The sequence below is a fragment of the Rissa tridactyla genome, chromosome 1 (genome assembly GCF_028500815.1).
Source record: "Rissa tridactyla isolate bRisTri1 chromosome 1, bRisTri1.patW.cur.20221130, whole genome shotgun sequence".
Lineage (NCBI taxonomy): Eukaryota > Metazoa > Chordata > Aves > Charadriiformes > Laridae > Rissa > Rissa tridactyla.
In genome coordinates, this window is record NC_071466.1 from 169,806,202 (window position 1) to 169,865,152 (window position 58,951).

The 58,951-nt window shown below is 41.5% G+C and overlaps 2 protein-coding genes across 3 annotated transcripts; one reads left to right on the forward strand and one right to left on the reverse strand.

Moving 5' to 3' along the window:
* The first annotated feature begins 1,156 nt into the window (after positions 1 to 1,156).
* UBE2N (ubiquitin conjugating enzyme E2 N) lies at positions 1,157 to 18,609 on the forward strand. Its single transcript, XM_054190219.1, has 4 exons — positions 1,157 to 1,398; positions 16,744 to 16,990; positions 17,178 to 17,318; positions 17,922 to 18,609. Exons 1-4 carry the CDS (start codon positions 1,369 to 1,371, stop codon positions 17,960 to 17,962), a joined length of 459 nt encoding a protein of 152 aa, XP_054046194.1. The 5' UTR covers positions 1,157 to 1,368; the 3' UTR covers positions 17,963 to 18,609.
* Positions 18,610 to 24,457: 5,848 nt separating this feature from the next.
* On the reverse strand, positions 24,458 to 54,611 carry NUDT4 (nudix hydrolase 4). Of its 2 annotated transcripts, none has more exons than XM_054190195.1 (5): positions 54,120 to 54,611; positions 40,259 to 40,369; positions 32,240 to 32,284; positions 29,745 to 29,832; positions 24,458 to 28,190 (listed from the first exon to the last, which is right to left on the reverse strand). In XM_054190195.1, exons 1-5 carry the CDS (start codon positions 54,216 to 54,218, stop codon positions 27,988 to 27,990), a joined length of 546 nt encoding a protein of 181 aa, XP_054046170.1. In that variant the 5' UTR covers positions 54,219 to 54,611; the 3' UTR covers positions 24,458 to 27,987. The 2 variants fall into 2 exon arrangements, with proteins under 2 accessions (XP_054046170.1, XP_054046179.1); XM_054190204.1 differs by having other exon boundaries at positions 29,745 to 29,829; positions 54,120 to 54,609.
* Between the last annotated feature and the right edge of the window lie 4,340 nt (positions 54,612 to 58,951).

A 58,951-nucleotide genomic window follows, 5' to 3' on the forward strand; every position in this document is an offset into this window, starting at 1 on the left:
ATAGTGTAGAACAACTCTGACAACTCTGTACTTGTTAGTTGCCTTCTATAGTGCCAATGGCTTAGTGAGGAGGATAGAGAAGGAAAAATAGGTAAGTTTTTGGGAAGTGTTGTGGGGAAGGTGAAGGAAGGCAGCATACCACTCTTCTGACACATACTTTGTGTTATTGTAACCATCGTGTAATAATACAATAATGATACGGTGCAGATTTTCAGACGTAGAACATGTTTGTAGGATCTGTGATAGAAGCGTTTCAGCAATTACACAGTCCAGGTTTGCCACTGTTGGAGAACTTTCCATTCTACCAAAGTGTAAAGAAATGATGTAGATCATCTAGGTGTTCTGTTTTTAAACCAGAGGAAAACACTTGGCAGGGAATCATATCCACAAGGTCCTATTCCTGGCTGCACCACTAGCCTGCTTGGTAACCTGTTGCAAATTGCTTCATCTTTCTGTGCTTTTATTTCCCATCTCTACAGCAACAATGACGACTCACAGTCCTAGATCTTACTATTACTCTGTAGCTGTAGTAAGGTCATAGGATGCTCATGTGGTAATTACACTCTTAACTTCTACAACATTCTTCTGCTAAAAAAGAAGGAAGTTCACTAACGAGATGTTACTAAGATGAAGATGCTCTAAGATGTCTTTGTGACAAGTTCAGTGACACTCACACTGAATAAAATCAGGAAACGATACACCATTACAGTGCACAGGACACGCTGATGTAACCTTAATTCTGTCAGATGACCCCACACGCTTATTGCGAACGGGTTTCTCCCGCCGTGGCAGATGGCCGGTATGCACCGGGGAGGGGGTCAGTCACGGGGACCATAAGCCGCTCTGGCAGCGGGGCTCTGCCGGCTCGTACCGGGGTGCCCGAGGAGGCCGCTGCCCCCCGGGCGTTACCTGCTTCTCCTGCAGGTCCTGGAGAAGCGAAGGCCCCTCCTGGGCCCAACATATTTGAGCATGGGGCAGCCCGTCAGCCTGTGAGGAGAGGCAGCGGGCCTGTCCCGCCATCCACGGCCGGGGCGGCGCGGCCTGAGGCGGAGGGCGGTGCGGGCGGCGGCACGCCCCGGCCCTCCCACCGCCTCACGGCCCCTTACGCCGGCTCCTCCCCAACAGCGCTGTGCCGCATCCTACGGGTAGTGAAATCTCAGGGATCCCCTTTCAGCCCAGGGGTCCGCCGGGTCCCCGGGGCTGCCGGCAAGCTGCCGAACCGGCGGCGGAAGGAAAGGCCGCGGCCTACATTGCCCGGCGTGCCGCGCCGAGGGGCGGTGCCACCGGAAGCGCGGCGCGGGCTACTTCCGGCTGTGCGCGAGCCGCGAGCGGAGGCGAGCCCGCGAGCCTGCACCCCGACGAGACAAGATGGCCGGGCTGCCCCGCAGGATCATCAAGGTACCCCCCGCCTTACCCTCACCGTCCGCCGCCGCGCCGTGCTCCGCGGGGGGTTCAGGGGGTGGCCGGGCCGGGTCCCGCCTGCCCGGCGGGTAGGGCTGGGCTGGGCCGGGCCGGGCGCCGCTTCCGGTGCCCGGGAGCAGGGCCGCTCCCAGGCCTCCGCCTTCCCCCGCCGGGCGGGGGGCGACCCACCGAAGCGCCCGGCCGCCGCGGGAGCGAGCGGGGATGAGGGACTGCGCTAGGCATGGCCCGCCCCTGCCGTTTCCCGCCGCCGCTTGCGGGAGCTCCTGGGCCCAGCGGCGGCGTGCGCGGTCGGTCGGGAGCGGCCGGGCCCTTCTGGCGGGCTGGGGGCGGCGGGCGAGAGCGGGCCCGCGCCCATCTCGGTAACCACCTAGGTGACGGTGGCGGCGCCTCACGGCCCTCAGTGCTGCCGTCCGTCGGGTGCCTGCGCGCTCTTTGCCAGGCCTGGAGCTTGAGAGGCAGCGGGCGCGCCCCCCATCCCCTTCCGCCGGCGATGCGGATCCTCGCCGGGGCGGCCCGCAGGCGGGCAGCGCTGGGCCCCGGCTCCCCGGAGTAGCTCTCGCCGTGTTTGGGCCGGGGGAGCGCAGCCGAGGCGCGGTGCTCGGGTTCCTTCACCTGTGCGAGGAGGCACAGAACACAGCGAGTAGTTACACTGGGGCTTGAGCTGTAGATCGGGGGCATCCGTGCCGGTACAGGCTAGGCCAGCCTGGTTGCTGCTATGTGCGCTCCCAGCTGTCGACCCGTATGATATTTGTGTGTTTCTGCTGGCTGTTCAGTGTTTTGCTTCAGCTTCCATTTACCAAGCTCTGTAAGGGCTCTCAACTTTGAGGTACTTTCAACTGACCCTCTGAGTGCCATTTCAGCTTAAGGCTTGAATGGTTTAGAGTCACTCAGCAGAGATACAGGTAGCTGTGTTGCGGTACCCGTCTCTTTGATAGCTTGGTCCTGTAGCAGTCCAGCACAAACATCCACACTAGCCATCTCCCACTTGATTTGCAGTGATGTGAATTGAAGCCCTCAAATTGGCGATTGCTCCCTTTGCAGAAGTTACGAAGTGATTCCAGTAAGGTTTGTTAGCCCTCATGGGAAATAAGAGCACCCTTGTTAGCTGTTGAAGTGGATGAATGTCACAAATAATTTATAACACTCTGAAGCTCTCTTGGTTGAGCATGCGGTGTTGGCAACCATTGTAAAACACCTGAGTGTAGAATATGTTAAACAGTGGATGAAAAAATAAAACTGGATTTTCTCTAAAAAGTCAAGTTATCTTAATAGGTGATAAAGGAGATGAGGTAAAAATGAGGCAGGAGTAGCATTTATCTTGTGTGAAACAGACTAAACCGCGATTGTTGCTCAGAATTTTAAGCAGTAAAAATAACGAAGGCAAATCTTACAGAATGTGTTTGATACTGATCCAGCTGCTTTAGTGGACAGCATGCAAAGCTGCATATATTTCAGGTGTGAGAGGGAACACTGATTTGTAATACAGTGGAACTGGTATTCATCACAGAGATGTGGTGGGAGCTTAGTCTTGAGGCCGATGTCCATGCTAAATATTTTTAATAGCTCTTGACAATTCCCCTGAAAACAGCCAAGAAGCACGGTTACTTGTAAGCTGATACATAAATTTCCTTCTTGGCGCTTTTGGCTTTTTTCATGCTTTTCTAGATAAAACCTGGAGCGCTTCAGAGGACTCACTTCAAAGATGTGTGATGGCATAGGAATGTTTCTTCTCCTCCTGGAGAGGGGAGGTGGAAGGCAGCAGAAGAGAGACCTAGAAACTCCAGATTTCTTCTGGAGGATCCTCTTTAGAGTTTTCAGGATTATTATCTATTATAGCCATGTATGTGTTATAAGTTGTCTGCAGCCAATCTAGAGCATTTAAATCCTGAATTGGTTGTGTTAGATGACCAATTCTTTAGCTCCCATGCTGTGCATGTGTTAGGTTGCCAGATGTCTGTACGGTCCAGGACTTGAATCTTGACTACAGCTTCAAAAACGTGCAAAGTCATATTTTGCAATATTGCAGCTGCAGAGGTGCAGACCTAGAGATATGTCTGCTTGAGTCTTTAGGAGTCTTGAGTGAGACTTATTTTGACCTTTTCTAACCTGCCAATCTTGATGTTAAATTTCCTGTTGCTAGTTCGCTTAGATGGAGGGGAGTAAGCGGACTCTGCTGCTAGTGAGAGTTTGGAAGATCAAGAATGGAAATGTAAGAGAAAGAGAGATATTAGGAAAGAGCTGTAGAAAGGTGAAATAACTCCAGTAACAAGGTGATCTGACTTTCTTTATGCATGGTAGTAAATTTGATGATAAATAAATGGCTTAGGTTGCTGTTAGGAAAAGACCTTCTCCCTTTGATCCACGTGTACCCTTTGTGTTGCCATTGGAGGGAGGCTGTTGGTGGCTGATTTGGGATAGGAGTACATATTTGGACTGTAATGAAGTACAGAATCTAGCTAACTGCTCGAAATGCAGTTGGCGTTCCTCGTCTTGACCAACTGCTGGCAGATGGCCTGGCTCTCAGGTTGACTAGCAGCCCTGTACTCCTCAGCCTGCTTCTTTGCTATGTGCAGGCTGTCATCTAGCCCAGTAGGAGAGCAGTAGCTTTCCTTCTCTCAGCAGAGAGCTCCATCTATATTTCCAATACTTCCCCCAAATTCAATTAAAAGGTGACAGTATAGATGTTGCAAAGCAGTTGGTACAGAAGATACAGAATGTCTCCTGGTTTGCTGTCCTCAAATTACTTAGAAACACAAACTTTAAACAACTGGGGGAAGAATGACATGTTATCTCAAGAGTTTACTTGCTTGAGAGTTATTACTTAAGTGTTAGCACATCACAAATGATGAGTAGAAAATGATATCTTTTTGAATCTTTAAAGATATAATCTGAATTGGAAAACCTTCTGTCTTGTGAATAGAGAAGTATTTTTATTTTCTTCAATAGTCCAAAACCAGGGGTCCTCTGAGAATCACCTTGACAAAAAAAATCTGTTAATGTAAGAAAAAATAAAAATGTGGCACAGCACATTTACATAGATGTGTGTCTTTGAGGCTGTACAGTTGTTTTTCCTATTGCACAGTATTCAAGAGTGAGCCTTTGCAATATATATGAGAAATAAAGCCCAGCAATTTTTACTTTCAAGCACTTATTACACTGGTTCTCTCCAATGTTGCAAAGTCACGTAGTTCCAGTCGAGTAAGGAGTTGAATTGCATCTGATTTTTTTTTTTTTTTGGCTGACATTCAAACCACCTCATTGCCGTGTGAAGTGCAGTCGGTATATCTGAATGGGATGGGCAATGCTGCCTCCTGTCATCTTTTCAGATGTTTTTTCTGCTGTTTTCACTGCTGCAGTGATCTCGTCATTCATAATTTGATGTCCAGGTCTATGCGTTAACTGTGTAGCCAGTTGTTAGTAGTGCTTCTGTTACAATCACTGCAGCTGCTCCTATCATGAAGTAAACCATCTGAAGCAGCATCTGACACTCCTCCAATTTTTTTTTATTAACGTATTTATCAGGGTTAAATTGCTGAGGCTTTGATTTCCTCCCCTGCATGATACCGTGTTATTGTCTGAGATATTCCTTTCTTGCTGTTTACTGTGAGAAGCTATTTCTGCATCGCTGCCAGTGAGCTCCTGTTTGTAGTATTTTTTCAGAATCTGGGTAACGTTTTATCTTCTGAGTTATAAAATGCTGCCTCAAATTGTAAAAATTCTGGGAGGTTTTATGGAGATTCTCATGGTGTGTGTGGTGATAGGCACCTACAGTGTTCTGTATTAGAGGTCACTATAGTCAGCTTTATATGTTTGTTTTTTTAAATATCAATCAGGTATTTAGTCTGTAACTTATGAAACTTTCTAGAAGTTCTTATTGTATTGCTGACAGCCAACTTGAAGTTTCTCACTTTGTCTTGGAAGCTATGGGCTTCTGGGGTATGGACATCTGTCTCCACGTGAAAATTTAAGTCGCCATTACTTTTTGATTTCTCTGTTGCCAGACATTTCTTAATAAATAAAATTTTATTTAATAAATTAAAAAAAAAAAGACCGGAGGTAAACTTAATACCTTTGCGTGGTATTTTGCGTTTGTTTAGGTGATGGTTAGGCATAGAAAATATTACTTCTGGGCAGTGCTGTTCCTTGGTGTTTGTCAGAGAAGCTGTATATTTGGTCTTTGTAATGTCTTTTTGCCCGTTGTATGCTGTTTGAATCTTGTGGATAACTTAATTGACAGAAGGGTGAAAACTTACGGAATATTCAGAGGTTTTTTTGTACTGTTCTTCTTAAGACCATTTTCCCCGCAGCTCCCCAACAAATGTAGGAAGACAATACATGTCCTACTTTGAGACCTTCTTTGAGTCTTCTTGCCGGGCGACTAGTACAACATAGGCTGGCTGTGGTAGTGGGAGGGGTGTACAAGCATGTACTGGAAGCCTGAAGTTTGGCAGAACAGATCTTTTGTGGAGGTCCTTAGGCCCAGAAGGGCACTCAGACCCAGAGGATAAGAAAACTTTCAAGTTAGACCAAGGTACCAACTTTAAAAGGAAAACATGTAGTCGTAATAAAAGGTCTTAAAGACGACACTAGTAACTTTTCCATAGCCTTTTCCTTAAAGCTTTCAGTAGACACCAGAGAATAAAAACTGAGGAAAAAAACCAGCAAATAATCCAACTAGAGGCAAAAATCTTGTTTGGACCACCTTCTTGTATAACATCTGAGAAACTTTAGGTACAAGTCTATAGTACCTCAAGCTTTTTAAGTACTGATGCTAATGGGTTTTTATCGCTTTGCATGGAGTTGTTTTATACTGGACTTGTCTCTTATGTTTGGCTTTCAGTGTATCATCAAAATTTGTTTTGTGCAATAGTACAAACACATTTTCATAGTTACACGTGACTGATGGGTTAATAGTGAGAAGCAAGTGGCACATTTTGCCATAGATGTCATTTGGACAACAGCTCTGTATGAATTATTGTTTGCTTTAATCACACTTTGATAGTTGACTCCACACTGTATATTAATGCAATGGTCTAATGCAAATGTGCTCCATCAGTATAATCGCAGGAATGGTTTACACTATTAGCTTAGTGAATTTAGTCATGCCTCACTTTACTATAGCTGGAGATGGACCATGAAAAGCTTGATCTGTGCTGGTACATAGATAATCCTCTAGGAATTTGCATAGGATCTCAGCTTCATAGTTCCAAAATCCTGTAATCTACTGTGGAAGACTCAAGAACAAGGTCGTACTCAGGGGAGAGCGATGCTGACCTTAAAAATGCCCCTCTTCATGTCACTGTTGTTTGGCAACAACGTTGTCTTCCATGAGTGGAAGATGGGTGTTTTTTCTTTTTGGTTTTTTTTCCTTTTTTTTTTTTTTTTCTGGGAAGGTGTAGTTACCTGATGTATATTTGTCTTCATCTCACTGTGAGTGACTTTGCAGTGGTTAAAATTGTTTGTGTAATGATGGGAACTGGAGAACCAGAAGTGTGTGAGGGAAGATTGTGAGTGATCCAGAGTTCATGGTGCTTCCTTAGCAGAGTTGTAGTTTCAAATTGATGGACAATTCTCCATAGACTGAGCACTAGTTAAATCTACTGTACCACTGTTCAAGTCTTTCTTTTTCACAGCAGATGCATTTGACATTTTGACATTAGAATGTTTTTTTGTTTTTTTTTATTTGAGGGTGGGGTAGATACAGTCGGGGCTGGTGATGGGGTCTAGGAACCTGCAGGGTGGTGGAAGTGTTAGTGTACAGAGACGTTATCCTAGTAATGAGTCCAGGAAGTGGAGTCATGTGGGACACTGACGCTCGGGGATTATATGGCAAGGAAGAGAAGAATTCGTGTGGAGGCCAGCTACTGGAAGCCACAAGTGCAGCCTTCTATTTATGATGTTTGACCTTAGGTTTACAGTTTAGTGGGCTTTATTGCTAGTTCTTTTTTTCCTAAGACACAGACATTATTTTCAGAAGACTTTCTCCAATGTAGTTGTTTTACAGTGGTATAATTTTAATCTAAACATTCTGAAATCTCTCTGACAATATGACATCTGCTTAGGTAACCAATTTATTTTCAGTAATGCTGGTTATAGCCAGTTCTTTAGATAATTGTAGCTAACAAATTGATAGACCCTGTAAGAATTTGTGCCAAAATGTAATGTACTGTTATAAAAAAAAATCTTTTAATTAAGTCTTTGTGGTTTTCTGAGGTAGCTTTATCCTTATATGTAGAATATAGTTTTGACTGATATGTTTCACTTTCTCCTACTGCCTCCCCCTCAAAAATCAAAGCAAAAACATGCATGAGGTTTATCTTCTTGTGTGCAACTTATCAGTTCTTGGTGAAGGAGATCAGTATGATCTTCCCCCTTATCCCACTCTGACAAAATAGGAAAGAATTGCCATTTGGCAAGTAATTATAATTTGTCCATATGCCAATATGCTGCTTTAAGTTTCACCCTATGCAGCTAAAACCTTTAGTTTCCATTTCATACTCCAAATTAATCCAAACTATTAGATGTAGTTGGAAGATAACGGCACTGGCAGCTGGCGAGGGTTTCCTGCAATCAGAATAAAAATATTAAACAAATTTTTTGTTTGTCTGAATTGAAATGCTAAAATTGGTGGTGTACTGCTGTGGTTTTTGCAGAGAGCCAGCACAAGGTGGAAAAGTTACCACCTAGTTAAGTTAGATTAACCAGAAGTTCTCAAGGTGATTACCCTGTGGTTCATGTTGAGCAGCCTTGCTGCATAAACAGATTTAGCCTGGGCTGTGCTGGCACAGAAGTTTTTGTGCTGCTGCAGTAAACTTGAACTGAGGGACAGATTTGGCTCGGAACTCCGCAGTAAAGGTTATTTCTTAAGCCAAATCAGTTCTGTGATCTCATTTGTTGTTTGACTTTGTAAACGCTTGGGCTGATGAAAAGGGTGCATGGAATGGTGACTGTACGCTTTAGTGCTGCTGCTGAGAAGTTAGGGCTTCCTGCTCAGGCAAACCCAGGCATTTTGTGAGGAAAGGAAAAGGTGGAGTTAGTTACAGATGTGAGTGAAGTTGATCAGGAAGAACTGAGCATCAGGCTGAAATGGTGGGGAGAAAAGCAACTTGACTTGATTATAAACTCAACAGATGAAGCCAGTGAAGAATGAGATAAAGCACTTGCACTAATTTTTAGTCATTGATGGTGGAATCTAGGTGTAACTTCTTATTTTTTTTATATCTCTCTGCTTTTAGCTATTGGTAGTGACTTTTTATCTGCTTTAGGTATCTTCCTGGAGGACTTGGCAGCAAATGTCTGATCTCCCCCAGGAAGCAAATATTGAAGACACTGATGAGCAATCAGTTAAACTGAAAGACATCTCTCTTTCCTCATCACATACTCTCCCACATAAATTGGTATGTGTGGTACCCTCCAAGTGATAAGTGTTATCATTTCAACTATAGCAGAAAATGGAGCTAGTGGCTTTCATTTTAAGTCTGTCATCTCTTTTTGAAAAACTAATTTGCAATATCATCTGCAGAGTCTGAAACTGTCTACCACATCCTCTCTAAAAGTGCTTCTGGATACAACAGTTCAAACACATTTTGGTTTAAAAGTTAGTTTGTGATTTATGCTGTAGGAGGTTGGCCTTGACCAGCTGCCCACCCAGCCACTCTCACTGTCCCCACCTCAACCAGGCAGGGGGAGAAAATAAGATGGAAAAGCTCATGAATCGAGACAAAGACAGGGAGATCACTTATTGAATGCCATCACAGGCAAAACAGACTCGACGTGGGGAAAATTAATTAATTTATTTCCAAGTAAAATATAGTTGGATGGTGAGAAACAAAGACGAAATCAGAGCCTTTTGCCTCCCTTTACCTCCCCTGTCCCTGGTGGATGCAGGGGGATGGGGAGTGGGGTCTTCCTTCTGCTGGTCTTTCCTCATGCCTTTCGCCTGCTCCAGTGTGGTTGTCTCCATAGGCAGCAGTGCGGATGTTTGGTCCTCTGTGGGCTACAGAGAATCTCTGCTCCAGTGCCTGGAGCACCTCCTCACCCTCCTTCTCTGACCTTGATGTTCACACTAGTTTTCCTCACACTTCCCCCCCCCCCCCACTGTTTTCTCTGTGTGACGTTTTCTGTCCTTTCTTAAATACATTTTCCCAGATGTGCCACCAGCTTGGCTGACAGCCTCGGCCATGCCCTGCAGCAGGTCTGTTGAAGCTGGCTGTGTCTGGCACGGGGCTGCCCCTGGCCTCTTCCCACAGAGGTCACCCCTGGAGCCCCCCTGCTGCCAACACCTTGATGCCTACAACCTGTACATATGCCTAGATGGTTATGCAGTTAAATTAGGCAATACCAAATACAAGTTTTGTGTCCTGAAGAAGTGAAGCAAGCTGATGTGTATTTTTTTTTTTTTTTCAATCATGAGTACCTCTTTCATTTTACCAGCAATTTTAGTTTTTTAGGCCATCTTGGGACTATTCATGCAGTGTTGCATCTTACTGTTCCTTCTATAAACGGCCAAGGCTACCGAAGAAGTTTGTGTTGTAGCCAGCTGTTTGGAGACTCTTGCTTGTAGCACCTATGGAAGAAGTATATCGAGATGCCCAGATTTCATTCATCTGTACTGGTAGAAGATGTTTTACCTACAGCCAATGCCAACTGTTCATCAGTTTCTGTTGGAAGTTACTGTCCTCTGCTAGATGGCAGCAGAGTTTGTATGCTGTCAGTCAACATTTTTTGGGTTAAAGATCTAGTTAATAGAGCCCAGCTCACTCTTCCTGAGTTGAATTGGGAATGTTGGCAGGCTTTAGTTTCTCAGTAGATTTGCAGGATGGTGATTTCTGGCAAGGGGGCAGCAATAAGCACTGGGAGTTGAGCTGTAATTCCTATTGCAGATTAAGTTTTATTAAGACAAAGATACTAATTCATCATTGGTCTTCACTGATCTGTTCAGAATAAAGCCACCTAGGGTTAGTTGAACCTACAGGTAAAGGTGGATGGTACCTAAATTTTTTACTGTCTGAACTAGATTAGAGAGGGCTTGTACCTTGCCTTGGCCTGACAAAGTAGTAGGGGTGTAACTTCCATCTTAGTAGGTGATGCTGAAGGTAAATTACTTGAATATTGCATAGAGAATTGAGCTAGTAAATGTGCTGCTGAAAATACAAGGAAAGAATCATTCTCCTGAGACTTTGCATAAGGATGTGGTATTGTGCCATTTTAAATATTTAACAGCTCTGAGACCTGTGATATTTTCTCTCTGTGTAAGAGGCCTGATGAGTATTTTCTGTTTTGAAGTTTCAGAGTAATTTTATCACAGCTATGTTGACCTCTGAAAGTCTTAATGATGTTCTCTCCCTTTTTAAGGTACTAGCATAAAGCTGCTAGTCGTAAGGATGCTTTTCTGTAGTCTCAACACTATAGAAGGTTGCTAGATAACTGTTTATAACAAGTAAAAAGATATACAGAGTCTTGGTGTTTAAGACTTTTATAGATGGGTGAAGACTTTAATTTAGCAGTTTACCATCTGTTACTGAAATTAGCCCTGTTGGTAGTTAAGCCTCTTCCTTTGGAATGAGGAGGTAGCCTCTGCATTTCCTTTTAAGGTTGGTTACAGAATAGCAATGTTACGCTAGTATCGTGCTGTGATTAACACTGCAGCCTCAACTCTTTAAACCAGCCCTTTCAGCAAAAGGAGCAGTCTGTTCTCCCATCCTTCTGGCAGCATATGTTTGCACCCACCGTTTGGTTGGCACAGCTGTTTGTGTGGACATGTGGTGAACTGCATCAGGAACCTCTCTCTTGCATGATTTTTTTTTTATTTATTTTTTTTCTTCCGTATCAGCTACATGCTATGTTTTACCATGAGGTCAAGAGAGAGCTATACAGGAAAAAGTGAAGGTGCATAATAAGCTGAAGTGGAAAGGCGGCACAGCTCTTTTTCTTCCTTTCCCCTGTGGCTGCTCATTTATCAGCTTAAAATGTTCAGGCTTTAATCTTTTGATAGCAAATGAGACTTCTGAAGTAGCTTTTTGTTTTTCAAAAATGTAGTGCACAGAAATCTTTTTTTGGTTGTTTTGACTGAGGCCTTGGCAACTTGAGGCTTTTATAAACACTTCTGTAAGACTGGAAGTGATAAAAATAGTGGTATTTTTCTAATGGATTCTTTCTTTGTATGCTTGTTCATATCTCCATGTGCGCTAACAATTGATTTTCATGCGTGTCTGTATGGAAGCATCTTCTGGGTTGTTCAGTTTGCTTCTTTAAAGAAGGGCTCTGTCCTGGTCTAGGTGCGTGAACCAGGAGAATCGTGGTGATTATGTCTGCTTTTCAGTAACTTTTTCCTTCCACTGAAGGCAGGATAACTAAGCAAAAGCTCAAAGAACGAAACTCATCCCCGCCCCCCCCCCTGCAAATCAATCTCTCATTTTCGCGTGGCTTCTCTCAGTCTTGGCAACCTGAAAAACCCTCACCCCCACCTCTTGCTCTGCTGGTCTCTTCTAAAGGTCACAGCTTTCTCTCTTCCTGAGGCTTCTTGTCCTCACAGGTTACTGTAAAAACAGGTTGAGGGTTTCTCCCCCTTGGGTACAATTAGTCTTCAATTTAATGTCTTCATAGAAGAATAGCTGTGGAGAATGTCAGCTACACCATCTGTCCCATCCGTATCATCTGTCACTCCACTTCAGGCCACCTGTGTTAGTAAGAAAAGCTTTGCTTTTGCTTGTCAAAACACCTTCAACGCTTCTGTGTTTTTTAACCACTTAATTAAAAATAAGAAAGATAAAATTGTGGGTGGCATAACCAGTTGTGAATGACAGTGTTGTGGCTTGTGGCCTTTTTTTTTTTTTAAGTACTGACTGGCAGGTGTCTTCATTTTGTGTTTATTAATTTTCTTCAGTCAATGGAAATTATGACATTAGCTTGGAATTGGTAAAAGCAGGAGTGAGAAGACATCTCAATCCAAAAACATTGCAGAGTATGACAAATAAAAATAACTGCCTATAGCAGCATGGAATACTTCATTAAGTGCTTTAGAGCTCAAAATATGTCCTGAAATCTCTTCTGTGGAACTTGCGCATGCTAGAGGAGACTTAATAAGAAACACTATGAAGTGCTGTTCTGGAACACTTACTTGACGGAAATTTGTATGAAGACAAAATTAACTGCTGTATTGTAAAGACATTTATTGTGAGCAGCAGAACTGCAAAACCTAGTTTTCTATGAATTTGTCCTTTTTCCTCTTTAGCATGTTAACATTTGGGTGTCCAGCTCTTTATATTGTTATTGGCAGGATTTTTTCTTATGCTAGGCAAGCATAGTACATACTTGGTTCGAATGAACTGGCCAAACAACATGTAGTCAGAGTTCTTCATGTCTTTTTCTTTGATAGCACTGAGCTTGGCTTTTGTCTTAGCCACTGAAAGCTTACAAAATGTACAGAGATGCTGAAATTGGACAAAGGGTTCAAAGGCAGTTTTGGGGAGAAATAGGGAAGTAACATATTGCACAAAACTCACTTCCTCAGCTAAGAAAGTGTTAGAAAGATTTTGCCTAAAAAGATACTGGAAAGCATTGCATATACTTGATCTTCCTGATCAGTTAAAAAAGTGGGAAGATAAAAGTTTAATTAGAAGTGATTTATTTATTCATTTAACATGTTTGAGAGGCTGTTTTTCATTGGGTAACCATCCTCTGGGGAAGGTAATATAAAATTACAAAATAATATCAGCATGTAGTTAAACATTTCCTTGTTCGTAGATTGAGTCCACATCTTGTGACTCTCTTGTGGGTGACTGACAGGTTTGGTTTGGGTGTTTTTTTTTGTTTTTTGAGCTAATGTATACTTAAGAAGAAAATAATCTCTAAGCAGTTCAGTTTCCTGACCTGGTGCATAGTGTTGCCCTGTATACTGACAACTGTTTATCTCAAATCTGTCTTTTTACTCCAAGTCTTGTGGCAAATCAAATTGATTTTATTATCAGCATGTCTTTAACTGGCCATCTTACTGTAAAATGTGGAAGACCAGTCCCTGATACCACCTTAGAACTGGACCTACTTGCGTGTTTAAGCATTTTATACGCTTAGATGTTAAAATGTAACTTTGATTAATTTCTCCCTTTCTGTTCCTTTTCCATGGTTTCCCCCCCAAATATAGTGAAGATATTATAAATTTCTTCATAATTGAAGATCAAAAGCCTTATTTACTGTCAGAACTTAGCAGGTGGTGTTGATGTATTAAAGTAGAAACACTTCATGCTCTCTTAATAAATGGCATCTTCCTTGTGTTTTTCACAGTCTAACAAGCTTGACTGTGTGACTCTTAAAAAGATGCCTTTTCTCAATCGAAGATGCTTCTTGGCTTTTGCATAAAAACGGTAGTGATGTACGTTCACAGGAGTCAGGACCTATCGTTTTGTGTGTCAGACAAGTTTAGCCTGGTGCTTGCTCTCTCAGCATGATGGCTGCAGCGGAGCCTGGCAGGTATGAGAGATGAATGTCAACCCATTCCCTCACAGATTTCTTGCAAGTATTTCTTCTCGTCTCTGTTTGAAAACAGCTTCAATTATGCTGACAGTAGTGGAGCTCCGTGCGCAGCGCAGGAAGCCAGGCGTGCTTGCTTAAAGCATTTTTCATCTAATATTAATGTTCCACAGGGGAGGGGGCCTGAATGGTTTCTGAGTAGCCTCAGCACTAGCGTAGCTGTACGCAGCATAAACGCTTTTCTTTGCGCTCCCCTTTTCTGTGGTGGTTTATAGCAAGATAATCGCATAAGAGGCAAAAAGGGCTATCTGAATGTGATGACATACTAGCAGCGGTATAAACCCTTCAGTATAATGTGATACCTCGATTAAAAGAATCGTTCTACATGATGACATACTAGCAGTGGTATAGCCCCTTCAGTATAATGTGGTACCTCCATTAAAAGAATTGTTTTTCTCATATGTGGGCTCTCTTATTGTTTGTTGACAAATGGGTTTTAGTGGCAGAATGTGCAGCTCTCAGCCAGGCATTGCTCCCTCAGTGAGGCTGGCAGGTAGAAGTGCTGATGCTGCTGCCAGAGAACTGCTGATTCTGGGTTATTTTAAACCAGGATTGGCTGCCCAGTATGGTCACTGTCAGCGTACTGGCATAACTAGGGAAGCAGTCTGGGGACCAGAGTGACTGATGGGGGGCTAGGGACTGCCGAGATCAGCCCAGATATTAAAATGTGTTACCCTTAATATTTAAAATAATAACAAAAAAAAAGTCTTAAATTTGGGCATGCCCACAAGAGCCAAACCCACGATTTGCCTTCTTGTGTGTGTCTGGCAAAGTCCAGGTGGTAGCAGCTGTGAAGAAGTTTAAAAATTGGGTCTTTCCGTTTTCTTTGTTTTTAAATTTCAAGTTGGCTTGCTGTATTAGTTTGTGTTTGGCATAAGATGCTGTTCCCTCTGCCAAACCTGTCAAACTGTAATAAGTATATGATCCTTTACAGGTGGAAATCCAAATTGTCCCATTTACCTGTGGCAGCACTCATACTGAAAACTTGCTGAAAGAAATGGAGAACGTTTTATGCATTTACAGGAATAATCTGTAGTTTCTTACTCACTGACTTTTATACCACTCAACTAAAGCTTTAAGCATTTGTTTTTAACTGCTGTTCTACAGAATCACTGTACACGTAAATAGCCAGCAGAATATGAATTCTGAGTATGTGTATCATTTAAAATAAAATACACTTGCAGAAGTGAATGTAGATAGCTCTAAAAAGCTTGGAGGGCCTTCCAGTAAGTTGTATACCTGTCATTGGCAGCTAATACCTATGCAGATAAGTATGCAATATGTAGTCACAACATGGAATTAGACCAGATAAACTTATTTTTATGTTTGTGTATGTACACGGTAATAACTTCAGTATTATGATTTGTAGGACCTTGACAATTTTGAGATGAATAACTGGATTTTGGCATTAATTACTGTGACTTCACCTCTTTATATTCTATATTTTATTGTTTTTTGCTGAAGTGAGGTGTTATTTACCTGCATCAAGGTGGCCATTATCACTTAAATGCTGCATGAATTTATTTCTACAAAATGCCAGTATCGTAGCAGTGCAGTTAGATTTGAAGAATGTATTTAGCCAAGTAGAGGCAATCTGTCTATTTTGTACTTGTATTAGTGCTGTTGTAGACACGCAGAATAAATATGCTATAAAACTAGAAAAATAAATTAGTATTACATCTGCAAGTTACCATTTTTCTTCAGTAGAAATGGGATGATTTTTCTTTGTGAAAGCCAACACAGGTGGTGAAAAAATTAACTGTACCTAGTAAAAACAAGCCAGAGGAAAAGCAGGAAATGGGGCTAAAATTACCTGAGGAAATGAGGCTTCGGCAGGACTTCTTGTCCCTGCCTCATGTCCGGTTGCCCATATTGGCCTTGGGTTTCTTTTTTGTAAGAACGAGCAGAATGGTGCCTGTGCCAAGCAGAGGAGAGGGAAAGGTGCTGAGGACTTGGTTGGTCTGTCCACTCTGCGTTGGCGGGATGGATGGTCAGGACGTGGGCAGCTATTAGCTATAGCCACAGTGTGGTGCCTGGGGCTGTGGGCAGAAGAATTGAGCAACAAAGAACACAAATCTCTGTAGGAAACTAGGCTTCCCTAATTTTGCCACTTACTGAACAACTTGCCTGTTTCCTGCTGTTTGTTAGGTGACTTTAAATGTGGTTATATGGAGGCTGTAAGTGATCACACAAAGCTATTTATGCATATATATGTGTAAGTATATAAAACATCCTTAAAAACACCTTCAGTGTTGCAGCAGAGTACTTTAGATCTTCAAAGTTGGATCTGATTCCAGTACAAATGTTCATCTTAATAAACCCCTCTACTCCCGTTAGAGTAAACCTTGAACAACTCTCTAAGTGATTAACCCCTTTGGCTTTTCACTTATGGGATTTTCTATTTAAGGTAGAATGGGAAGTGCTTTTGGTCTTTTCATTGTGGTGTTCTTTAAAGTGCTTTTAAGCATATTCGGAAAAAAAACCCAACCAACCAGCTTGGCAGTAGTTTAATCAAAAGTTAAGAAATGTGACGACAGCTTAATTGTTATCTATTACCTTGCGCCATAGAAGGCACACACTATTACAGCAGTGGAGGGATCCGAAAGGAGATGCGTACCGGTTTACCACATCCTCATCTTCTTTCTGCAGATGTTCTTTGACTTTAAGGTATTTGTGTAACATTATTTCTGTGGATGTAGGCAATAGCAAATACCTTTTGTTTTTAAAATACAGGTCGTGTTTATTTTAAATGGGTTGTATTTGTTACATTGCTGCTTCTTCTTCTTCTTCTAGGAAACCCAGCGCTTGCTGGCAGAGCCAGTCCCTGGGATAAAAGCGGAGCCAGATGAAAGCAACGCACGTTATTTTCACGTGGTCATTGCAGGTCCACAGGATTCCCCCTTTGAGGGTGGGACATTTAAACTTGAACTATTCCTTCCAGAAGAATATCCAATGGCAGCTCCTAAAGTACGTTTCATGACCAAAATTTATCATCCTAATGTAGACAAGCTGGGAAGAATATGTTTAGATATTTTGAAAGGTAAGTGCTACCTTATTTTCTTTCTCTTGATCTTAATAAGCACAGAAACTTGTGAATTGACCCTCAAAAGAGATTTTATTTGTTTAAAAAATACCTTGCTTATTCTTTAATCTGTGAGAGGAAAATTTACTATTTCTGTAGCCTATAGTAAATGTGGTGTTTCTTACTGCTATAAATGTCTCTTCAGATAAATGGTCCCCAGCTTTGCAGATTCGTACAGTTCTGCTATCAATCCAGGCTTTGTTAAGCGCTCCCAATCCAGATGATCCACTAGCAAATGATGTAGCTGAGCAATGGAAGACCAATGAAGCCCAAGCCATAGAAACAGGTGATGTATCTTACACTTCTTTTCTTCCTAGCTTTAGGAAGCAGCTGATTACTAATTGGTTGGGGGATATAAATCCTGACCTCTTGTTTTATGTCTGCAACTTGCAAAATTAATTATTGCATGCAGTCGTAGTCTGATTACCCTGAATGTGCCTGCTGTGGTCTGTTTTCATGTCTGTGAGGCCTGCTGGAAGAAAAGCACTCTCGATCCGTTTTATCTTGAGTTTTCACGTTCCTAAGTTGCAAGCACGTTTAATTTGGACTCCTGGTAAAATAAAAATACACACCACTGCTTTTTCTGTAAAGCTGAGGGAACAGATTACCTAGTTTCAGAAAGTACATCCCTTCCATACCTGCTTCTGTTGGAATGGGAAGAATGATTATGTTACCCCTCTTCACTTTGGGATTCCCTGCAGTCAGGCCATTTCAGCAGCTGTCAGCTTTTTTTATAGGAGTTCAAAATTGCCCTTCATCTCAGAATGGATACATTTTGTATACTTGCAGCAGTGGTATAAAAGTGATCTTTAAAAATAAGTATTTAAAATGACTTTAATAAAGCCCAAAAAAGATATAATTTCTTAAATCTGTTTCTTTTTCTTTACAGCCAGAGCATGGACTAGGCTATATGCCATGAATAATATTTAAATGCGCTTTGAACATCAAGTGTGCATCACTTCTCCTGTTCTGCCAAGACCTCTTCCTTTTTTGTTTGCATTTAATGGACACAGTCTTAGAAACATTACAGAATAAAAGCCCAGACATCTTCAGTCCTTTGGTGATTAAATGCACATTAGCAAATCTGTGTCTTGTCCTAATTCACTATTGTACCGCATGAGCAGAGGCTAGAAGTATCATCTGGATCGTTGTGAAATTGTTTAAAAGCAGCAGCACATCTCTGCTTTTAATCATTTTTCCCATCATGGTTTAAGTATAAGCACTGTGAATGAAGGTAGGCAGGGTTAGCTGTGGGGCTTTTTGTTTTAATTTTGTGGGCTCCTTCTCCCTTTTTATGGTGATGCTAATTTCATTGGTAAAAGCAGCTAACCAGTTATACTTTAGAATATACCCTCTAGCCCAGTCTAACTTAGACGCTGTAGATGGACAAGCTTCATTGTTTGAACAAAAAATGGGAACATTAAACATCCATCACCTTCACTAATAATATTGTGATTCTGCTGTCAAGTGTAGAAAAAAAAATCCCTCCAAGAAAAAGCTTGTGACCATTTTGTATGGCTTGTCTGGAAAATCTCCTGTAAATCTTATGTTTTAGTAAAATATTTTTTGTTATTCTACTTTGCCTTTGTACAGTTTATTTTGCTGTGTTTTCATTTCTCTAATGTGACAATCGTATTTAAAAAAAAAAAAATTGAAACCAGAATTGACGGTTTGTCTTCACCAGTCTGACAGATTAAACAGTAAAGAGGTGGAATTCACGAATCTTTTTTTTTGCTTCTGTTTGCTGACTTTTTTTAATTAGCTTGTGTTATGTGGGTGACCTTACCTGGCCAATTTAATATGAAATCGCATTTGGAGTAACTTTTAGAAACAAGTCTCTGATGTAACCATTGTAACCGTAATTTTAGTAATGCATTGGTATGCGTTTTCCTGGAAAATAACCATACTCGAGTAGGAGGTTGAGAGCAAATGACAGCACTAATTGTGAGTATCTGCATAACTTCTCTTTGCTGATTATCATCAGATGTTAGGCTACACAGTTTTCTACTTTCTTCTTTAATGCCTGCCCTCTATTAACACGAAATCCCAGTGCGCAGAACCACTGTTACAGCCAGCTTGTGTATTGACTGATGTTCGCTTAACCACTTAGAGCTAGCGCCTCATACCACTGGTTTTCTCTACAAGCCTCATTAAGCTACTTGCTTGAGCAACTGGTCTGCTTAAATAGCAGCAAAGCTTCTTTATTGGAGGGAAGGAAAGCGATTTAAAAACTTCCTTCCTGTCCTTGTTTTTTGGGTATGCATCTTGTCTGGGAGTCCAGCATCTTTTCTGGGAACCCATTTTACTGCTTCCCTTAACTACTTGTATCCCTGTTCTCTTCCTTTCCCCAAGCCCTCTCCCTGACCAAAAAAAAAAAAAAAAAAAAAAAAAAGCGCAAGCTTAAAAGCTTTTGGCAAGGCCAGCCTGAAGTGTATAAGCGACAGCTTGCAGTGGTTGCAGTAGGGAGTGTTTTGTCATGCAGTTGAGGGGTATGGTTATGTAGCCCATTGGTATTCTCCCTCTTTCACCTCTTCTTACTCTGGTGTCATCTGAAATTTCTATAGAATGTGGTGTATTTATTGTGCTCTTATGTAAGATGAAGAATATCTATTAAAACTACGTTTTCCAACAGACAGCGCTTTCAGTGGTTGGTAACCGGCATTGTCCCTCAAAGTACTCCTTGGAACATGGTTGAAGCTTGGTTCAGAATTCAACTTTTTCACTGTTTGAGCTGTAAACCCCCCCGTTTTAAAAGTAATTTCTGTGTTGAATGTAAGCCAAAGTTGCATTTGGGGCTTGTAACAAATTGTTTGTTTGTTGGAGTGGGTAAGCACCATTAACCCTGCCTTCTCGTTGGAAAGGGGGGTGTGCCTGGGTTTAGCTGGGGGACATCCCCTACGGGCCAGTAACACGGGCAGCTCTCGCAGCAGGCAGCTGAGAATACGTGAGGCAGACTCTGGATTCACTTCACCTACCTCTTAAAGCTTTACCTTACACTACGTATACGGCTCTCCTGGCCTCTTTCTCTGGGCCAAGGATGTGTGTCACCCCCAGAGGACAGTCAGACCCTCCCCAAGCCCCCGCTTTGAAAGTGGCTCTCCCTCCCTTCCCTAGAGAAACAGGACCCGAACTGGCACTAAGACAATTTAACCCCAAACTAGGTGGGGACGAATCCAGACCCAAGGTCGTTTTGCAGCTGGCTGGGTGCTTGTATATTCAGGGTTTAAAATTCGGCTGGAGTTGGCAGCTAATCGGAGGATGTAATTGAAACAAAGTTCTTAATGGAATATTGTTAATGTCTTAAAAAAAAAAAAATCCTCTGCCTCCATTTGCTAGTGACTGACTAAGGTGGATTATAGAACTGTTTGAGTACACAGCAGCCAGTGTGTCCCTGGGTTCTTTTTTTTAACTATCTCAACAAACTTGAGATTTTATTAAAGAAGTCCATGCTGTCTTAAGTGTGAATGTGTGAGTCCATAGTGATGGTATGTTTGAAATTAATGGTGTAAAACAATAGGTAAAATACTGCATTTTAAAACACTTCAGAGGATTTTCAAATGATGGTTGTAATGAGAAAAAAATTAAATGGGCTTCCTAAAAACTAAAATGTGTTTGTTCTGGGGTCTGTTCAAGCATATTTTAATCATTTTACCATTGATTATATATATTAAATAATGCGTATTTAACTTTAAACCTGATCTAAGAGCCCTGTATAAAGCCAAGCTGGGAATTTCATTCTGTCTTATGTTGGGGAATGTGTGAAAAATTTAGTCCAAAATTCTTTGAAGCCGGTTAGGTAGAACTTTTTCCTGAGTTAAGCGGGTGTTTATTCACAGCTGTTACCTGAAACTCAAACTTACTGTTGTCACATCTGCCGTTCCAGCTGGTTAGCAAATGCAGCCATCTTTTAGGGAGCGTTAGTTTTAACTCCATTTTTAGTGGCTGGCCATTGGATAAATTTACAGTAAATTTATAATAAATGGGGTTTCCTCCAGCCGTGCTGGTGCTCTGTGTCAAAAGTCCGGAAGTCCTGAGCAAGGGTGGTGACATCTGCGTTTTGTATGTCAGTGTCTGGGTAGTGACGGTGTAGCTGGTTGTCACGTGGACTCTAAAACTACGCGTGCAAAATCCTTTTGCAGTAGTTTCCTTTAGAGGAAGAGGAGGATGCGGAAGGCTTTTATTTTTGCAGAACCATTCAATGGTGGTCTCTTAATCTCGTAGCCATGTTCTGTCACGGGTGTGAAGTGTATCATCCCGGGGAACTGATGGAACCGGTCTTTGGTACCTTAGCTGACTTGAGTCTGAACCACGTGAAACGTTGCTTCTGTAGCTTTCCAGAAGGTGTAATTCCAACACATTGAGATTATTGTGAAACATCTTAATGGACTAGTAACATCAAAAATTGTGACGTCTCGGATTTATGTACATTCCTTCTTGGGATTTTTTTTTTCTTTTTTGAGGGTTACTCTTAAAAGTAAAATGTCTGGTAGGTTTTGTCAATAACATGTCTTGACTGTGATGTAATATGACACTGAAATAAAAGGAAGAGTGATTATTCATTACGTAGACACGGAGCTTCATTTAACTGTAGTGGGCTGCCATCGCTGTGCAATACAGTTTCCTAATGTTCTTAACATCTGTTAAAATAAGGGAGGTAAACTGGTAACTTGTCTCAAAATTCACTTTCCAATTGCTGTACTTTTGTGTCCGTCCCCCGCCCTCCCCTTGTATGGGGAAAAAAGAGCGACACCTCTGTCCTAAAGCCATCAGAGGGGACTGCTCTGATGCACAAGCTCAGAGGGTATTTGTTTTGTTTTGGGGTTTTTTTTGCCTGCCTGTGTTTAAATCTACCTGTTTCGGTACCAGACTTCCCTACTTCAGCGTAGAGTTTGGACAATTTCTAATGCGATCAAATTGATAGATGTATTAAGCTATGCTGAACCATGTTACGTTATGAGCGTGGCACGAAGTTAATAACTACGTGTCTGCTATGATGGATTTTGTACAGTGCATTGCAGCCTCTCCTCCCAAAGCGTGGAGGAAGATTTTAAAGCAATTCTCTAATTGTTATGTTGCACTGAAGCACGTGAGGAGAGTGGCATCAAACAGCGTTAACTGCTTTTATCTGTGGGGTTTGCTTTCATAAACTCCCCTCACTCGAAGAGGGTAGGTGTGAGCAAGGAGCCTATTCTGTATTTGTCTGCAGAGCAGAATATTAAGGCTAAAATCTTTCTTTTGAAGGGTGGTGGTGGTGGGAGCTGTCAGCTGAACGCTACCCCCTGGATGACCTGTGTTAGGAAAGGGAATTATCCCCTACGATGCCTAATCGGTATAGCTCGGTTTGTTGCCAGGGAGTTGTCACCTTTGATCAGCCCATCACCGAGGCGCTGAATGCTCACGAATCCCCCTCGAGCTGGGGAGCACGGGGAGGTACGGTCCCTGCCGCTTCTGTGTGTCACACCGCGTGAGCCTTCGCGGGTAAAGACATCGATGCAAGTGTGGCGTGTCACAGATTTTTATTATAAGGAGAATATAAATTATTTCACATGGGAAGCTCATCTCCATCTGGGGTACTTGTTGCAGGATGGTGTTTGATATTCCGGCGTAGGCTGGGCTTTGCCTCCAGAGCTGCTGTGAAGGAGTGTTTCTGGTTCAGGGCTGATGTGCGCCTCCCTGCCCGACGGGTACCCAAGTTGAGATGTCCATGGTTTCTGTAGCCGGGCTTGCAAGCTCAGTTGCACATCTGAAAGATTTCACGTGCGACGTCCAGCTGTTGGTTGCTGTAGCGGGTGTGCTCATCTCAGCCCCGATCCCTGCTGTGCCTTCACAAGTACTGACCGCTGTGGTTTCCCCGTCAGCTACTCATCACTATTACAGGTAACACGGAAGGCTGAGGATGGTGCTGATAAATTTATGGAGGGGTGTCTATGGTCTTACGCCCCATGCACAGTTATTCAGGGCAGGCTAATCTCAGAGGAACACAACACAGTAAGGTGATCCTAATGGTATTTCTCCTTTCCTCAGTTGCTGTGGATGTTTGCCTGCCTTATTCAAAGCCAGGTTGTGCTAGCAGTGTCCTCAGAAAGCAGGAAAGAAGGAAGTGTTTAGGAGAATTAAGGCGAGTGGCAGCAAAAATTCCCTTAGGACAAGGGCCTTGTTACAAAGTCCGTCTGGATGTACCAGGCGCCAGGCCACAGGTGAGCCACCGCCAGGGTAAGTAAGTGCACAAGGATGGTCTTTGGCAGCAGCGTGCATTGCTGCGTGTGCTTCTTCATACCCTCCATCCATCGGAGGTGGTGGTAACAAATAATGAGGGAAAGCTACTGGGAACCAGCGCTACCACCGAGAGCCGCTCAAAGTTGTGTGCGGGCCATCAGGCAAATAGCAGCTGATCATCCAGAGGGCTCATTCAGTGGTCTCCAGCCTTCTCAAACCACCTGTTTGAACTGCATTTCCTGCTTATTTAGGGACAGCAAATTGAGAGCAGTGCTCTGGGTGGTACACGGCCCATTGCACTCAGATTGCCACAAGCAGGGACGTGCCTGCAAGCACTGAGTTTGCAGGTTACAACGTGATACCATGCCTTGTGTGGAGCACTGTCCTCCTAATGTGGACGCAGCGCTGGCTTCATCACCTCTCTCTCTCTCTCTCTCTACTTATGCTTGCAACTTCACATGATGCATGGGAGATACTCTGGTAAGGAGCCAGACAGAACTATGGTAAAACTCCCTTAAATGTCCACTTGTCAGAAGCCAAACAGAGCATCCGCTCACTGTCAGAGGAATGGAGAAGGATGCAGGTTGAAAAAAACAAGGCACGAGGAGGTGGGTCTGCAGCAGCAGGCTGGGCTCTGGCTGTGCTCTCCAAACTGGGGTGGGCACTAGAGATGTGTATGTTCTAAAAGGGGGTGCCTGGCATCATGTTCAAGGAAAAGAAATCCATTCCTCCTACCAGCACAAAGAAACTGTCTGGTGGGGAAGATCCTGAGCCACAGCTGGTGCTAGACGGGGTGCACTCGAGGCAAATACTGTCCTGTTGTTACTAATGCCTGCAAGGCACTGTTGAATGGGAGACACTGGACTAGACGGACCTTTGGTCTGACGCGATGCAGCTGCTCTCACTGTTACTGTACAGATAGTACATGCAGTTCTGCGCTGCAAGTGGCAGGTTATGATGACAGCAAAAGGAGGGAGAGAGTTAGAAATCTCCTTGGTGTGGGTAACAGTTCCATGGGAGAGCACTAGGACAGTCATGATGGAATGAGCTCTTCAGAGGGCTCTTCCAAGGGGCTGGATGAAGCTAGAGTGCAAGGATGAGGCAAGAAGTAGGAAATGTGAAATGTAACTAACTCTATTTTAGATGAGATTGAAGATTCCTGCAAACACACCACTTCTGCAGTATTTGCAATGGAATGACTGCATCATCCACAGGACTAATTTAGATTTTATTCTGGTATTTCTCAAATATAAAAAGTCAAAATTCTTACATCAATCTTTAAAGAAAATCCATGCAAGCAGGTCAAAATGTTTACAACTTAATTTGCACCGCGCCCACCCCCCCCCCCCCAACCCCTTCCCTTCAGTTTTCACTTCACAAACCCTGTTGGTAAGTAAACCAAGTGTTTGCCTCGGGTTTTTTTTCACAGCACATTGTTAACAGACCAATGCTAGGCTAAAGTCAGGGGTGCAGTAAGCACCAAAATAAGATTTTTCACTTTAACAGCCTCTCTGCAATACCTCAGCATTTCTTGTGGTGTTTAAAAGCACATCCCATTTAACTTAATACGGGCTCCACATGACTTTAAACTTTAAGGCTATTTCTGTTTGATACCATCATAATCTTGCTCACGATCATCTCAAAACCTAGCAGCTGGGAATAGCAGCAGTACAACAAACAGGACTTTTTGAAGAGACAACATGTTCTCTGGAGGAGAAAGGGAAGAGACCAAATCTGGATGTTTTGTACAGAATTTATGACGTGAGATAAAGTCCAAATCTGCTCTGTAGGAAATAGGTTTGGCCCATCTAAATAGAGATGCATGTAAAACCAAAAAAATGCTTCTGCATTTAAATTGATAGGTAGTAGAAAAAAAACTTTATAGCCTTCCTATTCTGGTTTTTACACAGATCCTTTAGTTTACTGTCAGGCTTCATTAGGACTGAAGCCATACTGCTGCCTGTTTACGACAGTTGTTCCCTGTACTGTAACTGCAGTATTTTCAATTTACCTTTACAATTCACAGAAAGTTTCTCTTTGAAAGGAGTAGAGTCAAACTAAGCAACTGAGCTTCATCCTGAAGGTTGCATAGAGACTGAGAGATTTATACAACAAATGCTGTTTAAAAACAAAATAATAAAATCTGTCTGGCACTACAGAACAGCTCAAACGTGTGTGACCAAAAAATAACCAAAATATTTATAGGCAATCAACTCTGAGTTTGTTAGCAACAGCAATACTGTACATTTTTACATTATTATCAAATACATAATTCAAGAGTTACAAAATAAGATCATGCATTACCACTAAATCTCATATAAGCTTGGATTGGTTTCATTCCAAGAGTCTGAAACTGAGACAGAAGCGTTTTTATGAATAAGAACTCAAACTCTGGATTCTTGTTTTAGCTTTCACAGATTCTATATGATCTTGTTACAAGAAAGCCTGGACAAGTTTGCTCAATTTAAAGTGTTAAAATGACTACTGAACAAAAAAGTGAGCATCGAAGTGATCAAAAAAAGGGAGCTAAACTATTCACTCTTTTAAAAGGCAGCTGTTGAGCCAGAGGTACCCTTACACACTGCGGATACGATTTTAACAAAGATTAGACGTTCTTCATGCATGCTCAACTCCACCTTCTTCTGGTTTGCCTGGCAAAACAGTGCTTTTGATAGACCATTCAATTTTAAGAAGTGAGCTGAGCAAATGGCGTCCCGGATCTGGATGAGGTGCAGTGTAGAGTACACTACCACTGCTCCTTCCCCAGCTTCGCCCCCCCAGGACTGGCAGGCAGGACAAGCTGTTGGCAATACTCCCACCTCTGGGTGCCCCTGAACAGAGCTCTGCCTTCCTTCCAGTTCCGGAAGGGACCCGCAACAGGAGACAGAGGGCTGGAAAAGCAGCATCCTACCCAACATTTCAGAAGTCTTCAGCTTTTGGCTCATGCCTCTTGTCAGTAGCATTTATGCCTCTTCAAAGAGAGCAGCAGTACGAGATCAGCTCCTCTGTCTCCCTAGTTTCAATGCATTTACATATGGCACAAGATCGGTTTTCTAAGGAGTAACTTGTGGCAACAACATTTTTTTTTCCTAAAAAAGTGTAACAGCACAAAAAAGTTTAATTTATAGCAGCATTTTACACAATTTGTGTTAAAAAAGTAGAAGTTAACCATTTGTGTATTGAGTAACAAAAGGTTTAAATTACATTTATTTTCCATTTTACACTCACTATTTACTAGTTGGACTATTTACAAAGGTTCAAACGCTGTGTAAGAGAATGAGCTTTACCCAGAATAAACTTCACATGTGAGGTAATGGTCTACCTCAACCTCTGTTTTGGCTGACTACAGAGGAGGTACAGTTGGGTTTAGATCCTAGAAAAAAATTCAGAATTAGGATGTTCATATGAATTAGACTGTGTTCTCGTAGAAGTGACCATACATACACACATATACAGGAGAGGGTAATCCCATGGTAAAAACATTAAGACCAACAGTGGATTTAGTTTTCATCTTTTTTGGCTGAAAAGAGAAGAAAATAATTAAGAACAGGGAAGTTGTCAACTGTACCTCATTTATTCCAACTAAGTTTTATCAAGAGGACAGCTTGTAATTCAAGAAGCTTAATCAATTGATATTAAAACAGTAGAACTGAAGCATTTAAGAATTAACTTAAAGCTAGGGCTTTCCGCACACCTTCTGACAAAGAATATTATTTCTCCGTTTGTCTAAGTAAGTATCAACCCACCTGTCTCCAAGCCCAGGAGGTACCACCACCAGCTCCTGTGGGCAAGACACCTCAACCCACGCTTGCTAACAGGCACCGCAATGTAAGGGTGTCCCTTGGGTAAGTCTTACTTTCCTCTATACATTTTTAAATTACTACAGACTGTGGGAACACTACAGTAAAGATGCTTCCCACTGAGGATTAGAAGTTTTTGGAACCTGCAGTGTAATTACACCATGAACAAAATGTATCAAAATGCTAAAAGAAAAAAAAAAAGTGGGGGAAGACAGATCTACAATGCTTTTCATGTTAAGTCTTCTGACAGTTCATCAGTTGGCCAAGTAACAAAGCAGCAGTATAGTGGGTAATTTTGGTAGCTGCAAGACAGAGTGATTGTTCTTGCTCTAGTTATACATTACATGAAGATTGCATAGGACAAGGCAACCTTTTGGGTGACTGAGGCAAGCAGTGCTTAGTGTCCTTTCTCTCATCCTTTGCTCTCGACGGACTGAAGGTGGTTTAGTGCTTTATCGTAGTCACACTTAACGCATGTCTGCCTTCAACACGCCCATTTACCCAAACAGTGCCATCTTAAGATCTTAGCGCTTCATCTGCGGATACCAAATAAGTTTAGTAGAAGACTATTTGCTCAAGCTTTCTTCTAAGCAAGTACTCTTGCGGAACTACTGACTAAAACTGACAAGTCTTAAATAAGCTGAACACCACTGAGATGCATATTTTATTTTAGCAGATATGGAAATTTATATACTCAGTTTTCTTTTTTTTTATTTTTTAAAAAAATGGCCTATTAAGGCATCTTAAAAAAATCCATATATGGCTTTGGTTTGCTGAAATACTATTTTACACTGTTAAAAAGGAAAAACATGTTAAAATAAATTTGACATTATGACACATTCACATATTTCACTTAGAATTGACAGTTATACAGATGCCTACATGTGATCACAGATGTCTCCCCTTGCGATGACACGAATAAAAAGGTAATCCAAATGTTTATCTCACAGTAGAGGGCAACCCAGAAGTCTGTGCAGAAGTGACATATAAGGAGTTATTATCTGGAAGAGGGGGAACCACAGAGTTTCCATTAGTGGGTGAACAGCTCAGTTTCAGTTTTTCCAAGTACTCTGCATGAACAGGCTTGTGACACTGAAGGACCTTGATTGCGTCTTCTACTTTAAACCATTCTCTTTTCCTTCCTGAATGAGTATAATCCACAAAGAAAGAGAGAGTTACAAATTTGTAACAGCACCATTTGTTGCTACCTGATCATGCACTTTTTCTTTCTTTTACTTCAGAAGTTCAAGTTGTCAGGCAAAAGATGCAGAGTGAAGAGACACTGAAAGAGCTGATGAAGGCAGGAGATCACTCAAGCTTACTGAAATGAATTCATAATAAAGCTTTTCAGATATCTCTCAGAAGATAACTCTCTTGAAGCAGATACTGGGCAGATCATATGACTGTTCATATGCTCCAAAAGTCCTTACAGAAAAGGATATTATAATTTAAATTACTTAACACTGCCTTTCTACATTGTCATGCCTAGCACAAAACCAATCTGAAGAAAGAAGATGCGTGCAGTTACAGAAGAATGGCTTGGCCTGACTTAGAAAGCAGCGTTCCATACTCAAAACGTCCATGTACGGAGTTACTCAGGTTAGCGTTAAGTTTTCAAAAATAATATACCTTATACCAGAGATATTTTTAAGTTCCAAGACTTGTCTTAGTAAGATAGTCCCAAGACCATCTTTGTTAGGCAAGTAAGTCCTTGTAGACTTGGTCAACAAGGTCAACAATAGTATTGTTAAAAGTAGGTGAAATTAAAAGGGTGTACTCCCCACAACTTGATACTTTTACAAACAAAACATGCTCCATCCACCTGAAAAATTGAGCACAGTTTTGAGAAAACCCTTTACAATCACATGACATTTGTTGAGAGATTAATAGTGCGAAGTTTGTGAATGTTAGAACTACTAAAGCACCACCTCCTGAAAGAGGCAAAGCATAACCAAAGTAGGATGTAATTTTCTATACCAATTCTTAGTTAACTCAGATTTCAGCTGGACAAACGCACTAAGTTTTGTTTGTTTGGTGTTTTTCTTTTTTTTTTTTCTTCCTTTAATTAAGGACAAAACCCAGTTAATATGTTTACTTAATTAAATTCAAAGTGTAAGACCCATACAACATCATGAAGTATTTTAGTCTAATTAAACTGCATGACATCAGCATCTGTATGACACAAATGTATATATAGGAAACTCTTAAGGTCAGCCCTGTCTGTACTGAAAAATAAGCCTAAGGTGAAAGTAAATACTAGTCTTTTCTTTTTTTTTTTCCTCCAGGAGAATCAAGGGAAACTTTCCGAAGTTTTTTTCCAAAGACACTTTCAAAAACACCCCAGAGTATTAGACAGCAAAACATTCTACTTTTAAAGCAAAAAATAATTAATCGGTACAATATTTGGCCTAAAACCAAGATTAAGAGCTGCACCAGCAACTAATAATGAAGTTTATTCCATATTAATACTTAGAATACCCTAATTAATATAATGTAAGAGTAACACAGTGTGTTGGAAACAACCCTAATTATGTGTACAAAAGCATCGAAGAACAGCGTCACTATTTCCAGTAACTTCAGTTTATAGAACTGAATTAGTATTTCCCCTAGAGTTATATCAATTGCTTCAGAAAATGAAAAAACGTTTGCTTAATAACATTTCAAATTTAGCACATGAAGACAGAGAATAGGTTTACCTATATTAACTGAATCCTCCCAGTCTTCCAGTATTTCCGTCACAGTAAGAACATAAACATATGTCCTATGCTTCCGATCCTGGTTCTGCTTGAATAGAAGTAGACATTTTAATTCTCAGCAAAAAGTAGCTTGCAGACTTACCACAACTATAAGATTAGAAATTACTTAACTCTGAAGGACACTTGCCAGCAAAACCTGGCTTTGATTTTCACTAAATAAAATCTGTACTGAGTAGGCCCAAAAGGATGGGAAAACTGAAGTTTTATTTGAGACAACAGCTGTTTTATTTTACAAGGCTAAAAAAACCCCAATCAAACAATCCACACAAATTTGAAGATTGTGAAGTCGGGACCAAACTATGTTCTTGGTCATCCAGTTAAATATTAGCAGCTGTCTACTAGTACTGCCCATTACTTATCTTTTACGTATGTCGTACGTTACCACAGTAGAAGGCATTTGCTAAAACTGTTTCTGCAACTCATGTTCCTAGATGAAAGGTTATTAAAAAAAAACTTTGTAAGATGGAACCACTGTATCATGTGGCCAGATCATCTACGCAATGCTGGCTATAAGGTTTCACTCAGTAAGTGAGGCAAATTAAATAACCTGTGTTTGCAATCATGACAAATGTGAAAATCGTTGCCATCTGTTCACTCGCCAGGTTAGCCATGTTAACAGCGCTAACCACCTAGTTAGAAAGCACACACTTTTCGGATGAGGCAAGTCAAATTCAGAGACTGACAGAGGTAGCCTGCTTAGGGGAAGGTGCATGTGCCGCAGCCAGGCCACACCAGGTCTGTGCAGACATTACTCCCTGCTGCCTCCACAGCACACTCTTAGAGGTGCTGCCCCACTAACCACACCATACCGCACCGCACCACCCCTTGGAAAAGAACTGGGCTCCTAGAAAACCTAGGACCATCTATAATTACAACTGTATTAAGAACCAAGAGATGTCATGCCCAAGCTCCCCTTACAGATGGTTTTATCCTCATGCCAATGAACATTCCTACTTCACTCTGTTTCACTACAAGCATAGTATAGTTTTAAACTGTTGTGCTTTACTAGGAAATAAAACTAGACCAAGAGAGTTGTTTGTCAATATCACTATTAAAGTGAGTAAATACATCTGTTAAAAAACCCCAGTATTTCTGGCTGTAGTTCCCAAACACAAGGACTCAGCAGCAGTATCAGTTCCATTTTCTCTTTACTTCCATCTCCAGTTTGCACCATGTGCCCCCCTGCAATGGTACTAACAACTGTTTGTGGGACCATATTGTGAAACTGAGTCAGGGCCTCAATTTCAGTTAGCAGTAACCTAGAGAAGTGCCACTCTGAACACTTATCTCCCCTGGTCTAGATGGTTGGTGGTAGATGGCTTCAGAAGAACAGACAGGTACATTACCAAAGAAACATCATCCCTTGCAGCCCCAGTTTTAAGGCAACAAGATGACACATATCCTGTCTTTTTTTTTTTTTTTTGATCTGAGCTAGAAAATATGGAATACTTCAGCAGCCTAACCAGCAGAGTTAAAAACAGACAAGTTTTTATTGCATAGGACCATCCAGGTATATTCATGAATCCAAAACAAATCAGAAAAAGGGAACAGGTAGAGTGAATGCTACTAATTACAAACATAAACTTCTCTTAATTTTGTCACGGTTTCCATACTTCACAATGGGAACACCTTTAGCATTGTATTGAGTAGTCATACGTTACCAAGTAATACTTCACACAGGAAATCCCTACCAGGAATACATTGCCTCCGAAAGTTGCTTTTATATAAACTGTGGAGATTCATACCTAACTACTAGACTAAGGGACTTCCACTCTCACCCGTCATACAGCACAACATAATGATGTTGGATGTATTATGATCTGAAGGCTCACACATACGTTTCTACAGTCTACTCCTATCCAGAAGCTGAGCAGAAGCGGGCAATGCCAACACCAAAATAGAGTTATATCTAGTACGCATCCCTGTGCTGTCAGTAGCTCAGAATCTGATGTTTATTATGAAATACAAGTTTTGAACTACATAGCATTGCAAAAAGGTTAGATTTACCTGTAATCCAAAGCATTAGCTTTTTTAGGGAATCAAAGCCATAATGAGATATCTCAGCAAAATCTAACCACAGAGGAAAAGTCAAAATATCACCCCCAAAAAGGCATGTGTGACATTTCAGAAATCCTACATCTATCAATGTTCATTTTTTTTTTTAAACCTTCTAGATGTTGTCCAAGTACTAACATCATCTTCCCAGGGAAGTTCGAAGTACATTGAAATCCGCCTATTCAAACCTTCCCATATCATGTAACGACTAACAGAAAACACCTGTCTAACACAGCATTTCCAGTAGCATTGCAAAATTAAAGGCAGATAATACTTAAGAACTTAAGTCTGATTCTGCTGTGCAGATGTTGAATTTCTGTAGTTTATCAGCTCTCAGAAAAAAAGAACATTGTTTTTAAAAGGTAAAAGAAATAGCTCACCTCAAATATCCCAAGCAGTCTCCCTAGCTTTCCCTTTACTCCAGCCTACAAAACAAACAGGAAAAAGTGTTAACATGTGCTTTTTAATTTAAAAAAAACCTAAAATATCAGTACCAGCCTCTTATGTCAGCATAAGTGAATTACTCCTCCTTGTGAGTGTTATTTAAACAAATGTTTTAACTTAAGTTTTAATTAGACAGTGCTGCATCGCTTCTGGAGTTTTAGTTTTAGAGTATTTAGAGCATCAGAACACAAAAGCCCGTCCTAATGAAGTGGATCAAAGAATGCATAAATCTTTCAAGTTTTCAGAACAAAATAGTGTTTTACTTACCATCATCTTTGTGTACTGTATTTTATTAGAGAGATAAATGACATTCAATACTGAAGTAATCCAGGGAAGTAGACAGGACAAGAGAGAATTTTAAGTAGTGTAGTAATAAATCTAGAGAAGGAATCATTAAAATCCCATTTCTATTTTACACAGAAACTTAAGTCCAAGTCTTCAAAATACAGCGACAAATTAAACTGAAGGTTATTGGGTGGATCTTAATGACTTAATGTATGCTAGTTTTCATATGGAAGTGTAGCTTTTGGCATGTAAGCTTAAAATCAAATTTATAACCCCAATTCTCTACAAACAGTTTTGAATTCTTCTAGTTAGTAACATTAGAAAAGGCTTTACATTTAGAGTTTTACTACAACTTTTTTTAACGACCCCTGCGTGTATCAGCCTGCACTCAGTAATTTTTATCAATACAGTTAAGGTGGTCATTATGTTCTAAGACTCTAGGGTTTGGTTTTCCATAAGTAATATATTATGCCTCTTCCAAAAGAGGTAGTTTGTGATAATCCATTTATTCTAAACAACTCTGAGTCCATACGCCTGAGACATAAAAGCATATGTAGTCTACTGGTAGACAAGGCCATATTTAGAATTTTTTGTCCTGTTGTATAACCGATATTTAAAATAGGGCTTCCTAGCGCTAAGATGACATTTTCCAGCCTTCAGTCTTTGTTTTCCAGCTTTAACCAAAGAAAGTTACTGATGTCTTATGTCTATATATAAAGGACCATATGGATCTTAATTACATTTTAATGAGTAACTCTTGACAGTCAACTGGGCAGGCTTTAGCAGTAAGCCTAATCAAGATCTTGCAAGTGAATGTTTTCTGCGTCTTTCTTTTTAAAGAAAGCAGATGGCTGGCGTTATTTATTAAGCAGTTTTGATGAGGGAAGTCTGATCACAGCCCCTGCAACTCAACAAGCATTTTGCTCATCTAGAGCAAGAGCCAGCCTAAAGTTAGTGCAAAACTACATACAGTATTCTTCTGGCTGTCTGCTGTGATGACAGAGGTATCTGTTAGAGCTCATGAAGCCGAAATATATAACTGGACCTGCCAGATAAGTGATTAGGCAGCGCATTAATTATGAAAGTGACAGACCATTACTTTGGTTGAAAGCGTCAGCTATGCCACAACAGGCGCTGAAGACTCCTTGTGCTTTACACTGGGCAATGAAAAAGCAATCATTAGCCTAAAGGAACACAGGCTGAAGAAATGTTTTACTGATCAGTCCTAATTTCCTCAACATTACAGTATCTTTTAAAAAGAAGAGACACAGAACCTAGAAGGCTACAAGCTTATGCTTCTGTCCCTGATTTTTGCCTTTCTTCTCAAGGAGCAATATCGAGGAATCACTATATCCTTTAAGATTTCTACTTTGTGTCAAACTAAACAACTAAAAAAACAATTATCCATCACCCTATTCCATCAAAAGTAACAACATGAATCTGCGGGATTAGTCTTTTTGCAATACTTGAGGTGTCCAAGTGTGCAGTTTTATCTGTGCAAGTTTTGTAATTTCTTCATTTTTTTTTTTTTCCCTAAAGTTGCAGCAAAAACCCAAGATTGTTTAATATCTTTATAGATATGGCAAGACACGGTTTAACAGCATGCCTCTGTGTAGCCCAGTATAGACTCTGCAGGTTTCTCAAACATTACGAAAAGCTTTTCCAAGTGCCAAGGAACTGCTCTGAAGGGGACTATGCTCTACCAGAGAGAGGGAAAAAATTACTTCCCCTCCCCTAAACCCAAAGCTTTTGTGCAACCAGATGTTGCTACGTAAATGTGATTGCTGTCACTGATGCCTAGTTATAGTTACTCTCTAGGCAGAGATATGTGCTTCTAAAACATCATCCCTGCAGACAGCAGTATCTTTTGAAACCTCTATACTCAAAAGTATAAAAAGGTGGTAACTAGAGTCCCATGATTTTTCTCTGAAAGTAGTTATTCAGCTCGTCTTCCTTAGTTTAATAAACTCATCTTCATAGTTCAAGAAGTCCCATTAAACTGACTGTGAATTTATTATTTTTTTTAAGTGCTTTTGCTAACAAAAGTATTTCCTTCAAAACATGTCAAAATTAAGTGCTAGGGGACCAAGAAATGCTGCAGCTTTTCCCCTGGGAAGTCAAACAAAGTTCCCACTTTCCTAATCGTAAGCTTCTAATCCAATACACTGGTTAATTTCTTAGACTTTGAACCATTTTGTCTCTAATAAAAATATCTTTCTTCCTTTGGCCATGATGTGCCTGTAGCTGTTAAAATACAGTTCTTTAAGTAAACAAAATCTGATAGGCTACAATAAGCAACTGAGACAGGCTAAACTTTGGGAGAAAAGCCTGAAAAAACAGCATTTCTTTTGGCAGACAAGCAGCTGAATTAAGTACTACACCTCCCCAGAAGGACTCCCTAAGGAAGTCTATTAGTACTACCTCAATAAGGTCTCAAATCTGAATTCATGCACGTATTTTAGTATTAGTCGAAATCCAACGCCAAGAGGAAAAACTGGCCACTTCATCTCATAATCTCTCTGGCCTGGAGGCCCTTCACTGTTGGCAGCTCTAGCCACGCTGCAGTCGCAGATGTGCAGTCAGACTTGCCTTTTGTTTCCTGTAGATGGAGCAAGAGTCATGCTGCCGTTTAATTTTTAGGCTGACAGTCTACCAGACTGAAAGCAGAAAGTTGCTTAAAATCTGAAAGATTTAAGAGTTATTTTTATCTGTGGGATCTGTTGGATAGTACTTTAACAGCTAGGCTCCTGAAGGCACAGTGCAAGACTATTCCTGCCCTTTCTTGAGTACGCTTATAAAACCCAAAGGGTTTCGTTGTACCTGCCACAATCTTTCAGCTGAAAGAAGGTTTTATTTGTTTATTTTTTAAATTATCTACCTAGTCCTAGCCTGTAACACCCAATGCTTTTTCAAATATTAGACACTCACTGGAGCAGATTCCTCTATTTCCTGCAAGAGGTCGTAGATAACATTACTGCCATTTTCACTGTTGGCAGCAGATTCACCTCCAGAATCAGCTCCAGAATCAGAAACCATGTTCACACAGGTCTGGGAGGACGGCGTGTTTTTTGGTAGGCCTTTCAATATACTACTAACTACAAACAAAGCAGGAGTCTCATTTTTTTTTGGTGAGAGGGAGGAAGAAAAGGGGGGGTGCTCCTTCCATTTAAGAGGCTGGACATGATCTGCTTGCCACCCTTATTATTTGTGTCGTATTTCTCTTCGAACACCACATGTGCAAACAGCTCTTATTTCCATCTTTCATGCTACCGATTAAAGACTAAGCTCCAAATTCATTAACAGAGTAGCTCCTCATTTAGATGAGGTTTAATATCTTTCTGGGATTCTTTATAGTTTAACTTCATTTTGGTATTTTACTTTCAGGTTTGTAAAAACTTACTGCACCTAAGGAACTTGACAGGTTATCTTAATTACTGTAACTCGTGAAGCGGCAGACAAACATACATGAAATTCATACTAAATATTTAGAAGTAAAAACCTAAGTCACTAACATGAACAGAATTTAAGGATAAAAAAAATTCTAGGGGCAGACAGACTATGGGACAACTGCAGTGCATACAGATTTGACTACAAAGATCTTTGCTTGGGTTTTAAACAGGAATTTTAAACATGCAACTACTGCTGGGAAAGTGAGGGATATTTAGAGCCAGTGGGCTCTCTTGTGAAGTATCAGCACTCCTACCACTAAGAAATGCCATTACAACTCTCACTATCAATTTCTCCATTTTAATAAATTAATGGAAACCAATGCTTAGTTTGTGCATGACCCAATACTGAAGAAATTCAGTTGAAACTAGTGGCACAGCGTGCCTCCTTTGAAGTTTATTCATTCACAAAACTCGTAACAGTTCAGTTCACTGTGCTGTAACCAGCCTGCCAGGTGACATTGACCTTAGTATAAAAATAGAAAGGACAGGCATCTCTAGAAAGGTTAGTATGAGTTTCCATGGCTCAAGTCAAAACCCTGAATACCATTCTGGCTTTTCTTTAAAAATGGCACTTTGCAGTCTCATGGCAGCACACAAGATTCATCCTGTAGCTTAAGAATATTTTACTTTAAGGTATGAGCTTTTAATGCTCATCAGCTACACAAGCTATCAAACCCCAGAAACTCTGAAGCTGTAGAACAAGTGCCACCAAATGATTTTTGCTTATTAAAACCCCTAGCCTTTGAAAAAAGTCTTTACATATTTGCAGTCACAGTTCAGAGCTGAACATGGCTGGCAGTTTGTGCCTTACTCGAGAACATTAAAAAAAAAAAAGCATAGCTGCTGGAGTAAAAGTGAATAAAAATTGGTTTAACTTTCGAGCAAAATGCCCCTGTGCTAGCACCACTCAAGAGCTTCGCATTTGCTGGGTTCTCTTCTTTACCTTTAGAAAGAGTTTCTCTTGTGGTGTACAAACACTGACAATGCTGGCATTTTTTGAGTCATTTACAACATGCAGCTTTTCTATCATAAAGCCTCTTACTGAAATTTTGATGACAACACGTATTTTCTAAGCAGCTACAGAGCAGCTTAACATACTGGCACGGTTTCAGCTGGGATGGAGTTAACTTTCTTCCTAGCAGCTGGTATAGTGCTACGTTTTGGATCTGGGATGAGAAAGTGTTGATGGCACACTGGTGTTTTTGGTTGTTGCTAAGCGCTCAAGGCCTTTTCTGCTCCCCACACCACCCTGCCAGCGAGCAGGCTGGGAGTACACAAAAAGTTGGGAGGGGACACAGCCAGGACAGCTGACCCCAACTGATCAAAGGGATATTCCATGCCACATGACATCATGCTCTGCATATAAAGCTGGGGGAAGAAGAAAGTGGGGGGGATGTTCAGAATTATGGCATTTGCCTTCCCAAGTAACTGTTGCACGTGATGGAGCCCTGCTTTCCTGGGGATGGCCAAACACCTGCCTGCCGATGGGAAGCAGTGAGTGAATGAATCCCTTGTTTTGCTTTGCTTGTGTGCACAGCTTTTACTCTACCTACTAAACTGTCTTTATCTCAACCCACAATTTTTTCCTCACTTTCACTCTTCTGATTCTCCCCCCATTGCAACTGGGGGCAGCGAGCAAGCGGCTGTGTAATCCCCGCTGCCAGCTGGGGTTAAACCACAGCACATACAATACACTGAAAGGTGATCAAAGCACCTGCCTAAGCCACATGTTTACATGTAGTTGGTTTTAAGACTTGCTATGTGCGATAGCACTTGAACAAAACACAGTCAAAAAAAGAGCTCTGTGTATGAGTGAAGGAGGCTTACTCTGTCTTCAGGATTCAAAACAGCCTAGGGTTGCTGAGTACTGCAATTCTTGACCAGAACCACCATGATGTATGGGAAAGTCTTTTGCTTTGCCCTCAGGAAGAAATGAGGGCAAGAACAAAACCGAGCTATGGATGAACTGCTTCACATCATAACAGCAGGTACTCCTATTTTTCCACTTTCTGATTTGCGCTCTTTTTTTTGGCCTGCTGGTGTGAAAGCACATGCAAAGGGAAAAATGTAATTCAGAAGTATCTAACACTTTGGTGTCTGTATGAACCAGAGAAGTTCACAGTGTCTGGGCAGCATGGACACTCTTGGGCTTTTACATTGAGAAATTTGTACAAGTTTACACTGTATGATGTATCATCCAGTAATATTCTATACCCATTCCTTAGCTATCCCAGCTTAACCCTCTCCAACACTCATGGGCCATCCACTGCACCACTGCAGAAATTTGCAAGCAGAGCACCAGCAAAGCCAGGACTTGGAAGCGTTCCTCAGAATAGTCTCAGGGCAGACCCAAGTGTAGCAGTTATCAGCCCCCAGGTCACAACTCTCACTGCTATACTACTTTGCTATGAAGTCAGGCTGAGAGCTTTGTGTGCAGCACTGCATTCCCTGCAAGCTGAGAAGGCAGACCATGCAGGCAGCTTTCAATAGTTGGTCAAACCCCCACGGCAACTTTGACGACATACTAACTGCAGACAGGTCTCTTCAAGGTGATCCATTCTTCACCACCAAAGAAAAAAAAGCAAACATGAGTATAGGTCAGTCAGCTCTAGTTTGACATGGAGATGAGACTTTACTGTCCCTCATCTTGGACTGTGCCTTACGTCATATCAGTGATTAAAACTACCAGTGTTCACAAGAAGCCACGATCCTGTGCCTTTTAATCCTACCCATCAACTTGTGATGGGGGAAGTGCCAGGCCTTTTCCCCAGAAGTGCTACTATTGCCTAGAAGCCTAAGTCTTTGCTGACTCACTCCTAGAATTCTAAATCTTTGCTCCTTTCAAATCAACTGCCTTGGGGCTATCTCCTTTACTTTCACAAATACACACGCACTTACCTGAGTATGTCTTGCACAGCTCAAAGTTAGCTCCCCCAGCAAAACTGGACACAGTCTGGAATAACTTTGTACCATGGAGACATATTTATGCTTGAACCTTGCTGCATTAAGGCTAAGAGCGCTGAATACTGAACTAGTCTGTTACCCACGTAAGAGGGGAGGAGGGTTGCTGAATCAGGGTTACTAAACCACAGTTCACAAAAGATCTCATTTTGACACTCAATAGCAGACAGAATTTGGTGCAAGTTGCACCTACATCAAGTTCACAAGGCTCTACAACCCAACAGAACCAGTCTTAAGGGTAAGCAAGCTAAACCACTAGATAGCATAGCTAATAAAAAAATCATTATACATACTAATTAGCAACAATATTAGTGTGTTTTGTGAATAGTAGTCAAACCAGCAGAAGTCCTGTAGTTCACTCACTTGCCAGAATACATCCACTTTCCGCAAAACTTTATGCCTTTTATTTAAGAAGTATGACAAAGAATTAAGAGTTGATATGTGGTCGCACTTCTGTGTTGCATAATTTCTAGCTAAATCAAGTGACTCTGATTTTTCTTGAAGTTTTATTTGGCTTATAGTCCTGGCTGTTAGATATTCAAGTAACGTTTAACATTTTTAAATAGTTTGCCTAGGAAAAATAGAGAGCAAGTTAAAGAGCAGAATTTTGAATTTGCAATTTAATTACTGTACTAGAGTAGGGAAATGGCATTAATTCATCAGGACTTAAAGCTCTGTTTTGCCTAGAGACAGGGGCAGAGAAAGAAAGGAGGACTATACTTGTGGTGCTTTTTTATAGACAAGCAGCCTTAAATGTACTTAACAAGGCCTTTTTATTGTTGAATTCTCAACTGCTCAGATATATCAGTTTCTAATCCGTTTAGTTTGGAATCTCCTCAACGGTTTGTTTATTTCTCTTTCTTTTGTGGCTACACATTAATGGTTAGTTCACCTTCAGTCTGTTCTAGAAGAGGTTCGAGTCAAACATTTTCTGCACAAACACAGAAATGCTACACTACTATAATATGTCATTTGGCATAAAGTCACAGTTTCCCTTCCATTAAGTATTTATAAAGGCAGACAGAAATTTAGCTATGAAATCAAAGCGTGCTGGGAAGCAAGCTAGTCAGTTTACCTCACCACTGTATATCCCAGTTCTAACACACAGAACTGCAGTTCTTTTGAATTTCACAACCATGGAAGTCTCAGTCAAATCCCAGACAAAGGAAGTAGAGTTCCCTCTTTCTTCTTGATTCCCATCTGAAGATAGCAGCAGCAGAAAGAAGCTGGATTTTTTTTTTTTTGCTTTGTTTTTGTTACCTCTTCATACACCTCTCTGACGGCTGCTCCCCCTGGCTCTTCTTCTGGTTCCATTCCTCCACCCGGTACAATCCACTGATCTGGGTATCGGCTACTGCTTACCAACAGCACCTATAAATAATTGCAAATGACTGTTAAATATAGCTCACAAATCAGGAATCTTGGTACTATCTACTTTTTCAGCAATGTACTCATCACCTAGCCAGATGGATTATAGACTTTAGAAGTGAAGCATAATAGGCAACCAGGATTTGTAAGAAGTAAAAAAAAAAAAAAGTGAAGTTATTAACATCCAGTCTTCTTAATACAACTAAGTCAAGACAATGTCACTGTAACCTCCTTGCACAAACACTTTCATACGATGCTTAGGCACAATGTGAAAAATACACAATTCAATTTGCACAAGAATGAAGATATACAACAAAATAATAACAATTCTCCAATACTGAGTAATCTTAGGGTCCTATAGACAGCAAAGCATGAAAATTAAGACATTTCCATCACACAAGTTAAAACTAATTCTTCTGAAATGGCATCTTTGGGCTAAAAAATTGGGCTTTTGAAAAATTTTCTTGTTTTCAGTCTTAGACAAGCTTCTTAGAAGAAGTGTTATGCTAGCATGACATGCTTACAATATTGCGTAACTAAATTATCAGGAGAGTACTTCACTGGCTCTTGTCCAATTTGGTTTCTTCTAACATTTCTTTAACAGGAAAAACTGCAATATATTGATTTTTAAATGTTTTCTAAATTTAATAACAATTTTTTTCCGAGACACTTTAATTTCACTTAATTTGACTCTGTTACCTGGTCATGTCATTGATAAATAATATTCAAAGCTGAGAAGATTTTAGCCACCTGTCTAAAAAACTAGGATACCTCGTATCTAGAGTAATTTGCAGTAGAAGACAATGAAAATAAGACCTTCAATTCAGGACCACACAGAAATAAACAGTTTAACTTGTATTCAAGTCATGTCCTGATTAGTAAGACATAATCACCTGTGTATTAACACACTTCATATGCTAGGCAAAACTTACATAAGCCCTACCCTGAAGTCAAAGGACAGCTCTGGGGAGCAAAGGGACAGGGTCAGTGCTCAAATCTTTAAAAGCAATTAAAAGACTAGCAGCAAGAACCTCAGTCTAAAGGTTAAAGTATTGACTGGGACCAGACGACTGAAGTGACAGTCCGGTCCTCACCAATTACCTTTATGGTCTTTAAACTCACCTCCTGTTGGATTAAACAGGGAAACAATTCCCTGATGAGGGCAACAGGGAAGTGCTTATCACTTATACTATGTCCCTGTGGTGCAGTGTAGGTTCACCTACAGAAACTGTAATTGGAGTGCAATTAAGGTGGCTGCATACCTTCATGAATGCAACAATGCGTGTGCATACCGAGGTGCACCTAGGAGAGCATTATCTGACAGGTATTTTCTTGTTGTAGTGTTTATTTTATTTGCAGTCAAGATTTGTCCTACTCTGAAGAATTCTCCACTGTACTGATTTCCTCCAAATTCTTCCTATGCTAAATAAGGAACACAGCAAAGACCTCATTTAGTACAGAATCATTCTTAGCAACTGATCTAAATGTTCACATTTTCAGTCAACTCAAATATTTTATTCAGCTATCTAAAATCCTAGAAATAGTCAGCAAAGGCAACAAGGTTAGACACAAACGTGTCTCAACTCAATCCTTACAAGCAAAGGTTTTAGCTTCCTAGTATCTTTTGATATTAACAAAAAATTCCCAGAGGGTACACAGCTCTAATAAACGTAGTTTTAGAAAAAGTTTTTGAACATGTAGGTGGAGCATCTGTATCACTACAAAGAACCACCACGTCGGCAATGCTTAAAGAGAAGTTTTAAAAATCAAGTTATGAATTCACTTGTGGGATCCCAGACATAAGCATTACACATTACTTTCCGCTGATGAAACTAGCACTCACTGCAGTCATGTGGAAGCTAGCAACAATGATGAACAAAAGGACGATTATATCGCATTAAATCATTCCCGGCTTGGTAGAATGGTTTTAATCAGCATTCATTTTTTAGTTAAGGCTAAACATAAAATTCTTAATTACTACTAAGAGGTAAATCAGGTTGCTGGTTTTGGCAGTGTAGCATAAAGCCAGGAATTTTTTATGCCTTTATGTATAATAGTTGACTACCGCTAACCTGATCAATAGTCTGTTGAGCTGGATTTGTGTATCTATTAATTTTAAATTACCCTTTTAAAAAGCAGAAACATACATCTAGCAAGCAATCAACATTAAAATATATAAACTCGGGTAGATTGGCTTTACAGCTATACATACAATAAACTCCTAAGTGTTACAGCTTGGGAGTTCATTTTGGCAACTATCCAAGTCTCCACTAACCTGGGAACTGAAGCAATTTCTCAAGCATCTTTCCCTCTATGCTTTATTCTCCTGTGATCCCACTGCCTTTACAGTCTGAATCCAGGGGACCACACTAAGGTATATTCCTGAGACCTTCAGATGCTCAATTTTTGCCTTCCAGTAACATTAACATTTGAAGCCACTAGGGCATTAGGAATCCATCCAACCTGGGGTACGCTAGCAAAAATGTATTCAGTGGCGATCAATTTCTACAAAAGCCAAGAGCTGACAGCTAGCAATTACAAGATTTTGTGCTAAGGCTGAAAAGCACTCCACGCAGATTTTTCTGTTAGGGTAGCAAGCAATCTTGCACTCACTTGCATGTTTTTTGTTTTGTTGTGTTTTTTTTATTTCATGTAGTAGATACAGTTTTCAGGTGTTTCCATCTGTAAATGGCCAGGAGACACATCCCACAGTACCTGAATGACTAGGCTATAAATGTACAGATCACTTAAAAATGAAGACACCGAAAAGCTGTGGTCGGTTTGACACAATGCACTTGTGTCAAAAGAGGTGCAAAATCAGCAGGGAAACGCCAGCAATTCATCTTCCCATAATGTACGATAAGCAAACCAGGAGAATAAGTGATCTAGGTTGCCTGGACATACAGTCTTTTTGGGGGAAGTTCATGTTCACACAGATTACAATCGTCTACCAAAAAATCAAGACTACAGAGTCTCACACACCTAAGTTTTTTTCCTGGCCTATGCACACCAAATTTTACATCATAACCTCATTAGGCTCAGAAGAAAACAATGGAACTATGCAGGGAAATCTGTATCACGTATCTCTGAATGCGGAGAAAGGAGTGAGATTTCTTGTATTGTATTACCTGCAAGTGATCACTGCCCTCCCCATGTCTCTGCAAAAGCCTTGCTACTGATGACTGACTCACTTCTTCAAAAGATTTCCAGAGTAATGGCATCAGATCTGTTTGACTAGTTATAATGTTAAGTTTATCCTATTCCAAAGACTAAGGTAAAGCTATTATTTTCCATAATACTGATGACTGAAGGAACAGATCTGCAGAATTCAGCTGAGAGGAGGAAAAATAAAATTCCTCCACTAAGTCTTACTAGCCAAGCTTTTACCTTGTTTTCAAAACCAAGAATAGCAATGACCTTTGAGTGCAGTGAGGAAGAGAAACTGCTAACCAGCCTACTTGTAATAAGCACCTATTGATATGCTTAACCAAGATATGGTTAACCAAAAACCCAAAGGTAATTACAGGGCATGCGGCATCATGGGACTTGCTCACTATAAATGCTAAGCCTGCAGACAAACAACCAAAAATTTCTACAGAAAGATGCCAAAGTTTTGGCCCGTTTACTGTTCTGAAGTCAAAAGCAACTTACGCAACAGTTCGCAGCCATGTATTCCAGAAGACTAAAATGGCAACAGCTCAGAGTAATACAAATTACAACAAAAAACTATTCCTCATTTTTTTTTTGTTTTCATATCAGGCACTCAAAGAGGTAGAAAATGACTTAAGATTATACAAAATACTATTGCTTTCTATCTTCCTTAACTGTGGGGCATTATAGCTTACAAAAATAATTGTATTACAATCAGTTACATTAAAAAAATAATCATGGTTAAAGTTGAAACTTGCTAGACAGAGCAACCCCCCACGGTTGGATTCTTTGACTTCAGAACAGAGTCATCCACAACTTGAAGTAATGAAGCAACAGCAGCAGAAGCCACCATGAACCAACTGTAGGATGGGTATTTTTCCATAGAGGATGTATTCCTTGCAAGGATAAACATATTTACAGTTGAACAGGTTCCACAGAAATTATTGATTTGGCATTAGATATCTTTGCAAGCTCTCTCCTCTCAGCCTGATCACATCTATTACTCTCTTACCCACTGCACACCCTATTTTCTACCTCTCATCACCCCCACTAATCCACTAGCTATGTTCAACTTGCTGTTTGAATTACCTGATGGAGATAGCTACGTTTGCCTTTTTTTTCTAGTAAAACTGGCAGTTAAAAGGAACTACTTTCAAGAGGAAGGGAATCCACTCCTTGCCCCCAAAAGACCACTGAGCACTTGCGGCTCAGCTGCAAAGAACGCCACGTTGCTCAGTGTACAACTAAACACTGTGCAGAGAAGGAAAAGAGAAGGCAGCTGCATGGAAGGTAAAGCATTTAGCTCCCAAGCCCTGTGAAACTGAGCACGTGTGAACAATCTCAGAATCTTTAAACTGGTCGAAGTACAGGAAAAATCTTAAGGGCAGCAGGAAGTACCTCTCAGGTACAAAAAGTGCCAAAATGCTACTACAGAACAGATGAACTGTATGCTCTCACAGGTGTCAGAAACATTAAGAGGCAAAAAAATACAAAAATACACCCTATTCTGAGATAAAAACAGGACCCGCTTTGATGGAAGTTAATATAATCTACCCTCGCTCACTCAACATGGAGAACTTCAATCTACATGGTTGGTCTGCCACCATTACAAGCACCTGAAAGAGTCATAAAGATAGTTTAACCCAAATACAACCAAAATGGTCAATCAAGCCCTACAGTTTGTTTGGAAACTGCCATAAGCAGATGTTCAGGGAAGAATATGAACAGGAAATATTTCACCGTTCCCTAATGCTTCCAACTTCCAGTTGTTTTCAGCTCAGGATCTTCCTTAAAAGTACTGGGAAACTACTTTCAATGCTACAGCACAGAAACATTACTAAGGAGCACAGAAAAGCACCTCTTACAAACCCTGGATCATATTTGCAGGATTCACCATATGAATTTTTAGGCAAAAGCACACATCTCAAGTTAGAAAGCACACGTCAACCTGCTACTGTAGTTAAGAGATTTCCTTTATTGAAGACTTTTTGCTATTTTAAGAATCCCTGCCTCATTTCAGTAGTTCTGAAACAGTTTCTCAGTTCCCTTATAGGTCACCGTGATATCCTTGCCCTAGAATGCCATCGTCTCTTTTTGGACTCCAGAAAGTTGAAAAACGCAAAGGAGTCTTACAACTTGCCTTAGCAATGCCACACAGATAGCGTTTAATAAGGAACATACTTCTGCCTTCCTGAAAATATTTGCAGTAGAGTGATTGCTTATGGTCCTCATCCTTTACTGCAATCATTTTCAGAATGACTTTTCTTGAACTGGAGATGTAATGTGCACAAAGTTTTGTAGAGTAGTAAAAAACCTTGGGCTCAGACTTGACAGCACTTTAAAAGCTACTTAAAGTCAAGGCTGCAACATCTTTACTTTCTCCTTTACACTGGCACAATGAGTTCAGGAAGCTGATCTAGCTGAAAACTAGCTGGTACCATTAAAGCTTCGTTTTCAGCCTGCAGACACTCAGCACTGTCAGTACACAGCCATACAAGGGTCATCACCACACAAACTGGGGCAAAAAGGCATGACTGCGGCTACCCAATTTCAGATCAGCCTAAGTCAGTTCAAGAGCCTCTAGCAAAGTACTTCACAGACAATAGACTCAAAAGCAGTCCCCAGCTATGACAGAAGTTAAAAAGAAGATTTAGTCTCAATGAACAAGGAACTAGCAGAGCAGCAGAGTAATGGCATAACAACTAGCAGTACATTAATCCTAACACTCATTAACTTGAGCACAGCATCTTGAAAGCAACCCAGAAAACTGAGTTCTGTCTATAAAACATATTAAATAAAGTGTGAAATATCCCCCAAACTTTAAGTAAAGATCACTTTTGGAAGTAGCAGCATGATGCTCGGACATCAGTCAGTGCAACTTTATTGTTAATCTTCAGAATGTCAGTAAAGAAATATAAGCATATATTTTTATAGTACTTCAAAAACAGATCTGCAAATGATTTTTCCTTGGAAATCTTGTGATTTTTAAGGTTATATGGCAATAGGGAGAAAAACATCAGCCACCTTCAGAAGCAGTTTTGCTTTCATTTTCAATTAAAATTCTATTCTAAAATTTTTATTTCGCATGAAATTCACATTTTCGTCTAACATGTTTTTATAGTGATTCAGAATTTGAGTACATTTCTCCACCTATTTAAAGTACTTTGTTTTGTTCTTTGGCTAAAGTGTTCATATCAGGAACAGACAGCACTATACTACTATGGTACATCGGTCAGAACACATTTCCTCACGTCAACAAGCACTCAAGTCACCTGTAACATTAGATCTCCCCCTAAGCTTTGGTATGCTTCGGAGAATCAGATGTGACAGGTCTCATGGTGCGATGAAGGGTGCGGATCTTGCACCCAGCCATACGACAGAAGGAGACTCCTGGCTGCAAAGAAAACCTGCAAACCAACAAAAAACCCACCACAGGTGCCTATAACAGAAGTTTTACTTCTCACACTGGGTCAGCTCCCCAATCCACTTTATGGTATGTCCTTCTTCCCTTATGCTTGCCAACACAGTCCAAGGGAGAAAATACATAAGGTAGTAGGGGAATAGCTAAAACTCACGTTGCTGCCCACTTCTTTGTAACTTGAAACCATGGCCTAATCTTGAGCAGGGGAACAGGGCTTTACCGGTTACTCAGCAACATAATCTGTTTGACTAAGGGATCAGCCTCCAAGCACTCGTCAGAAACAAGAGCTCCAAGTCTTTGAGAACCGTTCAGCTGCAGGTAAAGACATGACAAGGTTACTTGACAAATACCAGTTAACCTTTTAGCCTTTTTTTGGTCTTTGAGAGACTTGGAAAAAAACCATACCTCTTTGAAGGCAAAATTTGTTTTAAAATATTTACATTTATAGGACTGGTTCCACTGAAGTGCTTAAGCACTAAGTCAGATTGTAGTGTTTCATGAAATCAGTGGCTGGCCAAAGCCAAACACATCTTTCTTCAAGTTGAAATAACTGGTGAAAGCCATCTAATCAAAATAAGCTTTTTAAGCATTCTACAAACAAGACTGGAAAAAGAATACGCATCAACCTGTGGTCTGCAAACTTGCATATCTACAAAAGATGTTTTCTTACACATGGCTACAAATCCTAGCTAGAGATATATGTATATATACACACACGTATATATTTCTGAAAAAGTCTGCTACTTTGCTATTTTACAGAAACTGGTAACTTGGAAGTTTTGAGCACCACTAAGTTAACTGGGGCAATTCAAACAGAAACTTAGCCACCAGTTTAACTCCTCAAAGTAAACTTAGGATGGTGCAAGTAAACTATAAAGGATATTTTCTCAAGTATGCAAACAAAATATTACTAGTTCAAAAAGCACCTTCGAAACAGGGCAAAACACAAAACACATTTTGTTGCAGGACACCTTAGCCTGATGTTAGACAGGTACAGCCGTGTTCCCTTCTCCCATCCACCCATTTTTAGCGATTATCCAATCCGTTAAAAACACCTTCATATGGCATAGACAAGTAATACCATAGGTACTGGAAAACAATAATCAAGATTTCTCGATTATTTTGAGCTGCAACAAAAAGCAGCTCATGGTTGACTGATTTCACTACCTGAAGAGGCATGAGTAAAGACTGATGCTTCCTGACGTGGTGGACAGCTGAATTCCTACAGCTCCACTGAACTTTCAGGCTTCCACTGCTGGCATGCAGCTGCAGTTTGTCAAAAAAGATTCCAACATATAGTCAAGGTGGGTATGCAGTGCCTGCAGAAAGCTGTTTTTCTCTGGGAGGAGGGATAACAAGTGTTTTATAAATTGGTTACCTGATATAAATCCTGCCACAGCAATCTAGGATTCCATTATTTTTATTAACACAAGCTTAAACCACTGCGGAACCCCACGCAAACCTGTGGGGATACACCATAAGCACACGCTGCCTCTGTAGACACATAAAGAGACATTTTGGAAGCTATTTATAGGTCTTGATTCTCTTCTACACCCCTTCCTACACCACACAGATGATGTCTGAACATCAAGAAAATGCTGAGGAAAAACTAAGGCAGCAATCCTCCTATGTCAATGATTCCTTCTGTATGTTAGCAGGGCAGGGACATGAAACAAATGTAAAAACCACCGTGTGCCTGAAATGCATATTGAAATGTGTTATTCTCTGGTATTATAAAATATGCTTGATATTCTATTAGGCAATCACGGAGTAAGCTAGGCAACCTGTAGCAGTCCATACATTGCTTTGGAAAACACGCCAGACTTAAATATGGTGCCATGGTCATAGTCATACTCCAAGTTATATTTCAAAGCACACATTATCTGTATGTTTGCACCTGAGAGCTTACACTGAAGGATAAAGAAACCAAATGGCAAACTCTTGAGTCCAGTATGGAAGATCTTTCATCACTGTGCAAGTTTATTTACAGTAATTCCTAGAACATCCCATTTTGCCACGGTAGTCAGGTGACACTTCTGGGCCCTAGTTTTATAAATCAGGTTACATTACAACACGTCTTTCTGGTTTTCATATGATTTAGACCAATGCAAATAAAAATAACATTTTTACCTTTCCCTTTATTATCCTTTAATAAAACCATTGCTAATACGAAGCAACAGCTGTAGAAAACTGAAGAACACTACTATCTTTAAAAATAATAAAACAGCGTCCACCAGAACAAGGTGGATTAAACAAGGATTTCTTAAATCTCTACATTCTACAGCCGAAGAAATAAAATTCTCTAAATCAGACCAAAAAGGAGATACAGTGTTAGGAACCTATCATTTTTAACTCAAAATTAAGAGGCAATAATTGACATTCAAGTGTATGCTCTGCTACAGGAAAAAAAAGATAATATACATTTCCCGTAAGTGTGTGACAATACAGTTATCCTCACTACTGCCTCAACAGTAACAGGAAACCCTTCCCATCTATTTTCATCCCTTGTACAAGGCTAAACAACAAAAATGGCAAAATTAAAAACTAAAAAGCTTGAAGACTTTTTTTTTTTGTATATGAAAGTATTTTTTATATCTGCCACTAGCAACCACTGGCTAAACACTAGTGCTTTCAATACTATATTCAATTACATAAAGCCACTTTACAGACACCAAAATAATTAGAACGCACTCAAGTTTTATATTCAAGGTATTTAAAAATAACTGCTCATTTATTTGTATATGTAGTTGATGGGAGAAAAATTAAATTAGCTTTTAAAATCATTTTAAGTCATCAAAATTACTAGGAAAAATATGTTTATTACTATTTGTTCTTGCTGCTTTAAAGGCCTGCGTCGTTCTCTGCTTTTAGAGGTAAGAATTTCCTTGCCTACCCTCCGCCCAGACCCTAAAACAGCAGCATTTTATGTAAAAACAGTGTTTGCGGAGTACTGAATGCATAAGCAATTTCAGTCCGTGGAAGCGGTCGCTCCTCACAGTACTGAGAGGTTCTCCTGTAGGTTTATCCTAAAGCTGCCATCCACATCTCCTAGTTGCTCAAGAGACTGGCATTTCCACATACACAAATCTGCCAGCCCATCCCAGTCTGCTGAATTTTCGCACACACCTAACAGCTTCTTGCTTGTTCAAAGCAAAAAGCCTGCAGCCCCCACGCATTTCATGCCCACATAGCCTTCTTTCATTTTTCATGGGATTTCTCCTGCTTCATTTCCAGCGATTTTTTTCGTTCAAAGGGCAGACAGTGCCTGCCTGCTTTATTTCCATTAAGAACGATAGAAGGAGCCAGCACGTAAGCTCATATCTAGCCATCTTGCTCTCTCTTCAGCCAAAACAGCAGCATTGAGAGACCAAAACAGGCAACACTTTAATAACAGTGGTCTAAGAGATCTTCTTCTAAAACACTCAAAAAAATTCCAAAGCTATTGGCCACATTACTTGGCTATTTGGGCTTCCTCCAGGATTTTTTTTTCCCCCCTATCATACAATATCACAGCATGAAGGCTACAAAATCTAAACCAAGACGGGCTATATAGTAGTAAATTGGCATATGTTGGATCACTTGAAGATGAAGAAAGAAAGAGGAAGGGAGGATTTTTACAGTGGTGCATCTGGACAACCATCAGTCATCTCACAAGTACATGCTTTCAGCTGCAATGCCAGCTCTCCAGACAAAGCAGAGGAGTTTGACAGGTTGCAAGACTGGGGGCAAGTCCAGTTTCCAGCTCGTAACACCCAAGAAAACCAACTCAACCATTTTAAGTCTGGCAGACTGTTAGTAAGTGTAACTGGACAGGATGCTGTAAGCTGGAGGAGTTCAGCAGCTGTATTCCAAACTGCCTGCAGACTAAATTTTGCCTCAGAGGTAATCTAGCGCCCACCTATGTTTCAAATTAAAAAATAAAGAAGTGAACAGAAAATTAATGGAAATACAGTAGGTTTTTATCAAAAACATCCTTTGTTAACACAGTCTTTTTCAATTGACACGTTGCTTCATCATCCATAAAACTCAGCTGTAACACGGGCTTCACCAAGGCTACCAAGGTAGAATAAGTATAATACAGATATGGCTGCTTGGTCTTTTTCCTAATAAGCAAGTTTTGCTAGATGACGATTAACAACAGAGATATTAAATGGCCTAATTTTCATTAGTGATGATCACAAAAAGCCGTTACTGAAATTCATAAGCCTCCAAATAGAAAGGCAGTGTCCATAAGTCATGGTATCAACAGAGGATCTCACGCTGAAGTTGTCAGAGGGATCACATTTGTTAAGAACAATATGTTGTGAATCTAAGACACAGGACACTAAAATTTTCTGGCACAAGTTGAGAGTTCACAAGATGGGAACAAGTTAGAGACAGATACCACCACTAATCACAAGATGACTACAGGATAGCTTTACAATCATGACAAAGATGGGTCCTATCAGAATGCTTTTTTCTGGTGTAGCTAGAAAAGTATTAGTAACCTTTTACACAACACAGTGAGATTCCATCTAAAGTAACCACAACTGTCGCCCGCATTCAAAAAATATGGCTGTCAAACTGAGGGAGATGAAAAAGCTACCATGATGACTAGAAAAAGTGAAAAATGGTTTAGGAGACAAGGCTGTAAGACTTCAAGTCCATCAAAAAGGTCCTAAGAAAGGAATGAACTGCTGACTGCAGATATGTCAGAAAGCTAAGTGCAAGAAAGAAGGAAAAAAGCTAAAGCACAGGCACAACTGGATATGGACTGGACTTTCTCAGAGAGTCAGAATGGAAGTAGGAAGACAAGTTAATTCTAAGATTTGTATCAGAGGATGCAGATACTCCTTCCTCCAGATGAACGCAGATTTCCACCAGCTGAGAAGTGGAATGTGATGCGCTGACAGAGTCTTGCAGATGTTATCTCCAGTAAAAAAAAAACCAAACAAGTTAAGATTTTGATTTCTTGCTTTAAGACTCCTAAAAATAGAAGTATCGCTTAAGATCGCCTTCAGTTGTCTGTTCTATTGTCTTTCCTCCAATGTCTAGCAACTCTTTGCTTATGGGGTAGTAACCCTGCAGTTTAAAACAACTACAAAAACTAGCTGTTTTTTTTTCCCCAATAGCTTCTACAGAAGTCTGCCGCTGTTCTCTTCTCCCTCCAGTCACCCCGGGTACTGCCACTGTGCTCCTTCAAAGAAGAAGTTACCCTGAACTTAAAGATGCAGGTCAGCTGAAAATCGATGGTATGATCTCCAGAGAACTGGAAAGGAAACACTGAAGACATTTAGGTGGAGTCTGAAGTAGACCTACCCAGATACAAATTAAGACAACTGTGTTCAACAGCAGCGGAGGCAAGTCTCATCCAGCCAATCTGGGGAACGTGCCTGGTGATACAAGTTACACACTTAGTAGTCAGGCATCAAACTTCCAAGGAATGGTTTCTGTATTGATACAGATAGAGCTGGCACTTGGGAAATGGCTAAGCAAGTTCAAGATGTTGCCATTGCTTTTCTGGAAGTGACTTACCAGGAAATAATTTGAACTGTTTCCACACGCTTAATCTGTGCCTCAAATCTGACTTGGGTGTTATCCTATTCATTTTGTCCTCAAGTCGTGTCTACTTACACAATGCCAAATCCCAGCCTCATGCCAGCCGTACAGGTGCTCCACCTGCAACACCCCAAAGCGCTCCAGTGCAACAAGTGTCAGCATCCACCCTTCTCACACAGTCTAGCAAAGCTGCTGCTACTGTCCTTAGCCTTGGACAGTGTTCTTACACACAAATAATTTTGAAGCAGACAGTGGTCTCATTTGGATAAAAGATTGAAAGAAAATATAAACTGAAGCAGAAAGTTAAGAAAGAATGGAAGTTACTGACAAAGGTGACCCCAACCAGGCATTTCCAACTCCAGTTGGTGCAGGCAAGCTGTAAGAGGGGCTCAACTGTTTGGACTCCAAATGAGCCTGAGCTGGAGTAGCATCCAACAAAATTTCTGCTAGGCATCTTTGTCCTTTGTAATATGAGGAAAAACTGATCAGCATGATTCCCAAAGCTGTATTTACACCATGTAGGGAATGGCATATACCAGAACTTCATATAAATTTTTTCCCTAAATTCCAGGGTCAGTATTTTGAGATCACATCTCTCCCTACTGCATTATATCCCTTATTAGATGTTTAAAAATAAGGAAGAAGTTTGCCATATTGACAGTTTACGTAGGACACCAGCTTCTTCCAGCATATAGATAAAGGGGGGGGGGGGAACCACACCCAAGCCCTAACCTTTGTAGTTATTTTATAGCTATTAACCAACAAAATGAAAAGGAAAATCAGGGAAGGGTACGTTTCCAGCCACAGACAGCCTATAAACGCATTGTGCAACGAAACCATCAGCAAAGTTTCCAGATAACGGCCGGTGCAATTGACCTTGGCCAGGGATATAGGACAACTTTTGTTGCCACCTCCCGATTCTGCTGCAACATAAAACCCCGGCTGAGCGCGACCCGCTACATCCAACACCGCAGCACGCCCCCCTCCCGCCGGCAAAATATTTTTAAGCACCATTTTATTCTCTTTGGGGGAAAGGGGGGGAAATCCCCCAAGTTTTTCAAATGTAAGTTTTTGTGTGGTGTTTTGTTTGGTTTTTTTTTTTTTTTAATCCCACCAGGCATGGCAGGGGGCTCGTCCTAAAGGCCACACCAGCCCTGCCCTCAATGCGCCATTACGCGTTAACCGGTTTTCCGCGCGCCGCGGGCACACAAAGGATAACCCAGCAGTGGCGCCCGGGGTTCGATCCCGAATCCCGGACCCTTCCCCGGGCGCTGCCTTCCACCCCCCCCCCGACTCCGTCCCGCCGAGGGGCGCCGCCCGCGGCCGCGCACAAAGGCGCCGCGCACGTGGGCCCGCGCCCCGCCGCACCGCCCCAAGATGGTGGGCGAGAGGCGCGCCCCGCCGCGGAGCCTCCGCGCCCGCCGCCGACGCCCCCGGCGCAGGATCCGCACGGCTCCGCGCCCGTCGCTCCTTCCCCCTGGTTAGGGTGCCCCGGTACGACTCTGTGTGGTCCCCCGGGACGGGCCCACACCCCCCCCCCCCCCCCCGGCCAGACAAAGGGACGCGGCACCGGCGGCTAAGGGAACCCCGCCCGGGCCCGGCGCCCACCCCCGGCCCATGTGCGCGGCGGCTCGGCGGGCTCACCTCGTCCTCCCGCTCGCTGCGGAAGCAGAGGCACGCCGCCCGCTTCTTGTAGCCCTCCCGGTCGTACGTCCGCGTCTGGTTCGGCTTAAATTTCATCATAGAGGCGGTGACACGCCGGCTGCCCCCGGCCGCCGCCGCTGCTGCCACGGCTCCGCTCTCCGAGCGCCGCCGCGCCCCCCGGGACGCCGGCGCGGGGCCTCCCCCCGGGCTGGGGAGCGGGGTAGGAGGAAAGGCCAGTCCAGCTGCCAAGCTCCTGTCACAGCAGCGCCACGCCGCTGCCACCGCCCCAGCAACCGCGCCGCGCCATGGAGGCTCCCTCGCCGCTCCGCTCGGCTCGACCCGGCTTGGCCTGGTTCAGCCCTTGAGGAGACACCGGCACCGCCGCCGGCCCCGAACCGCCGCGGCGGCCGCCCCTGCGCCCACTATTTAACCGTAACGCACATTCCTGCGCCCGCGCGCGCCGCGCCGCACCGCGCACGCGCCGGGAGCGGCAACGGGCGGGCGGGGTGTGTGTGTGGGGAGGGGAGGAGAGGCGGGGCCGCGGCGGCGGGAGGGGACAACAGGTAAAGGGCCGGTCACGGCGCGGCGGCGGGCGTGCTTAGTCACCGGCGGGCCCCCCCCCGGTCCTGGGGGCTGCCCCTTCCCCTGAGGGGAACCGCGCTCCGTGTGAGACGGGGCCAGGCTGGTCTCGTCCCCTGCCCGCCCCTAACAGCGCCGCTGGCTGACAGGAACCGGGCCGCGGCTCGGGGTCCGCCGTCCCCCACAGTGTCCCACCGGCCGCCGTTGCCCCGGGGTTGGGGGCAGGGCTGCCCCACCAGCTTGTGCCACCTCCATCGGGAGGGAGGGGACCCTCTGGGCCACCGTTGGCGCCGCTCCAGCGGCGATGGGCCTCCGTCCAGCCTGGCTCGCCGGGCGGGGAAGGGACGCGGTCTCTGCCGGCAGCATCCGTGGCAGGGAGCCCGGTCTCGGTGTGCCAGGCGGGGCCGCTTCCCCGGCTGCGGGGCTCGGTAGGTGGAGGAGGCACATGGCTCAAGAACCGTAGTGAGAATGTAGATTTGCCCAACGTGAGTTGTTCCCGTTTTGGAATATCTTGTTTTTAGAAGATGCTGGTGTATGCAGGCTGGGAAAGCAGGCAGCTCACGCTATTTTTTTAGTTTTGCTTATGTAATAACATTATTTAGGAGGTAAAGATGGACAAACAGCCTTCCCAATACTGACGAGAGGCCAGAAAAAGCTGTTACCTGCATACCTTTGTTACGATCTGGTAGGGTGAAAGCCCTGGTGTTTTCATTATCATACAAAAAATCCCGCAAAACCCAACCCAAAAGCAAAACAAGGAAGTGCTACTCTCTTCAATGCCCCTGGGTTGCTCTTGATAGCAAGTAGCCATCAAAGCACTCGCTGCTTGTGCATGAAAGGTTGCTTAGCCATGTTGGCAGATGAAAGGTAGTGTGCACGTACATACTTGTACTCATAGAAATCACCCTTCCAAACCTTTTCATATGCTTTTTCCTTCACCTGAATCTTTCAGATGTTCAGTAGGCTTCTTTGTGCTTTTACAGTGGACCAACGTATTTTTAATGTCTATCCTACTTGTTTCTTGTTGTTGCAGAACACCTACTTTTTTCACACTAAGGTTTTTTTTTTAACAATTTTGTTAATCTGTAACAAATCAGACTCTTTATATGTTTTTTGTGGCATGCATTGAAAGGAGATTGGTTCAATCATCAGTGGTTACTCTGGTTCTTATTGAAATTTGGACCTTATGTTCTTCAGAGTGTGAACTGAGTGCAATGAGTCAGTGCAATATCACACTTGAAAACCATGGAAGCTAAAGGAGGGAAAGCACAGTTGTATTGAATTACATTATTTTGTTAAAGTTATAACAAGCTGTAGAGTCAAACACCCAAAGATTAAGAAACTCCAAATTTAATTTGCTTTTACACATTGATTACTTGCATAAGCATACTTTTCTTAAGAAGGCCCCTGCCACTTTTGCCACTTAGCAAATGGACCAGCAGATTAGATTTCTTCTTTTTCTCCTCATTCAGTGCAGATCCAGGTCTCATTTTAATTACTGTCACCAGTCAGGCCTCAGGCTACATGCAATTTTAGTAGGTATTTAATAGATACTTAGTCAGAATAAATTCTTTTTTTTTGTGAGGGAAAGACCAATATCCAATTAGTATCTGAAGTTTTTAGTTCAAAGGGTTGAGATCTGAAACCTTTGAGAGTGCTGAGGAATAAAAACATGCTTTTGGTGCTTGTATTCATAAACTTGTCCATGAGACAGAAAAGGCAGTGTGGTAATGAAACTTGAGGGCTACAAATTAAGATTGCACGCTTAGTCATTGCACCAACATTTCTTGGTTTTCACATGTTTGACCTTGCCACCTTTGCTGTATTCCTGTGTAGTTTTAAATGTAAATCACAGCATAGATGTGCATTTATATAATGCATACAGCGAAAAAAATCTTGCCATTGCTCTGCTTTTTATAATAGACCATTATGATAGAACTCATTTTGCTCTGGAGTGTTCCTTGAGCAGCTGTTTCAGGGTTTATCTTTTAAGACAAACATGTTTTAAATCTTCAATATGGCTCTTCCTGAATTATCTTTTTTTTTGTTTCATTTTTTTGTTTGGGAGGCTTCACCTCTCACGCAATTGGAGGAAGTTCAAAAGTAGGATTTATACTTAACGAGAACAGTGTCCAAAGATCAGATGAGCTTAGGCCAGCTTTTCCACTTTTGTACTACTCACCCCTCCCACCCCCCAAAACCAAACAAAACATTTGACTGCCAAATCAGAACATAACGCACAAATCCTATCTCTGTTGTGAAACTCGATGGTTTCTTTGTCACGTATCACAGAGGTAAGAGCCGGAAGAGAGAGCTCCGCAAATCAAGCCAGTCAGTAGGCTGGCTATAGTTATGTTTTCTAGTCCACGTATCCTCAAAAACAGTAACAGCTCCAACGATTTGTAAATTCATTGGGGCTGTCTTTGTTTTTGTGAAGGCCCCAGCTTCTGCCTGTATGTAATTAGGCTTTTATTTTACAAACTAGAAGGAACCCGACTTTGTGAATGTGGAAAAAATATTAAAAAATAATGACAGATGAATCCTAAAAAGTGGAGGCACATTTTGGTTTTTTTGACTTTTACCTTGAGGGATTTTCTTTTGAGAGGTGCTGGGTTTTTTGTTTTGTTTTGGTTTTGTTTTGGTTTTTTTTAGAAAGTTTGAGATTCATTGTGCTAGGAATTAATCTTAAATGCCTGAAATGATATTTTTTGTTTGGAGATGTGATTCTTAAATGGCCCTTGGTTTTTAGACCCATCAAGAGGCTTGAATCTTCAAAGTTTTTGTACTTTTTATTTAAAAAGTTTTTGATCTTGTAAGTCTGAGTTATGTGGTCTGTCTGTACACAGAAGTCAGCAACGACTGTATGTGAAACAGTCAAATATCATCAGTAAATAAATAACACTTACAATGCTACCCCATATTCACATTCACAGTAGTTCTGTAATGATGCATTGCTTCGTATTCTGTTAATGCAGTGTATGAATGCCAGATATCAAATTATGGTTGCATGGGATATAGTACTGAAAAGAACGGCTACAATATGGTACCAAAGTTCTGTTTTATTCAGAGGTAGGGTTTTTATTTGCTTTTGTGAAGAGCATCTCTGGATTTTGCACTACAGCAATAGTAATTGTGATTAACTGACGATACCTTGAGTACAAGTGTGAACCAGAGCTGTGTAAACAGTGCAGGATGCAAAGACACTTTAAAGGAAGTTCAAAAACCTCTACATTCAGACAAAAATAACTTTCCACCTAGCTGTAGTTACACTTTGAGTGAAGTCAGGTCTGCTTAAATGCAAGGGAACAATTTTCTTTTCCTTGAGAAGAAAGAAACAGGTTTAAAAATTTACAGAGTAATTAGATTTTCCAGTTCCCTTGACCTACATTTATTGTCAAGATTAGAAACTGCAGTGTTCAATAACTATGTTCTGGCAAGTTTTATGTAACTTTCTTTTCCACTCTTAGTTTATTATGGTTAATAAAAGTGAAATATTTGCTTTGGAGGTACTTTCAGTCCTCTACGTAACAATTTTCTGAAGAGTAACAGATACTTAGATTTTGTTATCACCTCTGCAAATAGCACAACAAATGAATTGCTTTGTATTAGGGGAACTAGTGTTTTTAGCTATCATCATTCTAGATGGTCATTTGTTCTCTCATGGTTATAACATTTCTTTAGTATTCAACAATTAAACCAGCACAAAAATCCAAAAGTTCAGGAGCAAACAGTGTATTGAGAATGCATCCCTCCAGTGCTGCATTGTGTCGGCTTTTGGAACAGTAAATCCTCCTTCAGCTGCACTGTAGCCCCATGAAAGGCCGCCTGCAGCTCAAGGCCCAGTCATCATTTTAGCAGAACTTAACGGTAACTGTACCGTTGAGGTTGGCAAGGTGAACCTGACAACCAAACTGGTTAGCACCTTTCCCAAGCCTAGAAAAAAAATCTTAAAATATATTTGTATATAAGAAGCTTTGGTGTATGGAAAGGGGAAGCATTCATCAAGTTAGTTCCTTTTTAAAGTGATTTACTCCCCCAAGATACAATAGGAGGGAGCAGTGATTCTTCTGAGATTTTCTACTACTTTGTGGTTAGCTATAAGGAAGCAAATGAGAACAGTGCCAAGTTAACTCCCTGCAAACTTAAAATTTCATCTTTCTAATGATTTAGCAGTTATGAAAATGCCAGCATTAGTCTTAAAATACTTTTAAGTGACAAAAAATATGCAAAAAGCTTGCCAAAGCATACACACA

Bases quoted from the DNA above. Each gene is read 5' to 3' on its own strand.
- NUDT4 (XM_054190195.1), bottom strand. From the start codon at position 54,218: ATGATGAAATTTAAGCCGAACCAGACGCGGACGTACGACCGGGAGGGC. The intron at 40,370-54,119 runs GTGAGCCCGCCG...AATTATTTATAG, and splicing joins GCAGCGAGCGGGAGGACGAG to GTGCTGTTGGTAAGCAGTAG. The intron at 28,191-29,744 runs GTAAACCTATTC...ATACTCATTCAG, and splicing joins GGAGGATTCAGTTAATATAG to GAAGGAAAAGAGAATGGTTT.
- UBE2N (XM_054190219.1), top strand. From the start codon at position 1,369: ATGGCCGGGCTGCCCCGCAGGATCATCAAG. The intron at 1,399-16,743 runs GTACCCCCCGCC...TTCTTCTTCTAG, and splicing joins TGCCCCGCAGGATCATCAAG to GAAACCCAGCGCTTGCTGGC. The intron at 16,991-17,177 runs GTAAGTGCTACC...ATGTCTCTTCAG, and splicing joins ATGTTTAGATATTTTGAAAG to ATAAATGGTCCCCAGCTTTG.